Raw genomic sequence first — 72,089 nt, forward strand, 5'->3', positions numbered from 1 at the left:
TTGTAAAATACCTCAAACCTACCCAGCCTGATCAAAAGCAAGTAGAAGGGGGAAGGAAGAGGCATAGATCTCCGAGCAGAGAAGGACGCCAAAACAAGTCCCGACCACGAGAAGGAGGAGATAATCAAAAACGACCACCAACATTTACTGTGTTCGGTGGCCCAACTAAGGAGTTCAGTAGACAAGCCAAAAGAAAAGCACGATATGTGGGGAATGCCGAGCTTGAGAAACCAGGTGAGAAGATCACTTCAGAACCAATCACCTTCTCAACCAAAGATAAGCAGGGGGTAAACACTCCCCACGACGATGCCCTTGTCATCAAAGTCACTCTGGCCGGAACAGAGATCCATAGAGTCCTAGTAGATACTGGGTCATCAGCAGATATCTTGTCGTTAGAAGCTTTCCAAAAATTACAGCTGGACGAGAAAATGTTGATCCCTTGTGGGACGCATTTGTACGGTTTCACAGGAACCTCAACCCGAGCAGAGGGCACCATCAGATTAGATCTTCGTATTGGTGAACACCCCAGAGACAGGGTCGTCCAAACAAATTTTATGGTCGTCCGAGATTTGTCAGCTTATAATATGATCTTAGGACGACCAACCCTTTGTACCCTGGAGGCGGTAGTATCATCCTTACACATGAAGATGAAATTCCCAACAAAAAAGGGAATAGGAGAATGTTCCGCCGACCAAAAGGGAAGCAGGCAGAGCTACGCCAATTACATGAGAAAGAGAATAAAAACAAGCTCTACCATGGCGGTCGAAGTCAGAGATGATCGTGATGAAGAAAACATGCAAAGAGCCGAACCGGTAGAAAAATTGGAAAAGATTATGCTGAATTCAAGGGAAGATCAGGGAACTATGATCGAGCGAGAACAAGAAGAAGGATTTAAAAATAGTCTAACCAGCTTTCTACAGAAAAATACTGACGTCTTTGCATGGTCAGCCGAAGACATGCCCGGAATCGACAGAAAAGTAGCCGAGCACAGGTTGAATATTGACCCTCATGCAATTCCAATAATACAAAAAAGAAGAAATTTTTCGTTGGAAAAGCATGAGGCAATCCGAACAGAGGCTCAGAAGCTAAAGCAGTCCGGATTCATTAAACCCATCGACCACCCAACTTGGTTGGCCAATGTGGTAATGGTAAAAAAGGCCACCGGAAAATGGAGAATGTGCAAAGACTATACCGACCTTAACAAAGCCTGTCCGAAGGATTGTTATCCTCTACCAAGGATAGACTTGCTCATCGACGCAACCGCCGGGCACGAGATGCTCAGTTTCATGGACGCTTATTCAGGATACAACCAAATCTTGATGAACCCAGACGACCAGAAACACACAGCATTCATGACAGATAGGGATAGTTATTATTACAAAGTAATGCCCTTTGGTCTAAAAAATCTTTGGGGCAACCTACCAATGAGCGATCAACAAAATTTTCGAACAGCAGATAGGCAGGAACATGGAGGTATACGTTGATGACATGCTGATAAAGAGTACATCTCAAATCAACCATCTGAAGGACCTAGCAGAAGTCTTTGAGGTACTCCGAGCATACAAAATGAAGCTTAACCCAGAAAAATGCGCTTTTGGAGTATCTTCAGGAAAATTTCTGGGGTTCATGGTATCCCAAAGAGGAATAGAAGCTAATCCGGAGAAAATAAAAGCCATACAAGAGATGAAACCACCAAAAAGCATCAAGGAAATACAAAGACTCACTGGTCGAGTAGCAGCCTTAAACAGGTTCATAGCCCGGTCAGGAGAGAGATGTTCACCTTTCTTTCAAGCTTTAAAAAATATTTCCAAAAAGGGAGTACCAGAATGGAGCAAGGAGTGTCAACAAGCTTTCGAACATCTGAAAGAGAAGCTAACATCTCCACCCCTGCTCGTTCGACCGACCACAGGAAAGGAACTGATCGTATACTTGGCAACTTCACCCCTGGCTGTTAGTGCGGTATTAGTGCAAGAGGAAGGAAAACAGAAAAACCCGGTTTACTATGTGAGCCATGTGCTCCTTGATGCTGAAACAAGATATTCAGAAGTGGACAAGCAAGCTTTGGCCTTGGTCATAGCAGCCAGAAAACTGAGACCATATTTTCAGTCACATCCTATTGCAGTACTGACAAATTTTCCCTTGAAGAAAATACTGCACCGACCAAACTTGGCCGGAAGACTAGTATCCTGGGCAGTCGAGCTAAGTGAGCATCAAATAGAGTTCCGACCAAGACCAGCTATTAAAGCTCAGGTCCTAGCTGATTTCATCCTTGAAACTTCTGAACCAGAGCATGAGCAAGAAGAAGAGGCCACTCCCGAAAACATCAAAAGATGGATACTTTCAGTGGATGGTTCTAGCAACGCACAGGGGAGTGGAGCGGGATTGCTCCTAATCAGCCCAGGAGGATTCCAAATCCGGTATGCCCTACGCTTCCAATTCAAGGCCTCAAACAATGAAGCAGAATATGAAGCACTGATAGTCGGACTTCGCATAGCAAAAGCCCTCGACATTCAGAATATTGAAGTTAGAAGCGACTCACAACTAATTGTGAATCAAGTAAACGGGCTATATGAAGCAAAAGAAAAAAGGATGACTAAATATCTAACCATGGTCAACCAATACAGACAATTCTTCAAAAACATCCAAATCCAACAAGTCCCTAGAGCAGAAAATGAACAGGCAGATGCCTTATCTAGGTTGGCTACGGATGAGATGGAAGCAAACCCGGTTGTATATAGGAAGAGCTACAGTTTCCGAGCATCAATTTGACCGACCAGATGCACATTCAGACCGAGCACAGTTGGATGACTCCAATAATCAATTATCTTGAAGGTGATTTACTACCAGAAGATCCAAAAGAAGCTAGAACTGTAAAGCAGAGAGCAGTTAGATACACTGTCAGAAATGACAAGTTGTACAAAAAGTCCCTCACCCGACCATTGTTACGATGTGTAGGGGCTCCAGAAGCAGCTGTCATCCTAAAAGAAATTCATGAAGGAAACTGCGGAGGTCATATAGGAGCCAGAGCATTAGCAGACAAGGTAATAAAGCAAGGATACTTATTGCCCACACTACAACAAGATTCGAAGGCTCACGTTCGCAAATGTGACAAGTGCCAGGCACACGCCAACATACCCCATGCTCCCGCAATGCCTCTAACATCAACTCTCTCTCCGATTCCATTCGCTAGATGGGGGATAGACTTGGTAGGAAAACTACCAAAGGCCACAGAAGCCAGAGAATACTTGGTGGTGGCGGTCGATTACTTTACTAAATGGGTGGAGGCTGAAGCACTGGCATCCATCAATACTGATCAGATGAAACAATTCGTCACGCATAATATCATGAATCGGTATGGTATCCCAAAAATCATAGTCACCGACCACGGTAAACAGTTAGAAAATGCTGAATTCGAACGATTCTGTAAAGAGCAAGGCATAGAGCACCGTTGGTCTTCTATAGCATATCCACAGAGCAATGGTCAAGTGGAAGTAACTAATAGATCAATGTTGGAAGGATTAAAGAAAAGATTGGACCAGTATAAAGGCAGATGGGTAGAGGAGCTACCTAAAGTTCTGTGGTCTTACCGAACTACTGCCAGGACGACCACCGGCGAATCTCCATTCCGACTAGCTTATGGAGTCGAAGCTCGGATTCCCGTAGAGGTTAAGGTCGGATCTATCAGAGAAGAAGAATTCAATGAAGAAGCTAACATCGAAGGGATGAGGGCCAACATAGACTTCATTGAGGAAATCAGGGATAAAGCACAATATCGATTGGAGGAATACCATAGACGCATCGCAACACATTACAATGCAAGGGTCAAAATGCGACAGTATCTTCCTGGAGATCTGGTCCTCCGCAAGTCATCTGCCTCTGATCCTACGAATCAAGGAAAGCTTGCTCCTAACTGGGTAGGACCGTACATCGTAGTACAACAGATTGCCCCAGGAGCATACAAGCTACGCGATCCAGAGACCGGCCAACTCATCCCTCGGACCTGGAATTCAAACAACTTGAGGAAGTACTATCAATAGTATAAAAGCCTCAACAAATTTTCTTTCAGTTTTCGTCTTTAAATTGTTTAGATACTCACAATAGTTGTGATTCAGACATTTTGAATTTTTTGAATAAAGTTTTTGAAATTTCTACATATCATTACAGCTCAAGCTATAATACTTAGCTAAGATGATCATGGGGGTATTGACAAAAAGCTGAAATTCATCAACCGACCTACGAAGGTCGGAAAATAAAAAAGCCCTAAGTCACTTAGGCTCAAAAAGCCCTAAGTCACTTAGGCACAAAAAGCCCTAAGTCACTTAGGCACAAAAAGCCCTAAGTCACTTAGGCCACCGACCTACTAAGGTCGGAAAACAAAAAGCCCTAAGTCACTTAGGCACAAAAAGCCCTAAGTCACTTAGGCATAAAAAGCCCTAAGTCACTTAGGCACAAAAAGTCCTAAGTCACTTAGGCACAAAAAGCCCTAAGTCACTTAGGCCACCGACCTACTAAGGTCGGAAAACAAAAAGCCCTAAGTCACTTAGGCACAAAAAGTCCTAAGTCACTTAGGCACAAGAAGCAACTTAGACATACAAAGACTTGAACTTTGGTGTTCGGAAGAAAGGGGTAACAATTGACAAAAACATCTGTTATAGATTAAAAATGTCTTTCTATTCCAAACAAATAAAGATTACATTGAGCCTCAAAAAGAGGGCAGTATAACAACAAAAAGACATTTAAAAAATCATCCGAACTAAGTCTTCTTCTCAGATTTACTGGAAGAGGTCGAGCATCCGACCTTGGGCATCGGATCCCAGTTCGAATCCAGAAAGTCGGTAACTTCAACATTTGAGGGCTTTGGGAATCGAGGCTGGTCGGCACACCACTAGGGACGAGGAACTTTCAGATCGTCATAGATGTCCGGATCAATGAAAGCTTTGAAAGCCTCCAGATTCAAATCCCTAAAAGCTGCTATGATCCCCTGGTAGACTTCGCGACGAGCATAAATATACCCAGGGGCAGCAACCTTCGCCATAAACTTCCTGCATCCTGCAGTCTTGATCCACCTCTTAATGACTTCATGACGAAGCTCATCGGAGAGATCTTCAAAGACACAGGGAGCCTTTTCTTCAATCATCCTGGTCAACCGAGCAACCTCACTATCCAAACTCTCCAACTTTGCTTGCAGACTACTGATCTCTGCATCCTTTCCGACCAGGGAGCCTTCAGCCTCCTCCAAGCTAGTTTGCAGAGTAGATTTTTCGAGCACTAATGCATCATTAGTACCTTTCACAGCTGCAAGCTCGCTCAGAAGCTCGGCTTCCTGAGCAATCAAAGAGTTGTTACTTCGATTTCAAAGCTGACAACTCCTCTTTTAACTTCTCGTTACGTTGCTCAGACTCTTGAAGAGAAAAGTAATCTTGCCGAGCAGAGCCAATACTTTGACCCAAGGATTGGATCAAAGCACAAGCCATCCTGTACACCAGGAAAAAAGGGTAAGATTACATGTACAGTAAAGAGAACAACAGTTAAAACAGGAAGAAAGTACACATACCTCACAGTAATATTATGTGCCTGAAGACGACCAAAGGTATGGAGGTATTCAAGGTCGGATGGCAGAATAGCCCTAGTCAACCACTCGTTGGCAACATGGGACATGGAGCGAGGATCGCCTCTAAAAACTGATGAGTTACCATCCAACGACCAATCTGGTCGAAGAATGTTGGTAGACCCTGAGGTCTTCACCTCATCAGGATTACCCTGACCTGAAATATCCTCACCCAAGGAAGGATGAGAATCAGGATCCGAGCTACTCTTGCTAGCCACCCTCTTGGTCGGTCGGGGAGGAAGATCGGATGAGTTGCCTTTCCGAACACGGGAAGATGATTTGTCCTTCATTACGCCCTTATCCTTCGAAGGGGAAGACCGATCAGTAGCTGGGGCCTTATCTGGTTTAGTAGGATGCTTGGCCTCCACCTCCAACATACTAGCTGCAACATCCTCAAAATCTTCCTCACCGAGCATCACTGCATCATTTTTTAATAAGATAACTTTGGAAATAAATAAAATGAAACGAAAGCAGGATGAAAAGGAGAAAGGACTCGTCTTACCGGTCAAAAACCCCCAATAACGGAGGATGTTCGGATATTCCGGACAATACCCATTAACAGCAAATAAATTCCGATCTGCGGTTGGGATCTTCCGAATACGATCCCGGGCTTCTTGCTCGGAACAAGTAAGAGGAGGGATGGCATTTGAATCCTCCCTAGGTGCCTTTGGCCACAAGGTAGGGAAACCGGGAGAAGAGGGAGGACGAACAAAAAAGTACCTAGACCTCCAACCTTAGTGTTGGTAGGGAGAGTACCCTTCCCCACAAAATTCCCTTCCCAACCAGAATGAGAAGCAGTACGTTTGGAAAGATAGAACCAACGATCTTGTTCTTGTTTCTTACACATAAAGAACTGAAGAAACAAATTCAAGGTCGGCACTACACCGACCTCATCATGTTTACAGAATCCCCAAAAACAGATGATATTACGCCAACTGTTGGGTGCTAACATTCCCGGACACATCCCAAAACGATTAAGGAAATCAGCAAAAACAAGGTGCACGGGAAGCCTAAAGCCACTAACAAAGGCATCTTTGTATACAACAAACTCACCAGGAGGAGGTCGGTGAGCCCGATCATAAAAAGATGGAACGCTCAGTACGAAGCTATCAGGAATAGCATACCGAGCTCGAATTTCCTTCAGATCAGCTTCTGTGAGCTCGGACGGATAGAATTTGGGACCTGAAGTACTAGGGTCGAAATCTATGTGTTCGGAAGTTTTAGGACGACTTCTCTCAAGAGCTAAGGCTGAGGGGGAAAGGTTAAACAACCAACGCTTCCTATTTGTACTAAACCGACTACGAATGCTCAATGAAGCTAACTCAGCATCACTAAGTAGGTTTGGACGAGTACCTGGAGACAAGGTCGGGTCAACAGCAGTGTCACTATCAGTGTCACTGTACCCAGAAGAGGAAGCCCCACTGTCTCCAGAATGAGCAGTGGAGCTCCCCGAAGAGGGTTGGCTAAAGGAGGCCCTGGAAGGCTTAGAAGCTTTCCTCTTCATACCCATTACTAAACAGAGGCGAAACAAGCAGAAAAGAACAAAAAGAAAATGCAAAAGAAAACTCAGAGATTGAATACAAATGCAATGATAAAGGTCATCAAAAGATTCAGAAGAGGCAGGTGAACTTACTCGTGAAGAAAAAAGCAGAACGAGCACCAGGATAAAGCTTAAAAGGACTCTTCAAAAGCACTGCAACTCCTTTCGTTTTCACAGAGAACGGAAATGAAACAGCAGAAGCAAATGAAAGAGGAAGAAGAAAGGTTTATGTACCCCCCAAATATTCCAATCTAAGTGATAAAGCAGGGGGGCTGCAGAACTTCCAAGAAGATTCTGATCCTACGATTGCAAAAACACCCACCTTCTGATGAATCTCCAAACGATGGCAACCGTACATCTTCCTTAAAGATTCTAATCTAAAAGTGAGGACTGAAAAAATCAAAAGAGAAGACAAACGGTTGCAATTCCAGCTTTTTTAAAAATTAAAGCATCCTCATCCAAAGTCATAAATGCGAGGCCACATGTCCAAAAAGTTTTCCTCAAAGAACGTGCGCTGTCATTCTCAGCTGTAATGGCGCAGTACCCTAACAGCTGACGTCAGCCATCAAACTTCCACATATCAGGATTGCAAATGTTACCAAGTAACATTGGTCGAAAACATTGACATACTCGATCACTAAATCTCTAAAGTCCGAACAGGAGAAAGCTTGGATTTCAGAGATTGGGGGGCTTATGATAAGGAAAGAACAAGTCAGCTTAAACCAATCCGGTTTGAGCCCAGTCCGACCAGATCAGAATCAAACCAGTTCGGTTTGAGCCCAGTCCGACCAGATCAGAATCAAACCAGTTCGATTTGAGCTTAGTCCGACTAGAACGGATCCTATCAGACCGACCAAGTCAAAGTCAGTCGAATAAGTACAAAGGCTGAATAACAAGGTGAATCCGAATAAGATTCTAGCCAAAGTAATAGTATTCAGTTACGACTCAACTACTCGTATTTAAGTAGGACACAATGACTAAGAGTCAGATCACAACCAAACTAGGGTTTGAGTCTCACTTGAACTCGTACGTGGAAAATCTATAAAAAGGTAAAGGAGCACAAGAGAAAGGTACGTTGAATAGAATTATCACTATTCGTATTATTATTGTTCATTACTTTCTTGCCTTCCTTAGTCGGATTTCTAACTAGATCGTCGGAGGTGAAAACTCGACCTCCACGGTCGAGCTCATCTGTGCAGGTTTAACCGGCTGAAGGGACGAACAGGATTGTGCAGCAACAGACATTATTAAGGTATCGATTGTGGCAAACTGGTAGGCAAAGAATTGTACACGGATGCTTAAATAAAACTTAATTTTATTCAACATATTGAATTAAAAAGTCCTTGATGACTTTGAGGAAGAAAAAATAATCTAATTTCCCAAAAATCTCATAATATTTTTCAACAATGATTTCTCCCTCAACATAAAAACACTTACGAAGTTGAATTATTTGAAGTAAACAAAGATAATACTGAAAAATACGTTTGCATGCGGCTGAATTTTCACCGTCATTCATAAAAGTAACAATCATACTACTATTATAAAAGCATGAACTCAAAAATTATGGTTACATTTTGCTTCCCAAAATAGCATCCTTCTCTAACTATATTGATATAGTTAACTGTGTCTAAAATTGTAAATTCTCATTTTATACTTTTTTTTTTTTTTTTTGGAGAAAGGTAGCTTTATATTAAAAAATTTAAAAATAAAGGGTTTATAGACGATAGAATTTTTTCCCATTAACATCATTCCTAATAAGACAGGAAAGAGCTTTAGGGAGATAAAGGGGGTGAAGGTGGAATTCTTGGGTGGATTGCGAGAATCCAGCCAGGAAGTCCGCATAAGAGTTCACTTCACGCACAATATATTCAAAATAACGTGCAACGAAATCCCCAGTCAGCTCATGAATTTGTTGCACAAGATCTACTACATACCATGGAACCCGATAAATCTTCTGTATCATCTTAATAGCTGACTCAGAATCGGATCGTATTTGGACTCTGTTGTGCCCCAAATTGCGAGCTTTTAGTAGGCCAATAGCAATTGCTTTAAGCTCAGCATGAAGGACCAAGTGTCCCATAGCCTCCACGGCTACCAATTTGAGAACCATCGCAATTAACTGCAATCCAACCGTCTAGTGGCCGTATCCAACGGAACATCTTCTCTATGTCAAAAACAAATCAAGCTTGGATCTGTCAACAGACGTTGAAAAAATTCTCATTTTATACTTTCAATCATATTTTACATGTTCAATGCAATTTGTGATGTACAACGCATAAAATGCAAAAATTCGTTTGAAAAAAACAAATTAACCATTAAAATTTATAACAAATAAAATTCTACAGTAGGATATTACAAAAAATAAAGAAACTCAATTGATTTTAAACATTTTCCAACACTTAAAATTTTTAAACCTTTGAAAAAATCCGTTACTTTCTCCATTATCTCACTAAATTTTCTATTTCCTCATTTATTTCCTAACTACTCATCTTTGAATTAATATATTTACAAATTTTACCATAAAAATTTTCAATACATAAAATTCTCCAGTTTGAAATTCAATCGGGATATTACCAAAAAAAGAAAGAAACTCAATCTGTTTTAAACATTTTCCAACACCTAAAATTTTTAAATCTTTGAAAAAAAAATCCGTTACTCTCTCCATTATCTCATTAAATTTTTTATTTCCCCCTTTATTTCCTAACTACCCATCTTCGAATTAGTATACTTACAAATTTAATCATTTTTCAATGTAAAAAATTAACCATTAAAATTTCCAACACATAAAATTCTCTAGTTTGAAATTCAATTAGGATATTACAAAAAAAAAAAAAAAAAAAAAAAACTCAATCGGTTTTAAACATTTTACAACACAAAATTTTTAAACCTTTGAAAAAATTCTTTTTTTTTTTTTTTTGATTTGCCAACCCCGATTTTTTTTTGAAAAAATTCATTACTCTCTCCATTATCTCATTAAATTTTCTATTTCCCCCTTTATTTTTTAATTACCCATTTTCAAATTAATATAGTTACAAATTTAACCATTTTTTATTGCGAAAATTTAACCATTAAAATTTACAACACATAAAATTCTTCAATTTAAATTCAATCGGTTTTAAATATTTTTCAAAACCTAAAATTTGTAGACCTTTGTAAAAATCCGATACTCTCTCGACTCTCTCCACTCTCCCATTAAATTTTCTTTTTCTCCTATTAAAGAGCGAGAAAGTCAAGACAGCTGGACTGGTGGTGCACGTGTCTACCACGGGTTAGAGAAATATGGTTAAATATCACTTGCAAATTAATTAAATATAACTAAAGACGTAACAGAAAAGGAGAAGAAACAAAAACCCTTTGCGTAGAGAAAGCGTAACCATTTTAGAGACGCCGTAGAAGTGTTTGGAGGTTGGAGGGAAAGACGGAAGAGGAGACTCAGAATCCTTTCTATTGTAAAACGAAACACATATAAGCTTTTATTGGAAAACTCAATTCTTCGAATCGATTTCTCAATAGAATCTTTTGTTTGATGGGTGTACTTCGATATATATACTTTGTTGAAGCTTCACTTGTTCATTAAACCATTCAGTGATACTTAATGGATATCGAGCAGAAGCAAGCGGAGCTCATAGAGCACTTCGTTAAACAGGCGGAGAATCACGAAGGGGCATCTCTCGCGAATGTAATAGTTGAAGCAACCTCGCATTCCTCCCTCTTCGGTTTTTCAGAGATTCTATCTGTTTCTAATGTTGCCGAGGTCAGAATATATTCGACGATTATTTTCATTTATTCCATTTGTTGCTTCTTCGTTTTTGATGCTCCTTCTTAATACTGGGTTGTCTATATTCCAATTGAATTCATTATTTTTCGATGCATGTACCCCTCCCTCTCCGAGCCCTCGTATGTAAATTGGTTTCCATTTTTTTTTTTTAAATTCGTTTCTTGTTGCATGTTTGTATTGATGTTGTTTTTCTTTTTCTTTCTGGGGTTTGCTCTTGTTTAGGTATAATATCACTTGCAGATTTCTTGTTTAGCGCACGAGTTTCGTTTTCTCATCCATTATCATGGTTCAAAGCTGCGGTTTGATTTTATAAAATCGAAGTCGTTGTAAATATATAGTTTCTTTAGTGTTACTTGGCATTGTGTTTGGAAGTCTTTGCATTTAATTCTTTAATTCCCCACTCAATGTTGAGTTTGCCATGATCGTTAATCTTGCTGCTTGCTAGTTTCAGCGTTGTGCAGTAACTAGAACTGCTTCTGTCACCCCTGAAGGAGGGTATTGATTGATTGATTGTACTAGCATATTTTAACATATGTCTAACTTTTCTTTCTGCTAATTTTGCTGCAGCTTCAAGGGACTGAGTATTCTGTCTTTCTTGATATGCTTCGTTTATTTGCCCATGGCACATGGAGTGATTACAAGAGTATGTGTTTCTTTTGTTTATGAATACACAGTTTCCCCTCACTGTGATTATTTAGATTTTCATCTTTCTGATAATTATGGTTTAGCTACAAAAGATCATGTTACATGCATAGACCAGGTGGATAATTATTTAGATTAGTTCTTAAGTAGTAATTTACTTTGTGGTTGTTAGGGTCATTAAGGATTGGCATTGAAAGTAAGAAGTGACGTATGTGGTAGGGAAGAAGGCATTGGAGGTGCGATAATTACTCGTATGCCTTTAAAGTTGCCGTAGTATCACAGGGCAAAGATAAAATTGTTGTTGCTACAGCTTCTCTGTTGAAAGAGAAGTGGTCAGCTTCATCCCAAAGAAAGATCATGTATTTCGAGCACTAGATTGAGTAGCCTTGCTTCGACCTATTCTGTTAGATGAGAGGGAAAACAAGGAATGGTTTCTTTGAGTGAACCAAACTCCCGAAGTCCCGATAAGCAAATGCTTAAATTTGATAATAATCTTCCTTAATTTCACCACATTAATTATCCCATAGATAACAACACCCACACAATGACTCTCTAAACCCAATGGCTCCCTAAACTTCAGGATTAAGTTACTGTTACAACCAAATAAGCAATTCCCCATTCCCTACGACTTAGGGAATAACAACCTGAATATTTATTTCCCTTAATATGCTCGTAAGGCTTATTCAATCTGTTACAATTGCTGACCTTTCCACCCTATATTCTTGCTAGAATTAATCTACTGTTGCCACCTCATCACTTGAGAGAGACAATTGGTAACATTTCCTCCCCCTGGATTTCACCCTTATCCTCACGGGTAGGAAAATAGTTACTTAATTCTTCTAAATTCTCCCAAGTTTCATCTGTAGGAGCCAATTGCTTCCAATGCACCAAAACTTCTTTCTTTATGCTTCAAACTCTTTGATCTAACAAAGCTTGTGGCTGAACATTAACAATGTCTTCTTTCTCTTGGGCGTGTGGCAGCTTCACAAGCACTTGGATATTTTCTCCGACCCTTTTCTTGAGACAAGATACTTGAAATATAGGGTGAATCTTTGACCCTTTTGGCAACTAAAGCTGTATGCCACTTGACCTATCTTTTGGATGACTTCAAATGGTCTGTAGTAACGTGGCGATAACTTGATATTTCCTGTGAAGTGCCGTCGAGATTTGTTGATAAGGTTGAAGTCGTAGGTAGACCAAATCTCCTACATCGAAACTTTTGTCCACGTTCTTCTCGTCATACACTTTTTTCCTGTGATTTTGAGCCACTTGCAGTTGTTCCCATACTTATTTAAGAACTTGATCCTACGTATTGAGTTCTTTGTTGACCAAATCAACTTGAGTTGTGCCAGGGACATAAGACAAAAGCGTGGGTGGAGCATGACCATAAACTATTTTGTAAGGGGTCTTTTTTGTGGTTGAGTGCATGCAGGTATTGTAACAACATTCAGCCCATGGAATCGAATGGACCCGATTCCTTTGGCTTATGACTAGTAAAACAGCTCAGGTACTTCTCCACTGTCCAATTTACCACCTCTGTTTGACCGTCTGTCTGCGGATGATATGTTGATGAAAAATTGAAATGGATTCCTTGCAAACAGAAAAATTCCTTCCAAAATTGACTCTGAAGAGTGGATCTCTATCACAAACAATAGTTTGAGGCATCCTATATAATTTAAAAATTTGCTCAAAAAAAATACTTGATCCATTGAGGGGCTGAATATGGATAGGAAATGGGACAAAAGCATGCAAATTTAGAAAGTTGATCTACCACAATAAACATGGTAGATTTTCCCTTAGAATTTGGCAATCCATCTATAAAATCCCGAATGGGAAGTGGTTGGAGTTGGCCCGTAGGAAAGGTATTTTTCCATTTATGTCTTTAACTTGTGTTACATTGCTTGATGTGCTCCCTGATTTGTCTCCTCATTCCATTCTAATAAAAAATGGATTGTATTCGGTGGAGAGATTTGAGATAGCTTTCGCGGGTGCTAGCATGTAACTCTTCCATAGTTATAGGAATTGTTGGAGACTCTTCCAACAAATAGATTCTATTTTTAAAAAAACAAAACACCCTCTTTTTAACTCCACAGTCCAATCATCTCTCCCTTTTCTATACGTTTTCTGATTTTTGGCAATTTTGGATGAGTTTTCACCTCCTCTTTAATTGGATCAAGCCACTGTGGGACCGGTCTCGATGTTGTAGAGGTCTCTCCATTTTCTCCACATCTAGATAATGCATCTGCTACTACATTTTCTCTTCCTGATTTATAGGAATTTGCAAAATCATACCCCATTAATTTAACTAACCATTTCTGTTGGGCTGGTGTAGTGATCTTTTGATCCCATAAATATTTCAAGCTTCTTTGATTCGTTTGCGCGATAAATTGTTGACCTAGTAGATGATGCCTCCAATGTTGCACTACAAGGACCAAAGCAAGTATTTCTTTTTCATAAGTGAATAAGAATAATTTTTACCTTGCAAGGCATGGCTAAAGAAAGCTATTGGTTGTCTTTCTTGCATCAAAACTCCTATACCAGTGCCAGATGCATCACACTCAATCTCGAAGGATTTCGAGAATTCTTGAAGTACGAACACTGGGCTTGAGTCATTGCTAGTTTTAGTTGTTCAAATGCTTCTTCAAAACTTGGCTCCCATTTGGTCCTTCCTCTTTTTAGCATGTTGGTGAGAGGGGTTGTAATTTTACCGTAATTTTGGATGAATTTATGGTAATACCCTGTACATCCCAAAAAGCCTTGCGATGCCTTTTCTGATTGTGGCTTGGGCCACCCGCGCATGGCTGCTATCTTTTCTTGGTCCACTGCCACTCCTTGTTGATATTTTACTTTCTATTGGCAAAAGCGACATTTTTCCTTCTTCGCATACAACTAGTGAGATCTTAAAGTAGAAAGGACAATGCTAGCATGTTCTGAATGTTCTTCGAAGGTTTTACTATAAATTAAGATGTCATAAAAAAAATACTAGTAAAAACTTACGCAGATATTCCTTGAAGATAGAGTTCATCAATGCTTGGAAAGTTGAAGGATTTGGTCAATCCAAATGGCATTACCAAGTTTTCATAATGACCTTGATGTGCGTGAAAGGCTGTCTTTTCAATATCTTGTGGGTGCATACAAATTTGGTGATATCCTGATCTCATACCAAGTTTGGTGAGATAATCGTGTGACTCATCCAGCAATTCGTCAATTATAGGCGTTGGAAATTTATTCTTCACCGTTGATTTATTGAGTGCTCGATAATCTACGCACATGTGCCTAAGGAACAAATTTCGGTCAAAACCAGGATTTTGACCCAAGAAAAGACCAAAATTTTTGGGTTTCAACCGAAATTTCTGTCGAAACACATAATTTTTTTTGAAATTTTGGGCCTTATATGACATCCACTTCATCTGATTTCTTGCCTCCTACCTATTTAAAGCATAACAAACACAATGAAACTAATATTTTGCCAAAAAAAAAACCACTAAAAATTTATCATTCTAGTATACTAACAAATGATTGGTTCTAACAATTACAAATTGTATTGCATACATGCATAGAATCATTAGCATACATGAATTGTTTGATAGAGTGATTACATATACAACAAGTCGACAAAATAAAATGACCAACTAGATTAAGTGATGGTGTCTCACATATATTAAGTTGAAGTCTATATATATATCATATATACATATGTATTTTGAAAAAATACATAATTTAGAAAATAATAATTAAAATCAGAAAATGAAAAAAATGGTAGCAAATAAAAAAAAAAAGTTTATAAAACACAATCATAGATCATAGTCCTAGGCTAAACAGATATTAATTTCAAGGCAATACATGATCATTTAAGGAATTAACAAAAAAAAAAAAGAAGTTTGGAATTGTTGGGTATGGCTCATGCTTCACATTCTATTGCTACCTGAGTTTCCTTTGTAGCTGTTGTGGCTTAGGAGGTGTCTGGAGGCAAAAGATGAACAAAAGAGGTGCTTGAAGGCAAAGGAGTGGTGGAAATTAGGTGAAAATGAGATAGAAATCAATAAAAATGGAGGAAAAACAAGTTGGAATGTTGAAGCAGTGGAAATTTTGGTCGAAATGGTCGAAAATGGTCAAAATCTCGGAAATTTTGGTAGAAACCTATAACTTTTCCGAAATAATTGGAATGTTGTTTTGGTTTTAAAAAATGCAGGTATTTCGGTCAAAATTGACAAAATTTCTTTTATGCATGCGCCACGAATTGTCATATTTCTTTATTAGCAGAACTGGGGAAGAGTATGGACTAGTATTTGGACGAGTAACACCTGATTTCAATAGTTCTACCACCATTTTCTCATTTTCATTCTTATGATAATGAGGTTAATGGTAAGGCCGAGTTGAAACGGGATCACTTCCCTCTTTTAGTAGATATGGTGGTCATGAGTATGCTCAGGAGGGAGCTCTTTCGGTTGTTGAAAAACGTCCTCATTAGTCATCAATAGCTGCTGGAATTTTGTATTGGCAACATCAGAAAAGTCATTGAAGTGAAATTCACCTTTTTTGCCCATCACTTACATGTATAGGGTATTAATTTGAAGTAGGTGGCCCTCTTTCTTTTTTTGAAGTTGTTTATTAAACTCATCAATGTCCACCACTTTGTCTTCTACTGATTTCAAACCTTGTAATTCCACCATTCTTTCATCCATATTGAAAGACATCTGCAATTTAGAGAAATCCCACATAATGGGACTAAATGTACTTAGCCACTGCGCTCCCAATATCGCATCATACCCTTCTAATGGCAGTAAATACAAGCCTACCATAATTGGAGGCAACGTCCATAGCTTGTTAATTTTTCTCCATTAGCCACAGCTACTTCGAACTTGCCTTCACAATTGGAAATCAGACCCATTTTGTTAGCAGTACGGGTATTTAAAAAATTATGTGTACTACCTGAGTCAATTAAAAATATTACATGTTTGTGACCCAACTTCCCTTGAACTTGCATGGTTTGAAGATTTCGCGTTCCTGAGATTGCATGAATGGATATTTCAGTCTTCTATTTCATGAGTGTTAGTAGCTTCATCTCCCTCATTTTCTGGCCCTCTTCCTTCAATTAGAAAAAGCTTTTGGCATCGATGCCCAGGGTTCCACTTCTCGTTGCAATTAAAACATAAGCCTTTAGCCACTCACTCAGTTCAATGGGTGTCATTCTTTTTTTATTGCCATAGTTGGGTGACTTGAATTAGGTACAATTGAGACAATCTTCCTTGGTTCTGCTGGTGCACCATGCTTCATAGATTGGGCTTTTGCCTCATAAAGACAAGCAAGACTGATCGCCGCTGACAAGCTTGCACACCCACCTTTTAGCTATCCTTGAGTCCGCTAACAAAACAACCGACTGGTTGCACTTGCATCAACCGACTGCTCGAGTTTATAATCTTCTGAAGTGGGTTTGATATTCTTTAACTCCAACTTGCTTTAACTTGGTTAGATTTCCAAAAAAATCTTGAAATAAAGTGGGGTCATGCCTTACTTGGGGTGCTTCTTTAAAATCCTCCATGTAATGGTTCGTTTCTCCTCTTTGATTAGTTGAAACCTCACTTGGGCATCGCCTTCCAGATTGAAGGATGCAAGTGGAACTTTTTCCTCTTCAGCAGTATGGTGAAAATCAGAGAATTGATCATCACTACAGATCCAACTCGTTGGATCCTCTGCATTGAAGTTGGGAAAATCTATGTTCACCATTTTCAAAAGATAGGTGCCTAAGGTTTGATTGGTCGATCCTACAGTTGGGTCGTCATTGGTGTGACCTCCATGCTGATGTGATTGATTATGAGAAGATTCCCCGCGCTCTTTGCTACCAGCCACATTATGCAACCTCATATTTGTTGCTGCAAAAGGTTGCTTCATCAAATCATCATCTCCTGAAACTTGGAATTTTGTATTGCAACCATCCCATATCGGCTTCCATGCGTTCAAGTGGCTATTCAATGGGGTTGGCTCTGAAACTTTTTTATTACAAGCACTAGATTGAGTAGCCTTGCTTCGACCTATTCTATTGGATGAAAGGGAATACAAGGAATAGTTTATTTGAGTGAACCAAACTCCGAATAAAGCAAATGCTTAATTTGATAATAATCTTCCTTAACTCCGCTACTTACGTATACCTACATTATGACTCTCTAAACCCAACGGCTCCTTAAACTTGAGGATTAAGTTACCATTACAACCAAATAACCAATTCCCCACTCCCTACAATTTAGGAAATAACAACCTAAATATTTATTTCCCTTAATATGCTCGTAAGACTTATTTAACCCGTTACAATTGCTGACCTTTCCACCCTATATTCTCGCTAGAATTAATTAACCGTTGTCACCTCATCACGTGAGAGAGACAACTCGTAACATCGTGACATGAGGCTTTGTTTGTAAACCGGACCTTATCTCTTGTATTTTGACAATCTAGTGTGTCATTGTATGTGTCAATTGACATCAAAGTTTATCATTTGAATTCCTTTTGATGTTGTAACTTGTGTCTTGATCAAGATCTTGCTCTCAAGGGAAATCTCGCCGTTGAGAAAAAAGCAAGATCTCACTCGAGAACTGCTATTTTTCCCAGGCCAACTCAAGTGAACTCGAGAGCCCACCTCGGGGGGTTTTAAGGCATGGGCTCAAAGTTGGTATTTTACCTATTTTAGCCTTCTAAACATATTGATAGCGTTAGATTTGTGAGAAGACAACCTTAAGTATGAGTTTTTACTCAACCCTAAATTTGAAACTGAAATGCTGCATGAGTAAATATACAAGATTATAGTAAAACATGAAATATAGAACGGTCAGGATATATAAATAAAAAGCAAGTGATAAGATACATCAAATAACTTCAATATCAACAAAATTCCATCGATATGAGTAGTGAGTACAATAGAACATCGCATTCTCGATTCTCAACAATACAGTAATACAACAACCATCATAAGTTACATATAAATCATAAGTTCATAGTAGAAGCGTTGGGTATGGCTCATGCTTCACATTATGTTAATAAGGCCTCTACAGTCCTATAGAGGCTTTATATAATTTTGTGCCTTGGGATTTCCTTTGCAATTTGGGCTTGGAGCTGTTTTGGCCTTGGTTGAAGAACTCCTTCAAATGACCTTGTTTGATGTTCCTTTCTTAATGTAGATGGGCTAAACCTTGCTGCAGGTCAAGATCCGACGTTAATCTGGCAAAAAATGAGGTTTCTATGGTCTCATCTTGCTCAAAAAAAGGGTTTTAAAACAATGGGTGGAGTGAGATCTTGGTCAGGATTTTGCATTTCGTGAGACTCTGCTTAGCTCTCGTCTTGAGACCTCACAAAAGCAAGATCTTGAGATCTTGAACCATGACTTGTGATTGCCTAAAGAGAGGACGAGTGATTGGATAGTGTCATTTGCATTAGAATAGCGAGTAAAAGCAATTGACAACGTTAATGTACTAGAAATGTAACCAAAGAGTGTCCTAAAAACATCTTTCTGGTACCGACTCTATGTTACTTGTAAAATTTGATGAGTGTCATACTTGATTGAAATTGGTGGAAGAAAAGGCATATCATGATTTATATGGAAAGAAATAGATCTGGAACCTCAGACTAAATGCATATTCGTGGTATATCCAGTAGTGTTCGAATAAGTTTAGAACTTTTTGCTGCCCTTTTTCTTCCCCCCCCAACCCAACCGGTCCCAACCTTGCTACCTTTCCTTCCCCCTTTTTTTGGGGAGGCGCTTTGCTGTATAAAAAGTAAATCATGGTTCTGATTTTCCTAGGGGAATTTTTATTGCTACAGTCGTGATTATGGTGCTAGTTTAATTTTAAGTCGATGAAGGAACATCTTATGACAAAAGTGGGTGCATGAGAGTAGCTGCAATGTTTTGTGTTGGCCTAAAACAGGTAGGTTTTTGACATTCTGAAGGAGTGGCTGACTGGCTGTATTGCAGATGGACTAGCAAATAGTTACCTTAAGAAGGCATATGGGGTTATGTCCATCCCCATAAAAAATTTATTACTATTTCTGTCCTTTGGCCAGCATAGAAGTTTTGGAAGGAATTTATGCAACCTTGGCAATATGAGTTACCACTGAACAAATTTTGGCTTCAATTGCTGTTGGCTTAAGCTGTAATGGGTGATAGATAAAGCCTCAAAATGGGGTTAATAATTTTAGGTAGTGCTCTGGTTTCTTTCACAAAAATTGTCACTGTAGGAGGCAGTGGCAGCATGGCAGGAGCCTTATGCATTTGTATGCCCTTTTTATGGTAGAAGGCAGGGATAGTAAATCACAATTAAGCTATATACTGCTGCTATCGTTCTAAACTTTTCTGCTACTACTGTTGTATCTTTACTTGCATGTAAAGTGTGAACAACTATTCAGTCTGGACTGTTTATCATTGATAATATCATCTGGTTAGTTTCTGAAGTACTCCGTGCTGCTTTTGTTAATTCTTTGTCAGGCTTTTTGGTAGTCGTCTAAATCAGAAACTTTTACATACCTTATTTACATGCATAACTTAGGACTCATATCAAGTATGACCTTGGATAGAGCTGATTGGAGAGCAAGGATCCATATAGCCAACCTAATTTAGTTGAGATAAGGCTGAGTTGTTGTGGTCATAGTACTAATCCTTATTTACAGAGATGAAATTCACAAGAAACATGCTGGCTTGTTGCTGTTAATTTACAGAGATGAAACACACATGAGACATGTTGGCTTCTTACTGTGATTCATGTTACTGTAGGTAATGCTGGCTGTTTCCCACCTCTTGTACCTGATCAAGTTCTCAAGCTAAAGCAACTTAGTGTGCTTACTCTTGCTGAAACGAACAAGGTATTTTATTTGTTGGTTGTTTGCTAATTTATTCTCATAGCTCTTGATATTTTATTAATATTCATAAGCTTTTGTCTGTTTGAGACATGTTCCTCTGTCTCTGTATGTTTGATGTACAATGCTAAAGAAATGTTTACATTATTTACAGATTATTAGACATAAAATTGTAGACCTTAACGTAAAACTTCATGTTCCTCCTTTTTGCCTCATATAAACAAACTTCAAAGGTACCCATGTAGGGACAACCCTATTTAGTTGGGATAAGATTGAGTTGAGTTAAAATGTTTGAAAGGAACTCCAGGATTAGATACTTTACATTATTTGTTGATGAATAAGAACTAAATTAAACTGCAAGGAAAGAAAGTACCGAGAGAGTAGCCTTCAAGAGGGAGGCTGGAAAATAGAGTCAAGACCCCATGTAACTAGCCGTTCCATAGGGTATCGTCAATAGGGGGTGGGGGAGAGACAATATCCTAGGGGAAACATCAAAGTAGATGGCTTTCCAAATCATGTCCATAGAGCGAAATTTGGAAGTCCATCTCCTGAGGTTATGCTCCCACCACAAGTGGTGGATGGTGGCACCAAGGACTAGCTTACCTACCCGATCGCATATAGAAGAGCCATAATAAGTATGCAAAATCCAAGATCAGTCTTGAGCAAAGCCATGGAAGCGCCAGCTGCGCCATGAACATGGCCAAATGGAGGCAAGGGCTTTCTTCCAAAGGGAGCTAGCAAATGGGCAGGTGAAAAAAGGTGGTCTATGTCCTCTAAACCATTCCAATAAAGGAATTAGGGTTAATAAGGATATGGTGGCTAATGAGGAAACTTTGGGTGTGGAGGCCGAGATTGAGGGCTCTCCAAAGGGTAAGGAAATGATGGGGGATGTGCCCTTTGAACCAAACTAGGGGGGCCTAAGGGACTGGGGGAGGCGGAATGGAAAAGGTTCCAAGTGGAGGAGGCGGAGAGGGTTTTGGAAGAAGAAGATGGAAGTTAGATGGTAATGTCTTGCGAGATGTCCAAAAGGAGGGGAAGGTAGGACCAAGCTTGTGTGAGACAAGGGTGAGGGAGGGGACACCTGGAGCCATCAGAGATGAAGGAGGAGAGGGGGTTAGATTTAGGGATACGAGACTCATACACAGTACGGGGGTCCACGAGAGTGAATAGAATGCCTGCCCATTGAATGCCACGGGTTAAGCCAAAAGGAGATGGAGGAACCTAAGGATGTGGAGATGGTAGAAAAGGTTAGCAGCCTTAAGAGGAGGAGCTTTCTCCACCCAAAAAGGGTTGGAGGGATTGGGAATAGTTCAAATTGAGTCAGATTTGAGAACATAAGAGTAGACCCATCACCCATTTGACCCAAATGAAATCATGCTTGGTAGCAATCTTCCAGATTAGCTTAAGAAGTTAGGCCCCATTTACATCGTGGATCCGGCGGATACCTAGACCACCCTCCAACTTAAGCCAACAAATATCCAACTAGTTGATAGGGTGAAGGAATTGAGAAGATTCTTACCCTTTCCAAAGGAAGGCACAAAAGAAGCTTTCCATGGCATGGATGGTGGCCTTAGGAATGGAGAATATGTTAGTAAAGGGAGGAAGATTGGAGGACCGAATGAGTGAGCACCACTCTATCAACAAAGGAAAGGAGTTTCCCTTTCTAGAGTTGAAGCTTCTTACGGATTTGCTCAAGCATGGGGGTGCAGTGGTAGTTGGTGAGCCTACTTGGGATGAGTGAAAGGCTAGGATAGACCACGGGAAAGGAATCGAGCTTGAAGCCGGTGAGCTGCTGAAGGGAGTTATAGATGGAGTCGGAGACCCCTGAAGGAAAAAGAGTGGACTTGTGAAGGTTCACCCCAAGACTTGAGAGGGATTCAAAGAAAGAGAGGGCCGAGAGGATTGCTGAAATGGAGGAGTGGGAGGATTTAGAGAAGATTATAAGATTGTCTGCAAAAGTAAGGTGAGTAAGCTTGAGGGATTTGCATTTGGGTTTGGGGGAGATGAGGAGTTGGTTAGTTTTAGGTCGGAGAGTATGGGAGAGGACTTCTAGGGATGGGGAGAAAAGGAAGGGGGATAGGGTACAACTTAGGTGGATGCCTACATGGGAGGGGGGAAGTACTTGACAAGGGAGCTATTGGTGAGAATGGAGAAGTTGGGGGGGGGGGTTGTGTGTGGAGATACAAACTTTAATCCAGTGGACAAAAGCAGGGGGAACCCCATAGTAGAGAGGACTTCACTGATGAAGTCTCTACGAATGGAATCAAAGGCTTCGTGGAGGTCCACTTTAAGAAGGGCGGCCGGAGAATGAGGTCCTATCAAACCCTCGAATAATCTCCACACAAAGGAGGATATTGTTCGCAATACTCGGCCCGAGATGAAAGCAGATTGATTTGGGCTTGCCAGGGAGGGCATGACTTTCTTGAGCCAATTGGCCAAGATCTTGGAGATGAATTTGTAGAGGAGGTTGCAAAGATAATGGGCAAAAATCCAAAAGAGAGGAGGCCTTAGGTTTTTTAGGGAGAAGACAAAGGAAGGTTTGGTTAACAAAGGCAAGCTGAGAGGGTTGAAGAAGAAGCTACGGACCCTAAAGACGAGATCCTCTTCTAAGATATCCTAAGCCGCTAGGAAGATGTCCATACTAAACCTGTTAGGGCCTAGGGCTTTATTAGCTTTGTTGGAGCTGATGGCCAGGAGGATCTCCTCCGTGGAGGGGATAGCCTGAAGGGAATAAAGGGGGGAGGGATCAACAAACTTGTTAAGAAGGGAGGAAGGAAGGGGGGAGCGAGGAGGGAGAGAGGGACGCGAAAGGAGGCCTGAGAAGAAGGAGATAACTAGGACTTGATACTTGGAGGGTCAGAAATCCTGGTGCCATTATTGGAGAGAAGGATGGGGATGGAGTTGAAGTTATGGTAAGCTTTAAGGGACCGGTGGAAATAAGTAGTGTTAGAGTCACCATACTCAAGCCATTTGATTCTCGCTTTCTGAGGAAGGAAACTTTCCTCTAGAAGATGAGGGAGGAAAGCTCCTTGGAGAGAGACTTCTCATCATCAGCAAGGGAGGGATTGAGGGAGTCCGCTTGGAGGAGGGCTTGGATCCTCGCAATATTAGAGCAGTAAGAGGAGACCCTATAGGAGATATTACTGAAGGTAGAAGAGTTCTAAGATCGGAGGGCATCCTTGGTATTTCTAAGCATCCTAGCAGAGGCGATGAGCGGGAGAGAGGGACAATGGACAAGCTTGTCCCAAGCCTCCCTAATAGTGGGGAGGAAAGAGGGATTGGGAGACCATGTCAAAGAATTTAAAGGGCTTAGGGCTGAAGGAGTAAAAGTCTTAAATGTGGAGGAGACATGGAGAATGGTCTGAGAAGCTGGGGGGAGGGAAAGATGCGTGGGAGGAATGGAAACAAAAGAGCTAGGGGTCATTTGCTATAGATTGGTCAAGTTTGGAGGCAATTTGGCTGGACCCCATTCAACGATTAGACGAGTTGAGAGGATGACCAGACCACTGAAGATTGGTAAGACCCAGGTCATCACTACAGTAATTGAAGGCATCAACTGCTGAGTGGGGAGGGGCATGACCACCAACCCACTCATGAGAGAAGTGGACAATGTTAAAAGTTCCCAACACTGCCTCGTGGTTGACTTGCCAAGAATGATGATATGGAGCACATATCATCCAAAAGGGGAGCACGGTCAGAGGCATGGTTGAAGCCATAGATAATGGAAAGAAAGAAAGGGGAGGACAAAGAGGGAAAGGAGATGCGAAGTTGCATTAATTGAGGGAGGAGACTAAGAGAGATTTGGAATCTAGATGGGTCCCACAAGATCCAAATGTGACCATTGGGGTGGAGGTTCGAATGGAGAGGAAAGACCAGGAGGGGGCTATAGACTAAGCGATCCAATGGTGTGCACTCTCATAGTGAACATGGGTCTTAAGAAGGGCACAAAAAGAGACTTTCGCTTTATGAATGGCATTTTTAACATCAACTTGCTTAGCAAGGGTGTTAAGACCCCTAACATTCCAAATTAGCATGTCTGACATAGTAACTAAATGGGTTTTGCAGGCATAAAAAATATGGTCTGGAGTGCCCAGCTGAAATTCACTACAAGGGGTGAAGTCTCACATAAGGGAGATCCCAAAGGGGAAGGGGTTTCAAAAATATTGGGGTCAAGTGAAGAAGCTAAGTTAGGGGTGGTTGGGCTCAGGTCCAAGGGTAGTGGGTTTAAATGAGGGCTAAATTGGTTTAAGTTATGGGTTAGATGGTTTAGAGGACCTAATGGGGTTAGTAAGGGGAGGTGAAGGTGGGCCAATGAATGGGGCTATGAAAGTTCCATTGGAGTTCAATGGTTGGGGCCAAAGGGAGGCACAAGGGGGTGGTATTGGGGCCCACCACTACAGGAGATGGTAGACCTAGCAACCAAAAGAAGTTAGCTTGTAAATATGGGGTGACGTGGGGATAGGGTTGTTGGGGGCAATGGTTTCTCAGGGAATTTGAGTTTGCGAGAAATGGGTAATATGCAGAGGGGCGCTTGGTATGTTGGGTGATAGGTTAGTGGAAGAGGGAATACCTAGAGGGCAAATGTGAGTTTGGATAGAGCGTACTTGATTCAGTTGGTGATTGGGAGGCAGAGGTTTGAGGACCATTGGTAGCTGGAGCATGGTGGAACCTCGAGACACTGCAACGTTGGGCATAAGAGCATTTCCATCAGCAGTACGACCTTTCTTCTTTCGACGATTTTGCCAATAACTTTGGTATTGGTGGCAGTGATTGGGGTGGAGGAGGTAACTTCAATAGTGATTTTCTCTAGGGTGTGTCGATAATAGAGGTAGTCACAATGGGAACATCATCTAACGTCATACGCTCGTCTGGTAGAGGGGTGATGATCATTAGAGGAGAGGAAGAAGGTGGCGGAACAAGCAAACCATGGTTGCAGACTTCAGCTACGTGACCAAAGGAGCAACATCTGTTGCATCTAGTAGGGATCCAAATGTATGCTACAGTCTGGTTGTACTAGAGACCTTTGTCATCTTTGATGGTGATGAACGGAGGGAGATCTTTGTCGGTAGAAACTTCAACATAAATACGAGCGTAATAGAGTCGTTTCATAGATAGAGTCTTTTGTTCAGCGTAAGGGGGCGATTGATAGCAGAACCGATGCGACTCAGACTTTCTTGGTTCCAGAATTCCCAAGGGAGAACAGGGAAGTTGATCCACAGGGGAATCAAGTTGAAGGAGAGGCCTTGGTGGCTCTTATGGCCTGAGAAGAATTAGGGATTTACCCAAGGAAGAAAATTCAACCGAAATAGAAATTTTGAATTTCTATGTTTCAGTCGAAATTTGGGTCAAAACTTTTTTTTTCCCCTCGAAATTGGAACTTCAATTTCGGGCCTCATATGTACTCAAAATGATTTGGATTCTTGCATACTACCTATTTCAAGCATAATAAACATTATATAACTAGTTTACCAAAAAAACCATTGAAAATGTAACATCCAAGTATGTACTACATATGAGAAGAAACGAGAATGTTATCAATTACGAGTCTACTTTATTCCATGTCTCCCTCTTCCGTCTGCACCCCATACAGATGACAATACAAGTCCCATGATGTTTGCCCCATATAGTTGTCGACGTAGTCAACAATTGCAGCTCTATACGTGGCCTCATCCACATGCCTAAGATTTCCTAACGGTGGGAAGTTGTGAATCTCCGAATAAGGAACTGTCAATTGCATATGGAAAGGCTGGTGGTGGCTGTGGTATAGAGTGAAGATCTACTCAACAAATGAAGGAGCAACCTGGTTGTCAGCATAAGGTCCATATTGACAATAAGATTCCAGTGGCTGACTCAGATAGGTGACAGTGGGAGGGACACCATAAGCTCTATAAGTTCCATAACCACAAGGCTCCACTAGTGGCTAACCGTGAGTCTAATAGGCAGGAGGGACACCATATGGTCCATAACCATAAGCTCCATAAGTCGACCCAGTAGAACCAATACTCTCCACAGCGATATCATTTGAGGACTCTGTAGGCCTATGCCATCCAGATCCTTTGGAGGTGGAGTCCTTGGAATCATCTATGCTCATCGATCTCATAGATCCCACCAAGCTCTCGGCATCAGTCGGACTATAGGACCCATATGATGGCATGTTCTCTGTGTTATAGCTGTGCTGTCTCCCCTTCCCCTTCATCAAATATGTAGAGGAAACATTTTGGCCTCGAGATGCAGCTCCAGTATGGTCTGAATCCTGTGTCGCGTGGGTGAACTGACTCTTGCCTGTGAATATTGGTGGTCGTCCTCCCCCCTGACTCTCACGTACTGCTGGTGGTGGTGGTGATCTGTCCCTAAGATCAGCTGAATCCTGATCACGAGGTCCAACACCCTCCTCATCCCCTCCATCACCGTCATCGTCATCATCATCACCATCATTGTCATTGTTGGAGGCTTGAGTCACATCATCCTCAGTGTCGGACCAGACAATCAAATCCTCACTCTGGGTGGATGCACTAGGGTGTGGCACGAAGGGACGGGTGGGTGTTGCATGTGCACTCCCCTCCTGGGCCATGAAGGCCTCCACATCGGCCCCAATCTCCTCTGCAATTTGTCTACTAGGACGACCTCCCTCCTTATCCAGCAATGGCTCTCCACTGTCCCTAATCCAGTCAACTATTGGGTTATCATCATCATTCATCTCAAATATGTCGGCCAACTCGATATTGTTATTCACTCTGTCCATCCCTTGTCTAATATGATCCTCCCTTAGTCTCATATTATAGTGTATGTAGACAAGGTCCTTTAGATGCTTCACACCTAATCGGTTGCGCCTCTTTAAGTGAATGAGGCTGAAGGTGCTTCAATTTCGCTCACAACCAGTGGCAGAACATGTTGGGGAGAGCTGTCTGGGAGAGCACTCTGCTTGCAATCGCACTCAAGTGGGGTGAGTCACGTCCAAATTGCAACCACCACTCAGCTGCAATAAACATAGACTCCAAGTCATTTCAATACTTAACTAACTCAAATGGGAGCTTCAGTCCCAATACGGCCACGGAATGACTGAAGCTCCCAATGGCATCCTAATTGCCTTTATCTAATATATAAAGAAAAAAAAACAATAACTAGTTACTAGTTTAATAACTTAGTATAAAACTATGAATTGTGAATGTCAAATCACTATCTTGCCTCCATAAGGATGATTGCTTGTTTAGATGGATGATGGATCTGGTTCCAACTTCTTCACTACAGTTTGGACGGCATCCATCGAATCTTGCCTCATCCCAAGATTGTCCTAGTATTGGTACTTGAGATTTAAATAGTATGTTGTGTAAGAAAAAGTATGTCATAAAAGGGAATAGTTAATACTTAATAGTGTGATAACATAATGATAATTAAATTGAATACTAGACTTAACAACTTACCAGCCTCGTGTGGGTGGACCTGAGCAACTTGTTGCTTCATCCTCTCTACTGCAACAAATATGTGTGGTACAGTAGGTCTTCTCTGCTGATCTACCATCCTCAACACATGCACCATAGACTCAAACATCTTCACCTCTACCCTCACATTATGTTAGAAAGTCGCATTGAGTATGGTCAATTGTGCTCTCCTTCCTCCTACAGATGAAGAACCCTCCTAGGTAAACCGCTGCTCTGATGCAAACATGCTCCTAAGGCCAATTTTCCTACTCTCAAAGCTCTGCAGTGCTATCCAATTGGTAGCAATCTAGTTATGCCAGGCCTCATTAAGTCACCTTGACACTTATCCCTCATCATCTTTAATGCATGTGTGTGGTTATAGATGAAGGTGCTAACTTGTTGGGTTTGCTTCACGGTCTTCTTCACAAGCTTGACCTTTCTGATGTCTTTCAGCATTAAGTCAATGCAGTGAGCAGCACGTGGAGTCCAAAAGAGCCTATATCTGTCCTTTCATCAAAAAAATCAATACAAAGTCATAAAATGTACATGTAATGTAAATATATGTATTTAAAAATGAAAATTAATACTATATGTTTTGATACCTGGAGTTCCCTTGCATCTTCACCCAGCTTTCTTGTAGTTGGATCCATTTTCAGCCACAATTTGGATCACATTCTCCACTTAAACCTCCTACACCACTTGCTTTAATAATTTATAAATGTTTTGCATCCTTTTCATCGAATGCATCTACTGACTTGAGGAACATTGCCCTCCCATTATAATTCAACATGAAATTGATGATGGATTGTCTAGTGGGACCAGTCCAACCATCAGCCATCACAGTCACTCCATAATGAGCCCACATGGGCTTTAATTCATTAATGTATTCATTTAACTCCTTTTTATGCTTAGACAAATAGACATTATATATCTCATATGGAGTGGATCCCTGTACACCACTCCCAGCCTTGCCTATCTCCTCAATTATATTCCTATAGTAGGGCCCTTAGGCTGTATGTGCTGGAATACTATGGTAATAAGCCCATTTGGAGAAAGCATCCCCACTTTTTCCTTCATACTCCCCCATAAGTGCTTTAACTTTCTTTGCTTTTGCTCAGGCCTCCTAAATAGGACTGGATCATTGTGAAGAATCTCCAGATTTGAATTTGTAGGATGTGCTGATGAAGCTCAACCCCTTGTTGGGGCCCATGGGATAGGAACCTCTTGCCTCACACTTTGACTCCTCCTCATAGGGACTTAGGAGCTGCCTGTGCCTCCCATACTTGTTGGCTCTCTAGAGGACCCACAACCTAGAGACCTCTATTGCTCCCTATTCATCATCATCGCCCTCCTGATCTGTTCGGCCTTTGGGTCAGGGTCACATCCATACTCTCCTGGCTCATCTAGACCATAATCCTCGGGATCTAGAAGGTCTTTTAAGCATGCATCCTCGAACTCCTCCCTTTGTGTTCTCTTCTCTTTCCTTTTTTGCTTTCCCCCACTAATATACGAGGCCATTGCCTTCTTAACCTTTGAGGGCACCTTTTGGCACCCTACTACATCTCTGTTTCCACCAGCTAGATGCACCTTCAGTCTAGCGGCCCCACCTCCTCCTATTTGTTTCTTGTAGTAGATACACCCACTCTTCCTCTAATAAGCTGTTAGTGGCTTCCCGTGTTGCCAAACTATGTCTGACATCTTTGAAAGAGAGTGTCTGATACAAGAAATACACACTAAGTATCTTGAAAAGCTCCACAATATGCTCAAAAAATTACATACATGTTTCTAATAATAACCTCCTATTTTTAAATATAAAAAAAAATATAAGTATTTTTTAATATAGAAGTAATTTAAAAATATATAAAATACACACTAACTATCTTAAAATGCTCCACAACATGCTCCAAAAATTGCCAATGGAGGGTTGGTTGAGTAGTAAAGATCCATACTTCTTAGTGCAGAGGTCATTGGTTCGACTTTTGCGGACGGCATTTCATTTCCAATATTAAAAAAAGAAAAAAAATGCTCCGAAAATTGCATATATGCTTCCACTAATACTCTCCTATTTTTAAATTTAAAACAGAAATTAATTATTTTTTTAATATTTAAATATTTTTTCAAATTATTTAAATATATATTAAATACAGTAAAAATAGATAATTAACAGAAAAAAAATTGATTCAACACCATCACAAAAATATGGTGTCTCTATTCTCTCATACATTAATTTGAAGCTCATACATCTACTATACATATACATTTTTAGCAATATACATAATTTACAAAATAATTCTTAATAACAGAAAAATAAAAAAATAGTAGGAAGAATAAAAAATTAATTTTCACACTACAAATTCATAGATCAACACTCTAAAGTAAACATACTTAAATTTGGAAGCAATCTAAGAAGATTTAAGGCACAAACAAAAAAAATAAAAAAAATGAGGAAGTTGGTTACTCACGTTGCAAGATTTGAGAAAATCCGCAAATGGAGGAGCAAATCTAGTGTTTGAATGAAATGGAGTTGTAGAAATTAGGTGAAAAGAGGGATGAAAGCAAGAAAAATAAAATTTTTTTTTTCAAAATATGGTCGAAATCTCAGGGGCGATATTGCTTGATACTAGTTGAAATGGCGATAGGTCGAAAAATTCATCGAAAAAGTTGATTTTATAACTTAAGTATGTGTCATTTCGGTGCGATATTAAATGACATGAAATATCGTATCGTATCGACCGATACCGATATTTCGGTCCATACGATACGATATGGTACATTTCGTGTGCCTGTCTGTGTGTTTCGTTTTAATCTGTGATTTTGCTGACATATTTACCGAAATTTCGATATTTTGGTCGAATTTTCTTTCATGGACATGGATTTATCGACAAACCATGGGGAGCCCTTTAGAGCACGGGCTTTGTTAATAGGGGAGTTGAATTTGAGAAGGAAAATACCGGAGTCAAGTAGATAGGAGTCCATTAGTCCTTGAGCTTTTCATTGTTTAGACAAAGAAGCTTTGATGATACCAAAAAGGTGGGCAGGGACCAACGAATTGGCCAGATGCTGATTGCCAGTGGTTGATGCCTGCTTCAGTGGCGGAGGAGGGGCAGTAAACGATGGGTGGGGCAGAGGATGAAGGAGGGATAAAGGTGAGATTACGGGCAGGCAAAAGGAGGTCAGAGGATACAGGGAAGAGGGTGTTTGAGGGTCTAGTAGCAGCAGGGTTGATGGAGGAGGAACAGCGAGGGTCAGAAGAGGTTGCAGGGTGAGGGGGTCAGGTGGAGGGAGGGGTAGTCAGGCTAACGAGGTGACTAACTCATCGGAGGCTTAGGGTTTCTGGCTTACTAGGCGACTACAGGAAGTACTCAGGCGACATCAGGGTATTCAGGATGCTGATACAACTCAAAGTTTGTGGTAATCTTTTCCTGCCCATATGTTGGATCACAGTCCAGCTAACTGATACAGATTCATCACTAGATTGGGCTTCTATCTTTTCCTCAATACTTAACATTATTCGTTTTTCTTTTGCCATTTTACATTGAAATGATCACAGTTTGGTGAACTTGTGGTGGCTTATAGCTGGTAGTACTTCGCAAGTATTTTATAGCTACATGATTATATTGCTGTCACATTGGAGTTGTTTTTATTTTATTTTGCTGAAGTCAAATGAAGCTGTTCGAAACTAATGTATCTTCTATTAGTTTTTTCGAATTTCGTTTTAATTATCTCAGGACATACATTTTGAAAATTGAAATGTGCTTTAATCTGTTTCCATAGCATATTTGCTAAATTGGCAACTCAACTTTGGCATTTGGTTTAATTTGGTTGTTTTCTAGCATATGTTAGTCAAAGTCCACTTGGCTTGTCAAGGCTAGACAATGCCTTCCAACCAGATGTTATTTGTCTGATTGTTGATTTGCATAATTGATTACTGTTAGATGTTCTTGTACTAATTAGGTAATATGTATGTGACTGTTAGCCTCGTTTGCAATTTGCACTTTTTAAGTGCTGGTTCTCATTAAAATATCGATAGGCATGTGTAGATTGGGAAGCTGATTCAACTCAGTGTTCTGCCAATTTCTGTTTTAAGCACTTGATTCTATGCTTGTTGCACTTTCTTGGAACTTAGAAGTTTATTAATGACCCTTATCAATTAGTATGAGCCTTGTTTGGTTATTAGTACTTTATTCATCAAATTGGATGTTGTACTTGACTACTTTAGGCTCTAATTATAGCACTTTCCAGGTACTCTGCTATGATCAACTAATGCAGGAGCTGGATGTTACAAATGTACGTGAACTTGAAGACTTTCTTATCAATGAGTGCATGTATGTGGTAAGTTTTCTGTCCATTCTGATGACACCTTGTGATTGATCAATTCCAGCTAATGAATCCACTTTCACTGTGGACCTCGAAGCCAAGTGCCTTTGACAGTTATTGTACGCAAATTGATCAAGTTGATTTAGGAGTGTCGTTGTTAGTACTTCTATTTGATTTGATAAAACAATAGAATTTATTGAGATACACTTATCTATGTTATTTCCTCTTGTCTTATATATAGTTTTTCTCCATTATCTATTAGTATGCAAATGGTGGTACGGTGGTACTTATTGTGACGATCACAAACTGTGAATCAGCACCGTACTGGTAAGAAGAAAAAAGAAGAGAGCTTCTCTATTGGAAGAATAAGCAGTATATCTAGTCAGTAGATTTATGTATTGATAAAGTTAAGAACAGAAACAGTTTGCAAGATACCTAAAGCACTAAACATAATGAGTGAAAAAAGAAGGAAAAACACTATCTTGTGAAATTAAACTCTTGACACACTCTGTCGAGTTAGAGTATATATATCATGCACCAGCTTTGAATAGCATTCAAGAATATCAGGCTGACACAGAGCTTAGATTAACATATAGCCTGGATGACTTCTTTCTGGAACTACCTATAGGAGTAGAGATAAGCTTTGTTGTCAGACATCCTGTATGAAATGACAATCAACTTTGATAACCTTTGGCCTTTCATGGAAGAAATGATTGCTAGCAATATAGAGAGTTGCTTAGTGTTGACAACACATTATTAGTGTAAAACAAAGTTCTTGAAGAAGCAAATAAAACCACATCAGTGAGCTATGTCGTGAGATACTCTGCTTACCTTGCCATTATAGTTTGTTTCTTACTCCTACAACTGACATGGTTGCTACCAGTTAACCTGCAGTAGCCAAAGGCCTACCTCTTGAGTAGTGGCCTAATCAGCATGAAAATGGCTAACAGGATCATGGTGAGAGATCTCGCTCTCGAGCGAGATCTCGCCACTCCAAAATAGTGAGATCTCGACCGAGATGGCGAGATCTCGGTCGAGATCTTCCAAAATTTTGGCGTAATCTCGGTGGCCCATCTCGGTGGGTTTTAGGGCCCCGGTTGGGCTGAAATTTGGTATTTAGCCTATTTAAGGCCTTTTGAACACATTCGTGGCCTTAGATTTGTGAGAAAATAACCCTAAGTATGTCTTCTAAGTCGACCCTATGTGTAAAATCAAAGTGCTGTGAAATGCAAGGTTAGACAACATGTAATGTAGAGATATCAAGTAATTCATGTTATCAACTATAAAGTATCAAATACATTACACATCAAACTATCAAAAAACTTAAATGTCTTCAAAATTTTACAACCATAAGAAGTTTCAGACTTCTAGTAAGTCATAAATCATAATCTATAAGTTCACAATCACAAGAGTATATGAGTAATAAGATTACAAGACTACAAGACAACAAGAGCATCACTCAGCATTCTGCATCAACTGATTCTGAACAGTGGCCACAAGTGCATCAACTGATTCTGAACAGTGGCCACATATGACTCCCAAGTCAACTCATCACTGTAGTATGTCACATATCGGTTTAAATGTCACATTAAATTGGTTTCTATGAAAGTGTAGATTAAAGCTTATGGATCAACATATATTTACATTAGACTTACACACCCATTGTAGAACATTCTATTTGAAAAAAATTCAAATTTGGGGGAAAAATCTTACCTTTGTTGAAAATCTAGTTGAAATAAGCTTGAATGATGATAATTTGATGTTGTAGATGTCTTAAAGATGTTTAATAGTTGAATCCCCAACAAATTCCGGCCAAAAATCAAGTTTCTGACAAGTTTTTATGGTTGCAGCGAGAGAGAGGCGAGATCTCGCCGAGATATGGCGAGATCTGGGCGAGATGTGGGCGAGATGTGGCGAGATCTCCCATCTCGCAGATCTCGCCTCTCCTCTCGTCTCGCTATCTCAAAATAGCGAGATATCTCACGAGATTTCCCACCATTTCTTATATCGTTAGCTACATTCTTCCAAGTTTTCTCCCATTCTAACACTTATAGACTAAAATTTACTATCAGGGAGTTTATTCCGTATTTCCCATGGCCCAAGTGTCCTTGGTACCCTTTGAAACCTAACCCTTTCTCCTTGAACTCAGCCTAACGCTCCCATGCATTCCTAGCTCAACTTATCTACCTTAGACTTGGGTTTACATCACTGGCTCACATCGCATATTCTTATATCGTTAGCTATATTCTTCCAAGTTTTCTCCCATTCTAACACGTATAGACTAAAATTTACTATCAGGGAGTTTTTCCGTATTTCCCATGGCCCAAGTGTCCTTGGTACCCTTTGAAACCTAACCCTTTCTCCCTGAACTCAGCCTAAACGCTCCCATGCATTCATAGCTCAACTTATCTGTCAAACCTATAGTTTCAAAGATCACAGGTTCAAACACTGTTGATGTCATACCCCATAATCCATCCCCATAGCTCATTGCTAAAAATTCAAGAAACCCTTTCTTGATTCCAAATGAGTTGGTTCTCTTGAAAGATCTTGGAAGAATTGTCCCTCATTCATTTGAGGCTACTTCATTTAGGGTTCTAAAAACGAAAAATAGGAATGGGGCATTTTGGGTTGGTGGAATTTAGGGGATTAGAAGAAGAATTTTGTTGATCGGGTGATTCAACTTACTGTTGATTTGCGGAACAGCAGGCTAATGATGTAACCCCGAGTCAGGGGCCAGTCTTCAGGATCCTCTTCTAATGAACCAGCAGTAATTTAGGGTTTTGACCCTGCTGTTTAGGGCAAATTACAGGTAATTTTCCAGTGGACGGCAGCTGCTTTAGGGCCTAAACACCCTATGCTTGTAGGTTTTGGGCTGATTTGAAGGTCTGGATTTTAGAAACGGTTGGCAAGTGTTTGGGTAAGCTAGGGGTCTTCAGATTATAGGAACATCAATTCAAAACCTTTCTGTAATTTGGCATTCAGGACTGACCAAGTTTTCAGGTTTGTAACTTAGGGTTTGTCAGAAATTAGGGTTTCTAGTGTTCTAGGGTTGTTCTGTGGTGGAGGGCAATTGAGGACAGGTTTCGGCCAGCAGGTTTTAGGGTCAGGGTCTTAGATAATTACATCTGATTTTGTTGAATTTCAATTTCAGATTTAATTCTAAAGCTAGGGTTTCTTAGATTCTAGGGTTTCTAGGGGGTGAACTAGGGTTAGGGTGAGGGTCGAGTGTCAAGTAGGGCTTAGGGAGGATGATCTTAAAATGAATTAGGTTTTGGATGAGGGGTTTGAAAGTTATGGTTGAAAGTATGGTTAGGGTTTCTAGGGTTTTGGGAATGTCAAACTCCTTAGCTACCCTACATTCCCAAAACCCTAGAAACCCCTAACCATACTTTCAACCAAGGAGTTTAAAATTGATGCAGCACAACCAGAAGTTACAGTTCACGCTACAGTAGTATAAACAATAACCTATATAATAATTTCATATTTGGTGGGCCCAAGTCCAGCTTGCATGGAAATAGATTCAAATTTGGTGGCCCAAACTCCAGCTTGCAAGGAGATAAAATAGGAACAGTTTTTTTGTGGGAGTTTTAGAGATAATTTAGAATTTTGTTATTTATTATTGTGATAATCATGTATCAAAGTTTTTATTTGGGTAGGATATCTAGGATAAGTTTTAGTTAGTTTTAAATTCCTAAGAGTCCTAGTAGGACCAGTCTTTTGTTAGTTTTAAATTACCAAGAGTCCTATTATAGCTGTTTTCGTATCAAGTATGTTTGTTTTGTTATTTAAACACTTGTAATCAGCTTATTGAGGATGGAATGAAAATATATGAATTGAAGCTTTAGCTTTGTGCGTTTGCAGCAGCCCCCCCTCTCTGTGTCTCTCTCTCCTCTTTTCCTCTTTTCTTCTCCTTCAAGCTTGATTCTTCTCAGATTTCTCCTTCTTCCCCCTTTCTTCTTTATTCTTCTTTCTACTCTATTCTGTCCCCCATTAGTTTGGTTGGTTCGATTGGGCTAAAACTAAGAGGGAAGGTCAGCAGGGTTGGGGGATAAGGTTTCTAAAGTTTGGGACAGATCTAATGGTTAATTGCCATAGATTTGACCTTGAATTTTAGGTCTTAGAAAAAGTCCAAAAATTCCAGAGAAGTTCCGGAAAGTAGAAAAGCGGGTGATATGAGAATTAGGGCTATGGTTTCAGGGTTTGTGGGGACGAGAAGGGGCTATGAGTGGAGGGGGAAGCAAAAGGAGGTTGATTTGATCAAGGTTGACCCCCCTATAATTGGGCCCAACACCTAGGCCCAAAATGCCCAATGTAGAGCTGGCTGTATACCCCTGGGGTATTTTGGTAATTTCCTCAGTCCTTTTAGGGTTCACTATGGGTGTAGTTGGAATTCCCTCAATCCAAGGGTTATGGATCTACTTTTATTTTTTTATATGGGTTAGTGTATTATGAGTCATCGTCGATTTTAAATTCTTATTTGAATTGTGGATAAGATAAGACCTTTTCCAATCTTTTAGGAGGATTCTTATCTTTTAAGAATTTTCTTTTGATTAGAATTTGTCCTTGGGGTTTTTGTCCTTTTTTGGGATTCTAATCTAATTTAGGAGTCCCAATTTAAGCGTTTAGTAGTTTGTTCTCTGGTCAGAGTTAATTGGATAAGATTCCTATTAGATAGGCAACCTAAGTTGAAGTATGTTAGGAGTAGAGTTTGATTTGATTTCAATGAATGTAAAGATAGCCAAGTAGTCTATTGTAATTTTGTCTTAGATTGAATAAAAAGTTATTGAATAAGTACTGGGGTTCTTGTTTTGAGGGGCCCTTGGCGGATTTGTGAAGATCTTCAATATTCAGCATCATTCAAGTTCCAGCAGGTTTTTTCAACCATTTGAATTCTGTTCTGCAATTTCCAGCGAGTTTCCACAAGCTACAACCATCAAACGACAGCTCTTGATCAATCTTAGGTTAGTCCAGTCACCTCCCAACCCCATCGCAGCCCCTTACTGACCCCTCCCTCTTCTTCTAGACCACATGCAAGCTTCTCCTCACTGCCTACGTATTATTTATTTATTATTTAATTTTCCAGAATTTTTCTGGAAATTTCGGACTTTTTCTTAGACCTAAAATTTGAGGTCAGATCTACGGCAATCTAACAGGTAGATTTGTCCCAAACTTTAGGAACATCATCACCCTAACCCTAGTGACTCTTCATCCTAATTTCAACGTACTTAGACCAAGCCCTAATCCTAACCAAGAGTCCTAAGCCAAGTAAGAAACCTAGTTTAATCCATAGCCTTAACGGATTGATTCTGAAGTTGTAAAACAAAAAAGTCAGAGGTAGTTCTAAGCCTAACCAAACCTTTGACTCATTCGGTACTCAATCCTGGAAGCCTTAAACCACCCAAACCCTAGTTTTGAGACATTTTTGTTAAGATTCAGATCTGAATTGGCCATTACAGAAGATTCTTCAAAGCTGCAAAATGCCCTACATAACCTAGAATACCCTATCTCTTTGCTGGAATTCCTGGGCAGCCCTTAGATTTAGGGAAAGTCCTGTACTACCGTTAACCCTGAATTTGAGTTTCCATTAGAGGTAGTGTAGCGGTGGGGCTTAATACTTGCTACTGTTGAGTTCTGACGATTGAACTTGCAAGAAAATTCATGAACTCCAAGTTACACAAGTGAGAGAGAGGGAGGAGCTTGACGATTGCAGAAAATAAATACACTTCAGCAGTCACGGGCTTTCCTCCTGAGGAACCCATTACTCCTACTAATTCCTTCAATCAGTATTTTATTCAATAATCATGAACTGATTTGCTTCGCAGGGGTGACTCTATTTATAGCCTTACATTACAACTGAATGAAATCATACTAGGACTCAACAAATAAAGAGGACTGCTTGGACTAGAACTCAACCAGGAATTCTATTTGGATTGGAATTCCATGTCACACTAAGACTTAACAAATAACTAGCAGAGGAGTTTTTATTGAGAATTTCTAAAAAATAAATACTTGCAAAATGAAACTTACTACTTTAAGAAGGAATCTAACTTGAAAATAGGATTCTGTCTAGGACTCCCAATGGGACAAGGACTCTGTAATAACTTGCTAACCAAGGATTGAAACTCAAAATAAAAACCCAGATCAGGAATCCTTGTAGAAAGTGGACTGCTGACCTGACTTGGACTCTTCCATAAGTAATCAAAGACTAACTTAATTCAAAAATAGAAGTAGATATGGGCTCCTAACATTACTCTGTATCCAACCCATTAGGGCCTCAGAAGAAAGGGCCAAATGACAAATTAGCCCCTGGTCAGTTTCGGCCTTCCTGGAGTGCTGCAGGAAAAAAGGGGCAGGGTCCTCCCTGGTTACATCATCACTGAAAGTTGGTTGAAGATATTGATCCTTCAGAATTTCCTATCCATAAGATGGAGCTTTTATTAGAGATATAATTTGGGTCAGACTTGGGCTAAGCTTGAGAAATTCGAAGGATGGGAATTGGGACAGATTCGGAAGTAGCAATTGTCAAAGAAAACTTCTATCAACCTAATCAGGGCACAGCTGAGCAATTACATCTATTTTTTTTAGCCAGATTGGTGTCATAAGACTAAAACTAAGACTAAAATACAAACTAGGAGTCAATTAGAACGCGTGTTGCTGTTCACATGAATAGTTACTTTGCTATTTCTATTGGATTGACAACTTCAAATAATGACTATAGTAAACGAATAATAGTCTATTTGAAAGTTAGAATAGCCTAAACCTAAGCTCATGATTTTAGGTGCTAGTGTCGGGACTATGGAGGTTCCTTAGACCTATCCTACATCTAATGGTGCTGGTGTAGGGAGGAATCCTTACACAATACACACAATGCTGTTTTGAGGCAGCCAAGCTGCATCATTTGTTGTAGGGAATGACGGCAAATAGACAAGGCTTCAAGGGATCGAATATGGCAGACTCGGGGGTTACTTGAAGAATTCAGTGGAAGGGGATGGTGAATAGAATAGCTTAGAATGGTTCCTCTCAGGACTAAGCAGTGCATAAAACAAAATTTTTATTCATTAAATTGTCGTTCTTCAGAACTTCCACAAAAAATAGGAACTAGTTCCTATAACTCAGAAACTTCAAAGGTGTACAGTCCACGCAGGTCTACAACAACATCGTCCTCATCACAATGTAATGAGGTTGGCTACTAGCCTACTTGGACCCAGACAGAACAAAGTATATGGAACATAATCTAAACATAACAGGGGTATGAAGAGAGGGTTAACGAAGGATGAAACTTCAAAGATCTAATAATTCCCAGGTCTTATCAGAGCAAAACTATGACTGACAAGACTTCCAAGTGTCAGTGAACCATCTCCCAAATTATTGCCCAAACTTGGCGGTCGGATGTTGCTAATCAGATAGACAAACTTGGCGTTCGGATGTTGCTAATCAGATAGACAAACTTGGCGGTCAGATGTTGCTAAACAGATGGAGATAGACAAATCAGATCATTGTTGGTAGGAGAAACAGCAGATCATGATCTGGCTATTCAGGCATTGTCAGTATTCACCAACATGAGAAATCCCTGGCTTCATTGTATCTTTTCATTACAAACAAAGGCAGCAGTAGTTGCTGCATGCCACAATGAAGTACCCCAAAAGGCTGTATAAGAGAGAAGATAAAGGTTGCAGTCACTGGTTAATACCAAAACACTGATACTGTGTGTCAGGATCAGAAAACTGTGAACCAGTTCCTTTTCAGGTAAGCAGAAGAAGAGAAAGAAAGAAGCATAGTAGGGAGAAAGAAGAGGAAGAGTAGATAAGAGAGCTCTTGCTTGGTAGAAGTTCTTACATTACGAGTTACGACTATCAGAAAACTAGAAGATCCCTTTGCCCTGTGGTACTGAAATCTCTAACATTTATGATTGCTCACCATTCTTTTTGAAATTCAATTTTCTTTCCTTAATTGATTTGATGCTTGTACCTTTTCCATTTTCTGTTTTATCTCCTTGTAATTAAGATGTTTCTCCCATTTTTGCTGTATAGAGAGATGATTGAAGTTCTACATTGCTAATTTATCTGATTTGATTAGGTCAGCAATAGAGTGATGTGGGTTTTTCTTATATGTGCAACAACATCACCAGATTATTCTTTGAAGACTTCATTTATTTGAGGCTTTCATATGGTTGGGTGTGCAAGGACCAGGTGGTCAATTCCCAGATGCCCAACCTGCTTGCCTTTTTCTGTCTCTAGAGGAAGTCTATGATTTTTCTCTTTTTGATAAGCAGACTTATTTTGAGCTTAGGCTTTCTATGAATGAGTCCAAGCCTGGTCAATGTACATCCAGGGTTTGAACATCTCATTTGAGAACATAGAATGGAGAGTGGCTAAAACAAGTACATGATTTTTTTTGGCTTTTATGTAGGGCATAGTTAGAGGAAAGCTGGACCAGTTAAGGAGATGCTTTGAGGTTTAATTTCTCTTCCTTGGCTTTGTTTTAATCTGTATCGTTGTTCTATTTTGGTTCATGAATGGAGACTAATGCATGAATATTATTTTTATTTATGTGCATTTAGGTACAATTTGCTGCTGGAAGGGATCTGAGACCTGGACAGCTCGGGAGTATGATCCAAACATTATCAAGCTGGTAACAATTTGGCTTTTATGAATCTCTTGTAGGATCCAACATTATATTATAGCATATTAACTAAACATCCATCCGATGTATACTGATGAGTAGCCCTTGATGGTTTTTGGTCATCTAATCTTTGTAGTTTATTCAATTTAGTTCATCCATTGGGTGGGCTGAAGGAGGGCCCAGACCTACCCACATTTTGAGGCAAGCCCTAGGGGCCAAACCAACAAAATGGTATATATGTCAATTACTGCCCCTTGGATCGAGTCCTAATTAGCTGGAATAAATCCAGTTATTTTTTTAGAATCATTTCCTATTTTTCTTTTGTTATTTGGAGTCTCGAGTTAATTAAGAGTTTTAGTTCTGAGTAGAAGTTAGTTAGTGTGGATAAGACAAGATTCCTTATCTTGAAGGGTTCTTATCTTTTAGGAGTTTATATTGTCTTGGGAGTTCTAGTTTCATTTAAAGTTATTGCTTGAATGAGTTGAATCATAAGTTATCTTACTTAGCATGTGCTATACTGCTATTTAGTTAAAAGTGTGGTTCCCATCTAAGGGTTGAGGTATTGTAGTGATTAGATTCCCTTTTAAAGTGTGTTGGTCAAGGGGTGAATCTTAATCCATTAGGGACTCCCAACCCAAGTTAAGAGTCTTTTTTTAAGGCTATAAATAGCCTATTCATGCAATGTAAATTTCAGATTTTGGCATTGCATGGCACACAACCAAAGGGGGAGTAGTGAATCAAGAATGGCAGCAAGAGTATGGGAGACGGCTAGGGTTTTTCATGAAGAGAGATGTATTGCAGGAGAAGGAAAGAAGAAGATAGGGCTGACCCGGGAGCTGGTTGAACCAGTCTGTTAAAGCAAGCAGGCCTGTCCTAGAGGTGGGCCTGCCTAAGGATAAAGACTCATAAATGGGCTTTTAATGATAAAAGCTCTAGGTTCAACCCATTTGGTGGGCTAGGAAGGACGCATGCATGGGCCCAGCTCATTATGTTAGTTCTTGGACCAGCCTAGCGCATCAACAACTTCGGCCCAAATAACTTGAACAATATAAGCTCAAGTCACGGGTCCATAAGGGGTTATAATTCCAGGCCTAGACCAAGCTGATCCGGGAGCTGGTTGGATCCTTGAGTCTGTTAAAGCAATCAGGCCTGTCCTAGAGGTGGGCCTGCCTAAGGATAAAGACTCATAAATGGGCTTTTAAAGATAAAAGCTCTAGGTTCAACCCATTTAGTGGGCTAGGAAGGACGCATGCATGGGCCCAGCTCATTATGTTAGTTCTTGGACCAGCCTAGTGCATCAACAACTTTGGCCCAAATAACTTGAACAATATAAGCTCAAGTCATGGGTCCATAAGGGATTATAATTCCAGGCCTAGACCAAAAATTGGGTTAGTTATTGCGTAGACAGGGCCGAAAAACAAAATGGCCCATTTACTAAACTCAATGAATAGGTGCATTTACGGCAGTTCCTTGTTCCTTCTTCTTCTTCCATCGAGTTGTGCGAAACAACGCTAGCAAGTGCCGAGTGCACTGACCTTGGGTCCAGCGGTGGAGGCTTCCAGTCCAATGACAATGGTATTGCACTCCTCAGTCAAAGGCGACGCCAGAGGGTGGAATGACGACAATGAACTCCCCAAAGCTTTTGTTCACCTAGAAGCTTTTGAAACCCTACTCAATATTGGAATCCAAGCGACATTGGCCTTGAGATCCTCCCCTCTTCACGGCGAGACAATGATTTGGGATTTGTAGTGGCAAAAAGAAGTGGCCTGGATGGCGGATTCCATTCTTGGGTTCCTTCGCCAAAGGTTGGAGGCACCATTGGCCGTATGGAAGTGTTCGATACCATAGGTTTTGTTGGCAACAGCAATCTTCCCAAGTTACTCAAGCTCCACGTCTTGAAGCTTACCTGGAGCATTGAGCAATGGCAGCTTGAGTTTCTAAAAGAACCTGTAGCTGATTCAACTTCAAAGCACACTGAGGACTTAATCGACGATTATTGGTCTCGAGATAAGTTGCATTGCTTGAAGAATGCCCATGAGTGTGGGTCCTGGCCAGCTCTGATTCTCGCCCCTTCTTTTGGTTACATTGGCTTTGGCTTTTGAGGATTCATCAAAGACACAATACCCCTTCGGTGCCTATTATTGTAATTTTGTCTACGATGTGTTGATTAGCAGAAGAGTAGGTTTGAAGCTTTTCACTTAACTGCTACTGTGCATCCATAATAGGGGGCACATTTTGCTTGAGTTTGCATGGGTTGAGGACATTATTGGAGGCCATGAAGATACCAAGGTTCTCCTTCATACGGGCTGCCAGGAGTTTTTTGGGTACCAAATTTGTTGGATTCCAAAGAGGTCTGCTCTTGAGGACAGTGAACTTGCATGGTCATGCGGAAAACATTTGAAGACCAAGCTCCTAATTTTCCTTCACCTTGAGGACAAGGTGAATTTCGAGGGGCCGGTAGTGTTAGGGCCCCAGGATCTTGCCATGTGGAGGAGAGAGGGGGTTAGTGTTAGTTAGGGGACTATAAATAGGGGGAAAGGTGTGAAGAGAGGTTATGGGATGTATTTTTAAGTGTTAGGGCAGCCTATGGCTGTGGGCACCTGTGTAACCTAGTTTATCTTATCAGTTTAATTTTCATATTGAATTCATTGGATCTTATCATGCTGCAATTCCTAGTTGTCTCCTATGCTAAGTAGCCTCAGCTATAAGCTCTGGCAGTTCTGCTTGAGACTGCACTTGCCGGTGTGAAAGCATACCAAGATCAAAATTGTCACCAAGAGGTTTGGGATGTGCAACATGAAATATTCTCAAGCAAAATAATATTTCTGTTGGACAACCAGAGGTCAGGCGGGGGGAAAGAAAAGGAAGGACAGGAGTTGTGACATACGAGATGGTGTTGCAGGGAAGAAGACGGCTAAGAAGATAACAGAATGGTGAGGGGCTGAGCTGGCTCTCTTATGGAAGAAGATGGTGACAAATGATGTGGGCTTTTTGACTTATGATTATAGGGTAAACTTATCCTTTGTAATGGGTAGTTTAGGGGATTAAGTGAGACATAACATGCAGGTGTCATTCCTTAGTAGGTGCTGGATAGTGGATTTGATTAATCTGATATTAGAGTGTCGAAGTTGGGGTTGGATCTGATATTCTCTCAAACAAGGGAGTACGTCATATTAAGCTATCTAAAAAGGATGTTATATGAAATTTACCCTTTTATATGTTTTATTTTCAGCTAGTTGTAAGGACTTCTATTACAGCAGGAGTATAATTCAGTTTTTTTTATAGTGATTAGGATATTATTTTCAGCATGTATATATATCCATTCTAAGCCTTGCTGAGCCAGGCTATGATTTAATTAATTAAAATTTTGAGTTTTGATTTTAACCTTGAGGATCCGTGAGAGTCAGATTAGGTGTGTTATGCCATCTGCAATAGGGTTTCTTTCCACCCGTGAATGCGACAAGTTTCTTCTTCTTATTATTCATAGTCTATTGTTCTGCAACTGAATATTGTTTTTAGTTCCATAGATAATTGATGGTTTTAGATCGTATTTGTTCTCTGATTCTTGTTGGTAAGTTACAGATCATAGCCTAACTTCAGTGTTGACAAACAAATGGATACTCTGTTTTTATATTGTGTATTTTAGCCCACTATGCTTTGCTAATAAGACCTCAATTAGTAACGTGATCTACCCTAATGTTTGTCACAACAAAGAGCATCACCTATGTGGCTTTTGAACTTAGATTTTGGGCATCAGTTCATTATCTTGTCTGCTTTCTGAAATCATCTAAACCTTGCAAGTTTTGGAATCCAGAATTTTCGTTAAAAATTACTGCTAGTCCATTCCTTTTTCAGATTGTTGTGACATTTTTGGGGTTTGATTTAAGCTTCTAATGTAATTGAGGTCTGACCTAAGTTTCAGTTTAACTCGTTCTTGGGATTTGTACCAGTGAGCTCTCTGTTATCTAAATTAGATCGAACTGCTCATCAGATTATTCCCATCTTTTGAGGGGGTCCGTATCCTTCCCATTGACTATGTTTCCTAGTGTTTGGTGCTATTTTGAGATGTTCGAGTAGTTAGTCAATTTTCTTTATTAATTAATCATATACTGAAATGTCTTCTGTAGATGTATAACAGTTACCCTTAATTTTTATGATTGAATTTGCTACCTTCACTTACAGATAAAAATATTGTAGGTTGACTACATCAGACAATCTCCTCCTGTCAATCCAGGAGAAGATAAAATGGGCAGATTCGATGAGTGAGTTGGACAGGAAGCACAAGAAGGAAGTTGAAGACAGGGTTGATGAAGTGAAGAAATCTCTGTCCCTCAAGGTCAGTTGGACTCATGCTGATAATTTCCTTTTATGTTATTTAAAAATATTATTTGAGCATGATTTCTAGAGGAGCACGTATAATGTTTTTGAAGGAGAATAACGGAAAACCAGGTGTTGCACTGCAGTCGAGCTCTCCCTGTCTTTTTTCTTTTCTTTTCTTTTTCCTTTTACTTTCCTTGTAGGCCCCCTGAAAAGTGGTCTTTTTAATACTCAATGCTCACAAATCTCAAAATGGGAACGTCCATTGTTGGAGCTGGTGTATTTGACTCCAAACATCAGGCTCTTCAGATCATAGTTTCTTAAAGTCTTAAAGATAAGCAAGGCCCGGGTGGGTTTAGAACTTGGAATATTTTTTCGAGACCATTAATGATTCACATGTCAATATCACTTCATGCTGATGCATAGAAATGGAAAACTAGAATACAGATTGCTAAGCTATGTAACACTTTATGGGGAGCTTGAATATCCCCTTCCTAAATGGAATTTGTGATCCATTTGATAGGAACATTGCTGTTATATTGATACGAGCCCTGATAAAATGTCGTCTCAAAGTGGGATTCAGTAACTAGGAAACTAAATATGTAGAATATAGCACTGTGTGCATTATAGAAGAAATCAGATGAACACTAAGTAAAGGGAAATCTTGTTGATTGGTAATTGGTGATTGGAATACAATGAGATGCAGACAACTAGATGATGGATGAACTGGTTATTGATTTGTTAATGTATTTGAGGGGACCATCGGGGCCTGCTATCGGGTGAGCTTTCACTTTACTGGATTATGTGCATTGACTGAAATAGGACATGCTCAAGCAATGGTAGAAGAGGTTTTTGTTCTGATGGGGGAGAAGGGTTTGAGGTCATAATTTTGAACTGTGATTAAATTGTTTCTCTTGGGATGTACGATGTTTTTTGTTGATTGATTTGTGTTGTATGTGAGGGATCAAGAGGAGCTTGGAGTTGTGGTATTTTTCTTTTTTGTGGTTTGATAATGTTAAAGACCTATCTAGCATTAACTTGCTATTATAAGTAACATGGGGAAAAGAATTAGTGCCATTGACTGCGAATATTGAATACATATCTTGGCCAGCCTCTTTTACGGTTTCATCCCAGGTGAAAATTGCACCAAATGGATTTAGAGGTGTGGAACCAGATGTTTCAAGGTCAATTTTAACGCTGTGTTTGTAAATAGTTCCATTGTTTTCTGCTTCCACATTTGGTGTTTTATTGGCTTGTAATGAATTTATTTTTCATCTATAAAAATGAAATACTTGGGCTGTGTTGGTCGAGTTGTCTTACTTACGTGCTGGCAGAAGCTACACACTGTGACCAGGCAGACGTCGAGTTCCGTGGGCACGAGGAAATGATCTACTCTGAACCTGGTGGAGTGATGGATTATGAGGAAGATCGGAGCCGTCCAAAGAGGTGACACTCTTTGCTCCATAGATTACGATTATGATTACATACACACAATAAGCTGAGAAACTGAAGTGTTTTATTTTATGTTTTTTCCCTTGTAAAATTAAGGTTTTACATTCTTCCAAAAAAAAAAAAAAAAGCAAAAGGTTATTGTTATACATGACCAAGTTATGCAGTTTGAGTAGCTACAGAAGATGACCCTTTTGTTGTTGCAGTGGGTTAATGAGAAAGCTTAATCTCAGGTCAACCTTGTTTGTCTCTACCCACCGTGTGTGCCCACTTGCTGTGGGTGTGCCACCTCAGCAAATATTAATCTGAGATCAACCTTGTCCATCTCTACCCACCCTGTGCGCCCATTTGCTGTGGTTGTGCCAGCTTAGCAAATATGCTAATCTATTGGTTGAAGCCTTCCTTGATTTCAAAATCAAATTTTGGTGTTCAAAAATTGAGGTCCACTTCTGGTCAGTGGATTGGCATATTTGCTTAGGTGGTTTTTCAGCCAATAGATCGCTAATCTTCTGTACCTGCTGGTGTTGGACACTGACAGATACTAATGTGCTCACTTCTCTGTGTGTATGCTAAGTTCTTGTCCAAGTGAGATCACACATGTGAGCGAGCTGGTAGATTCTTGATACTCCAATTTTGACAACGAAGTCTCAGCTTCCCAGTTATGCCTTAAGGAATTCATGCACCTAGCGTACAACTCCAGGAAGCACTGCATTTTGTTTTCTAGCCTACTATTTCGCTTCCTCAATTCCTTGATCTTTCTTCTAATATCGGCATTGGTTTGAAAATGCAGGAGACGGCAACCAATTTCTTGAGCTCAAGGGTAAATTTGGAGGGGGGGGGGGGAAGTAGGTCCTATTGGACAGTTTTTGGCCCCCAAAGTTTTGCCAGATTTTGGTGAGGGTATTTCAGGATCATGTCTTCTTTGCTTGTGGAAGATCATGGCCTCTTAATTAGATTTGCTGAAAATCTGTGCAAACTCAAGTGTATTCAACGTATTGATGGTAGATGACATTTTTTTTAGGGCGAGGGGAAGGGAGGTGCAGAAGGGTTAATTGCATTATTCTGACTTGGAAGTGAATTTGGGAGATTCATACATAGTTAAAAAGTATTCAAGATTGTAGGTTCATTTAACTGTTGCTTTTATGATCTTAATTATTTCTGATGTGGCCTTCTAGTGCATTGAGTCCAGATGTGAATGGTTTAGGTTCTGTGGAAGCATTGGTTACACTATTCATCTTCTGGATTTAGGTGGATTTATTGACATTGAAGATGATCTTACTACATTTGATTTGGGCTTTGGAAAGTAAAAACGTTGCCTGATTTTGACCTGGCCTCTTACAATTCATATGCATGTCGTTCTTCTTTGTGGACTTGAATCAATTCAGATTCCAGTGTTGCTGCCCGTTGAAAGATTTCTTTTCAAGTCATCTCTCCTGTTTCTAAGCTGTAAGGTTTTCAACTGCTGTGGAAGTTGGAAACAGAATTGTCTACCGGTTGCCCAATTACAGCCTATGCGCTACCTACTTCAGAAACTAATTGTTGAACACCGACATGAATTGGGAATCAGGTCTCTGTCTACGTGGAGAAAGTTGTTTATTAGACTCCAACAAAATCTAGAGCAAGTGTCTAACAAACAATCAGAATTGAGGATCGACTGCACAAACCGTTCTCAAGAGGTGTAGACTTAGCAAAAGAAACTAGTAAGTAACCTGACCACAGAAATCCTGTTAAGAATCCACTCCACGGAATTTGGATTCAAGCCCATGTAATATTATTTTGATTTTTTTTTATTGCATAAATTATTGACTGCACACTTAAGGGGAAACCACGTGGACAACCTAAAGAAAGCACATCAAAGAATAGAAAAGACAAATAAGGGGAGGGGGAGTGTGGACGTATAAAACAGCCTCCTAAATGAGCGTTCCTCTTTTGCCAAAGCGTCTGTTACAAAGTTTGTCTTCTCGAAGAATATGAGTGAAGGATGCACAAGCAAAAGAAGTTGCCCGATGTCTGATGTCCGAAATGAGAGGGTAGACTTTCCAAGGTGCCTCTTGGGGGTATTTGTGTAGGATAATAATTAAAGCTTGATTATACATTCTACCATGATGTGAGATAACTTGAAGTCAAGAGCCCATAGCAATGCTTGGCGCATCACTAGTGCTTCAAGTGTAAGGATATCTTTGGAAGTTGTTCCATAGCCAAAACCAAAGATCATTTTGCCTTGATGATTTCTAGCAATGCCGCCATAGCCGCAAGTCCTTGCTCCTTAAAGAAGGATCCATCAATATTAATTTTTGTGAATTGACTGTCAGGGGGAACCCATTTGATGATACCATAAGTAGCAGCTGCTAGATTGAGCCGGAATCTAAGTTGTGCGGGAAGAATAGTTGTGGTAGAGGTGATAAGTCTCGTATATGATTTCTAGATAAGCCACAAGGCAATAAGAGTGCTGAAAAGTTTGTCTAGGACATCACTTTTTTGGGCTAGAGAAATACACTATTGAACCACCACTACTATGGAGCCTGCACGCAACAATACCTCCAAATGCAAACCATTCCATCGTCATGTCGACAGTGGAGGAAAATATGGTCTGAAGAAGGCGTTTGGTCCCCATAGAATAAGTAGGATGATAGGACCCTCGCGTTGCTACAAGATCAGCTGTCAGGAGCTTGTTATGTAACAGTTTCCATAGAAAATGGATTACTCGTGGTGGTAGTGGCAAGAGCCACAGGAATCTCCAAGAAACACATGAGGAATTACTTTGACCAAGTGCCGGGTCACATGCCAATCTATAAGCTGATTTTCACAGTGAACTGTCATGAGGCTATCCATAACAAAATGATACGATCCTCTATTGCCAAGTGACAAATTTGGATGTCAAGAATTTTTTCCACCAAATGGCTAGGCCACCATGCATATAAAAGATCCCGATTCCAAGTATGAGTATGCGGGTTGATCAACTAAGCAACTTTGTGAGGACTTGTCGAAGCAAAGGGGAAACATCCCTAATTAGGGAGAGCATTCGGGATCCAGTTGGTTGTCCAAGGGTCAATGAGTTCACCATTGCCTACTTGCATGAATATACCCTTTTGAAGAAGATCACGACCCTAGTAAGATAGATTTCTGGGCTTGTCCAAAAAGGATCAGATCATCAGCAAAAGCAAGGTGAGAGATTTTCTCTCCTCCCTGAGATAGAGCAATGCCTTTTAATTTTCCCTGGATAACAACAGTTTTGAGATGAGACGTTAGGAGCTCAGCACACAAAATGAAAAGATATGGCGATAGAGGATCCCCCTGTCGAAGACCTCGAGTCAGAGTGACACTCCCCGCAATAGAGCCATTCAAAAGGATGGAGTATTTCACCGTACGAACACAGAACATAATCCACTTGATCCATTGTTTTGGGAAACCATGTGCAGAGAGGGCTTGTTGTAAGAAGCCCCTTTCCAATCGGTCATAAGCTTTGCTCATGTCCAGCTTAACCACCATAAGCCTTGTTTTTCGATTCTTGTGCTGATGGATTTTTGTGAGAATCTCATGAGCTATTAAGATATTATTCTGAATATGGCGCCCTTTGACAAATCCATTTTGTTGAAAAGATATTATATGAGGAAGAATATTTTTGATGCGGCTGACCAAAAGTTTAGCTATAATTTTATAGCAGACATTGCATAAGCTGATTGGTCGATAGTGACCTACCTCCTGAGGGTGTTCCGTCTTAGGAATAAGAGAAATGAAAGTGGTATTAAGAGCAAAGGTGAGAGTACCTATGTGAAAATTTTGATACACCATGGCTTCCACATCAGATTTTTTAGATTCCCAAGCATATTGATAGAAAATGCCGAAAAACCATCCAGGCCCTGGAGATGTAAGACCATTCATGCCAAAAACAGCCGCATGAATTTCATCATCAGTAAAAGGTTTCATTAAGCTGGCTTGTCTGCCTATGAAATTCGGTTGGCAATTGGTTGGAAGTAATCATCCGCAATAGTCGGTTGAGAAGAAGTAAATACATGCTTAAAATGCTGTTGAAAAATAGAGGTGATATCACTTGGTTCCGAGAAAGTAAGGCCATTATGAGTTAGCTGCCGAATCTTATTTCTCGCCGACGACGAACCATATTGCTTTGATGAAAATAGTGAGTATTCCGATCCCTTGAAGCAACCAATCCGATCGAGATTTTTGCCGCCATTTGTCATGTTGTTGAAGCAAATTCAACTTAAGCATCGCTATCCTTTGTTTTTCCTCCATGTACTAGCTCACTGACCTATCCTCAAGTGCTACGATTCATGACAAGTAATGGAGTTGTGAATAGCTGTCTCTTTTAGTTCAAGCCGTTTCACCATAGTTTTGTTCCATCTTTGTAGAGCCAAAGATAATCTGGTTAACTTTTTAGACAAAGAGAAAGAAGATGAGCCCTGAATTGGCGCATACCAAGATTTTTGGAGAAGAAGAGAAAAGGATACTTCATGGGTCCAGGAAGCCTCAAACCTGAAAGGATGCTTGTTAATAATTGTTGTTGCTTCCAATTGTAAAAACAAAGCCTTATGATCAAAATTAGCAATCACTAAGTGGGAGATATGAGCTTCTGGGAACAGTGAAAGCCAATCCAAATTACACACAACCCGATCAAGAATGCCTTCAATGCAATGGGGATGGTTTTTCTTATTAGACCAAGTAAAATGAGAGCCAGCCGCAGGAACTTTAAGTAAACCAAATTCGTGCATAAATGACTGAAGTGGTTGAAGATCCGATTGTGAGAGGGAACGCCCACCTTTCTTGTCCTCACTAGATAAATACGTGTTCCAATCTCCACCAATTGCCTAAGGTTTGTCAATGAAAGCTCCCATGTTAAGTAAAGTTAACCATTGATATTTTTGAATATGAGGAAGAGAGCTGAGATACACACAAGTCAAATACCAAATTGCATTAGATTCACCCACAAGTAGATGTACACACTAGGCAAAGTACCACACCACATCCACTTTTACATTGTCACACCAAGCAAAAAAGAAGGCCATTGGCTCGGCTTTCCGAAGGGACATAGATACATTTAGAAAAACCAAGACGACTACAAAACAAACTAACATCCACACAAGCTGACTTCAGTTCATAAAGAAACACAAAAGAAGGCCTATTTTTAAGAACGAGAGCTTTAATTTCATTTTGGATCGAGGATCGGCCAAGTCCTCGACAGTTCAGAAATAGCCCATTAATTTCCCTTCTGATGACCCTTCTCCGCTGTCATAAACGCCTCAGTGCATTTTAAGAAATTCAGATCATCCAATTTAGCTTTTTTCCATTCATGATCCTTTGTATCCAGAATGCTAGAACAAGGAACTTCATGCAACTCCAGTTTATGTTTGCATGGCAGTTCGATAGTACATATTTTTTTTACCTTTGAGTCTCTCAACCGGAGTTCTCGCTGTTGGGAAGTGTGATAAGAGTAAGTGTCACATCCACCCAGCCAGTACCCTACCTAGCATAGCCGAGTGTGTGATCCACAGCCCCGAAGACCAAGTATCGAGTAATCAACCTCCCACATAGACAATAACATAATCATGAACAATAATAATCAATGTACAAAAGATAAACCAAAGATCCAAATAAGGGAAAGAATAAATCATATATAATCAGAGTACGAAAGACAATCAGAATGTCAAATCAATAAAGTAAAGTGACGCGGAATTCCACTCTACAACCAGCGGAAATGTAGTACTAAAAGAAAAGGAAAGGAATGAAAACTAATCCCAATAGCAGGGACAATAAGTAACTAAATTGTTCTCGATCTTATAGACAACATTTCTATAAGTATAAATCTCAAAAATGGCGCAAGGGCGCTTCCACTCTATGGTCGGATTAAGCATCGTACGCAGCATAACCACCCGTAGAATCTTCAGTTTAATTGTCGTAACCGCAATCACCTTCCTGGAGATATGCCTCTTCTCCTTGCGCTTCTTCATACGAGCAGTCATGATACTCAGAACATGTAGAGTAGTCTAACAAAACATTGTACAAAAGGAATGAGTTTCAAAGAAACTCAGTAAGGCAGTTAATCCATAACAACATAAATGGCAGGATTTCCAAGCAAAGTAAAATGCTATATGATATGAAACACATGATGCAATATGATTCTAACTCTATGTATGCTGGTCTCTATTGGCAGACATGCTTTAAGTGATAACACCGTACTTCTTTAGGAAGGTCTCATCACACAACGCCTTTTGGTAGTGGGTCCGGCATCCCTCGGGACATTCCATGGCTGGGGGTATAGGTCACCACTCTCTTAAATCACCATTGGTCTTAGTACCCGCGCATGTCAGGGTCAAAGCCTAGCCAAATGCAAGTCTCCTACTCAGTTACATCAAGTCAAATCCATATACGTCCATTCCTCGCCCCTAGTGATCCTTTCAGGTATCCTTCACACTAGAGTCCTCATAGTCCCTGACTACGGACTCATCAACCCTATAGGTCATCCACATATGGTAAACGGGAAGCTCTCACGTCCCCTCACGGGTTCGTTACCGATCTTGAGCGCCCGTGAGCCCAAGTCTAACCATATGCAACCCTACCGATAAATGGTCCCCACAATGCGATTCCTGTCCTCTCACGGATTGGTTACCGGTTTGAGCGCCCATGAATCCCCATTGCTACCACGGGTTGTTCGGTCTCAATACCCTTCCGATTAGGGTCTGACATAACGGGACATCCTAGCCAAACACTACTAGACAGTCCTAAATATGTCATCCAATAGTTTAGGAAGGTGTCCAGAGGGCATCTCCGGAAACATCCCATAATATTCCCGTAGTAGTCCAAGGACAGAAGTGTCAAAAGGACACCTCTCCTTTCCAAACCATAATTTAAGCATATACAAGCATCAATCCATAACATCATATATATGGTAACTTCATATATGGAAAGAAATCAATAATAACATTCAACTTATATAGAACTGGTAAGTAAATCATACATGAGTCAATTCAGTATAAACAAGTAATGCTACTGATATCAAGACATTACAACAGTAGTATAACATTGTAAGAATCTAATTAAAGAAATAAACTAACAAGATCAAATATAGAAACTAAGATATACAATTTATGTAGTTAAGGAAGTAACCATCCTTACCTTATATAACTCGTAAAGGAATCTTAAGAATTCAAGTAAGATCTTGACAAACTTGAGAAGAAGGTCTTAAACAAGTGTATACAACATATTAGGAAAGATACCTAGAAGGAAAGATATCAAAACATCCAAAATAGACCAAATATGGAGTTGCTATACTCATTGGTCAATTGGATCGGTCTACTGTCTAAGTCGACCAATCAGTCAACCAACCGAGACAATGGCCTACAAAATCAGAGTTTTGAGAATAAAGAACCGAATTTGGTGGTTCAAAAGGGTACTAAACAAGGGGTAACCTACAATGGTAGCATCCTAGTACATAGAGGACTTCAAAACACTAATCGAATCAAGTTTTCAAGTTACAAATTAGGAAACAAAAGTTACCATAATTAGATCAATCATAGTTCTTGAAGAATTCAAAGTACGAATAATGGACAAGAACAATAGGATGATGGATCATTGATTGTGATAAAGAAATCATGAAAGGCATGCATAGATCTTCAAGAAAATAGATATAAGACTGAAGAACATGAATCTAAATAAGGAAACAAAACTTGCCATAGATGTATCAGTCATGATTCTTGAAGAAAGCATGGTATGATAAAGGAGAAATAACTAGAGATTGATAGATTATGGATCATGTAAAGAAAACACAGCGATTGACTACTAATATGATCAATAAAATAGATCTGAGAAGATCAGGATTTGAATCAAAGATGAACGAAGACAAGATCATGATTTAGATCATGATTCCTTTAAAAGCTTGCAGTGACCATGATTAAGATCATTGCTTTAGCCATTAATCCTTAGGAAGATCATGAGAGATAAGTACAGAGATGTTTGCAACAGAGAATGCAGCATCTTCTCTACTGTCTCAACCCAAAAAGGAAAGAAAACAAAGATGATGAAGGAGAAGAGAGTGTAGACATACCTTTTTGTGTAAGAACACGAGTTTTGACGAAGATCCGTCAAGATAAACACCAAGGACGCAAGGGAGATGACTTGCAGAGGTCTCTGGTACGTTCCAAAGAGTTTGGAGGCAGAAAATACGAAGTAGACTTGAGATTGAACTTAAATAGAGCAAGCAAGACCTAATTAGCAAAAACAGAACCCATTGGTCTATTGGATTGGTCGACTGGTCCAGTCGACCAATCATAACAGCAAGACCAAAACAGGGAAATGAAGGCTCAGATCAAATCCAAACATCAAGGGGTTTTGCACACACACCAAGTGACTTACCTAATAGGTAGAAATGCCTTCGAACCATGATAGAGAGCACTCCAAGTCCATCAACAAATCCGATCTTCATCAGGATATAGTTTCCATAAATGGAACACTATCATCAACATTCATGGATTCAAAGCCAGTCACCAAGTCTTCCACTGGGATGGCCCATAGCTGACTTCTTGCTTTACTTCGGGTTGTCGGACCTACAAACAACAGGGTTTCCAGGTCAAGGTTAGGGCTGGGTTTCACAGTAAGGAATGAAGATCTTCAGCCGAAACACATGGTTTCGAATAACCTATCTCGTCAATAGGAGAAGGATGTGGGGTTGGCGTTGGCGAATAGATCATCATTGGCTCCATTGTGGAAGTAGGAGAACGTGCATGGGTATACTCCAGCAGGGTATGAGGGGGATTAACATGATGTATAATAATTTGCGAACCGAAAGGATGATCCATATTGCTCATCACTGAATAGCTCTAGTGCTACATACAACAGCAACAAATGATACATTAGCATCCAGAAAAGAGTGAAAATTGACTTGAAATAGGAAACCCAATTTCAGAAAACATCGCTTGAGGACATCATCACGATCACGTGGCAAGGGTCCATTATATAGAGAAATATCCATAGGAGCCGTGCCAATGAAAACCTTATTATAAAGCTCCTTAACCTGAGTAACCAACCCCTGATGTTTGGCCGGAAATAGCCACTGGGGGGATATTGTATTGAAGAGTTGAGGAAGAGCTGCTCACAGGCCTTTTGTAAAGCATACCTTACTAGTGTGACCTACCCGAATGCAGCAAGCACATATAATCGAGGGTTTGTGTTCATATGCAAACTGCACTTCCATGAATTCCGATTTGGAGATTTGGAAGAGTACTGAAGATACAAGATCTTGATTCAAAGGAAACCACACGAGCTGCAAGGGTGTATGGAGGGGCACCATCGCCTTTTGAGATCTCTAGTTCAAGAACAAAGCCCACCTTACTAAAGAGTTGAGCCAGCACTTCAGAATCAAAAAAGCGCCAATGGAGCTTTAAAATATGCACCCAAATCACCATATACTGAAACGATACCAGTGCCACAGCAGGAATAGAACAGTCCCACTGTTGAAAAATAACTAAATGCCCTTTGAAGTTCCATGGTTGAGAAAATAGGAGAATATGCATGGATTTGGTAGTGCGAAACATGATAGTGAAGTGATCATGGGCTCCTTTGACTTGATGATAGCCATCTATTTCAAAATGTTCCTCCTTGAGGGCTTGGGTGACAAAAGCTGAAAAGTCATAAGCTGTAATTACAATTCCATCTGGAACCCACCCCACCACAGTGAATTGAATTCTGCTGCGTAGGTCCTCTAGCTTTTCATCAAAAAGAATAACCTTAGCAAGAGGGCGCACAGGTAACTCTAGCTTGGCAAATTCTGTGGCTAAGCATTCAGAAGATGTGGACTTGTGAGAAGAAGAAGGATAGGAAGTGGAATACAAAGCCATACTTGGAACATAGTAACTAAAGAGGACATGAAAGAGCATTGAGGTTGCTTTAGGAAAAGAAACCACGCTCCTACAATCCGCATGAAGCAATGTTTTTGAGACCTATATCTGAAGATAAATAGCAAGAAGAGAGACGAACACATCTCTGCATAGCCAGCAGCAGATACCAGTTGTCGCTGCCGATGCACCACCTGCACAAACCTGATTTGATTTGCAGGTTGGATTGACAAGGAGAAGAACATGCATCATAACAGCAAGAAAATCAGTCACTTCACAGTATGGTGGTAACATGCAAACCAAAAACCCTAAATAGAAATGAAAAATCAAAGATAACAGTCCATTTTGAGATAGAATGCCACCACATGAAATAGCATTGAAACTTAGCCACTATAGGGTTTCAATAGTCAAACGGGAAGGAGTTGAAGTTGTCAATAAACATGCATGCATTCGTCCAGCCCAAATAGCAAAATAAATAAGCCATACTAGATGATGCCATAGATAAGGGCCACACATATGCAACGAATGGCGAGATAGTAACAACATGCTTCTGATTGCAGAACCATAGTGAGCATAGTAGAGCAGATCTTGTGTAAAACAACAGTGAATCCAGAATGAAAGACCCGAAGTGACAACTTCCAAGGGGTGAAATTCAGTAAGGAATAGTATCGCGCACCATCGATCTCCATCACCAACAAAAAAGCACTGTGTGGTATTGTCCTCCCATATTTTATGCAGTTTCCAAGTAAGAAAGAATAGAGCTTTGTATGCTTCTTGCATTTGCCACCCCACACTAAGTGCAGGGACAAGGTTCCTTGAAATACGAAAAATCCAAATTACACCCAACATTAGATATGATGAGTTTAGGTCGCATCTTTAGGATGAGTCATCGATGTGCTGTTGCCCAAATAAGACCAAGTAACCATGAAATGGAAGCCCTTGTATAGAAGTGATGGCCAATAGATCAGATGTCGAAGAAGAGAGAGATTGGCCCATATTGGTGAAGCCAAGTGGTGGCCTGAACAAATCGAGAGAGGATTAATGGATTCACTCCCTAGCGGTATAAGAAATTCATCGTCTTCACCTGCATGCAAGAAAATCAACTAGGAAAACCCTAGTTGTAGAGCTTCTCTCTCTTCTCTCTTCCACCCTAGTGTCTATAAAGTTGTTTCATTCTTCTCTTGCTTTAGTTTCCAAGTTATCTATGGATAACTTTTAAAGGTTTGACCATTAGTTTTTCAAATTTTAGTGGTCGACTGATTAAGATACCTTTTTGTCAAATTATTACAATGTCTTCTCACTCACCTAAGTGACCTAACCTCCCTCCCCCATCTTCTTCTTGTATTTATTTGGAATCTCTACTACCTCCACGAACAACCATCCTTCCCTTTCTAATGACCACCGTCCCCACCTTCTCCCCTTCCCCTACCAAAAATCAACCCTACAGGTTGATCCTATAGGTGTTGGTGATAGTTTTTTTTTTTTTTTTCGTGAAAATTTCTTAAGGGGTGTTGTTGCAGGGGAACGGTGGTGGGTACTTGAGTTATCAAGAATGAACACAATAGATCTGTAAATTATCTCTTGAGCAAATTGCATTGTCACCCCAAAATGCAGGCCTTAAAGCATTGACACCCCATTTTATGTTTAAAAAGCACATAGACCCCAAAATTGGATTTTCGTTGGATATATTTGTCAAATTTATCACTGAAAACAGTTAAATCACTGTTTATTTTAAAAATATCCCTCTAATAAACAATGTCAGAAAGGTTTTCAATGATAAATTTGACAAATATATCCAACGAAAATCCAATTTTGGGGTCTCTGTGTTTTTTTAACATAAAGTGGGGGGTGTCAGTGCTTTAAGGCTTCTATTTTGGGGTGTTAGTGCAACTTGCTCTTATCTTTTTATGCATAGCTCGAAGTATGTTGGTTATTTCAAGAACAGGAAAAGAATGGAGCAGATTGGAATTGGAGCCACAGAAAAACTAGCAACCCGAAATTCCTTAATTGCTCTTTTTTTGGAAAAGAGATAAGAACCTGAACGTTTGCACTTCCTCCTGTTTACAAAACCTTATGATTAACTTGAGCCCACCTCCAGAGTTTAAGAGAGCTCATGGGCTTTGGGAGTGGTGGAGACCAGACCTCAGATTGCAATGTATGCCATACCAATTTAGGGGATTATTGTGCTTTGTTAACGTTTTATTTTATTTTATTTTATTATTTTTTTTCTTTTGCAATGGGATGAAGGTTGGTATTCATATGGTCAACCTTTAAAATAGACCAACCAGGGTTGACGAGACCAGGCCGGAGGTCCAGGTCGGATCAAGGACAACCCAAGTCATATGACGTGTGCATTAAGTAATGCACACTGGTAGAACTCAAACTAACCTTCCCTCACTTTCTAGATAAAACTCCTAGTTGAATTAAGGAATTATGATCGATCATGAGTCCGATCAAAGTCCAGATTAGACTCAATTACTGCTATCCTCAAAATGCCCTAAATTAGACGATCAAGAAGTGCTCAGAGAAACACATCAACGAATCGTGTAGCTAAGTTAATTATCTAAAATTTATATAAGTCCACTACTTGGACATAATTAGGTACACACACTTCTAGTGTTCAACTTAGTATCGAGAGTTTTGCAACTTTTTCTACTTCTTAAGCTGTGGGCATTCACTAATTTAATCGCCGGAGGTGTTCTACAACCAACTTGGTCGAGCACTTGTTTTGCAGGTCAGATCACTTGCACTAACGAACAGGTTTTTGGAGCAACAGGTATGTCCCTTGTCTATTGAAATTTATTGTGGTGAACTGTTTGTTTTTCTTTCCTTTCTTCTCTATTGGCAACTTTTACCTCTTACAAACCTCTTCTAGCATCGGCTCTACTGCTCAATCATCCTTATTTTGTTGACTGAACTACTCCTTATGATTTACTCTGATTTGAGAGATTTTGTTGCTTTTTGTTGAACTAGTTCCTTATGATTTTTTTTTCACCACAAAAAAGTTCAACAAAAATTTGAAGAGCTTCCACCCGTCTTCTTCAAGAGATTCAATCCCCTAAAAATGATTCTTCTAACGATACGCTTTAAAGCATAGGTGCCTTATACCAAGCTGGTAGCAATAGAGTTATAAGGAGTCATCTAGAAATAGAGACATTTCTGAAGGCATCTCCACTCTCACCACACCCAACAACCTATGTAATGAGAGGGAAAGTGGGTGATCTCTGGTAGAGGGAAGGGGGAAAGTGGAAGTGGCGACCCCTAGCAGAGGAGGGGTGGTGGTTGTCAGCAATGCTGGAGTTTTCGGGAAGATATAGGAAGAAGATGGGTGAATGGAAACCTAGGGGTTTGGTAATTAAGTGAGTCGGAGGGCATTTTAGTAATTTGACAAACATAGGGGTATCTTAGTTAGTTGACTAGTAAAATTTGACAAAACTAACAGTCAAACCTTTGAAAGTTAACGGTGGGTAACTTGAAATTTTCAAAAAAGTGAAAAGTGGGCAGTTTGGAATTTTTCCCACAAGTGGGCAGTCAAGAATATAGCCCAACTTAAGTGGGCAATATGAAGAAACTCTATTATTTTTGCTTCATTAGAAACGTGTGGGTTCTTAAAATTAATTCTTTGGAGATTGTTGATCTTTCTTGTTCGGGTCAAAATCAATATGGGTGGGTGTAAGAGGTTTCTTTTGTTCTGCACCAAGCTCCTTAGTGGAAAGACTATCTTTCCATCATTTTCTTTCCTCCTTGAAGCGAGCATGAGTACTCGGTTTTTTATTTGACTAGCTAAGCAATGTTGCTAGTCGAGCATAAGAGGTCTGCTCAATCTCCTAGGACTCATTTCCAGAGGCTCCCTGATAGAGACAACCATTTTGGTTCCTAAGGTAAATCTCAACATTGGTCTTGGGAAAAGGGACCTAAATAACCTATAGGTAAAGGTAGGAAGAAAAGTACGACAAATGCCAACAAAAAAAAAGTATTCTAACAGTACAAAGGGTAAAATAAAAAGAAAGAGGATAGATTACTCACTATTTTCGCTTCAAAAGCAAGGAAGAAGGCCTTGAAGTTGAATTGCAAGGGGCAAAAAGAGCTTGACACCGTCTCTGCTTCAGGGTTCTTTCCCGCATGAAGGAAGAAGAAGAAGTGAGGAGGAAGCAAAAGAAATGGGTATTAATTATATACCTGTATGAGGTTCCTATCCAACACTTCAAGAAACTCCACATGGACGGTTTTGGGGAGGCATCTCTTCAGATACATCAGATACCTTTTTGGTGGCCTTGATGAAGTGCATCCAATGGCTCATAATTAGAGCCCTTTAAAATTTGAAACATCATTATGGCACAAACTGATAGTTGCACCACATGGCGCTCGTTAGTTCACACTCTCAACAGTCATATCCCCATCAATGTGCCACCTTTATTGTACGAGGCATTTCTCGAGCAGATAAACGACTATTCAGATTCCATCGACCATCCTTGCTTTGTTTGTGCAGGAACATGGTCTCCTCGACAAGATTTGTAGTTCTTGGGTCTGAGCATGAAAGATTTGTGACAAAGTGACTAGGGGACTAGTGATATGGTCAACCTCTAAAACAGACCAACCAGGGTCGACCGAAATAGAATAGGATAGCCATGTCTTGGTTGGATCAGGGACAACCCAAGTCATATGATGTGCACATTAAGTAATGCACACTGGTAGAACTCAAACTAACCTTCCCTCACATTCCAGATAAAACTCCTAGTTGAATTAGGGAGTTTGGATCAATCATAGAGTCCATATTGTACTTAATTACTACTATCCTTAAAACGCCCTAAACCAGATGATCAAGAACTACTCGAAGAAATAGATCGTGCAACTAAGTTAATTATTTAAAATCTATATAAGTCCACTACTTGGCCATAATTAGGTACTCACACTTTTAGTGTTCGACTTAGTATCGAAAGTTGTGCAACTTGTTCTACTTCTTCAGTTGTAGGCATTCACTAACTTGACCATCGAAGGCGTTCCTCTACCAACCTGGTCAAGCACGTGTTTTATAGGTCAAATTGCTTGCAATCGATGAACATGTTTTTTGAGCAACAATTTTTAACACTGTTTGTGGGAACCTGATCAAGAAGCCATGGTGTTATTTAGATTTGGAATACTACTAGGAAGTCATCTAAATGATCTTGATGCTCAGGATAATCAACAAAAGGGTGTGTCATGAGTTTGAGACCAGTTTTCTCCTCATAATAACCCACCTCCTAGCTCCTCCCATCAAAATAAATTCCTGACAATGGATCGATACAACGAGTTACAAAGGTAGATGAAGGAGATTAAAGATTTGTTTAGAGTCGATATCCATCAACAAGTGATACCACAAGGTCTGAGCAACAAAAAATCCTTCTCAATTGCCTCTTGATGGAAGGCACGGAGATTGGGAATCGAAGAAAGGTGATAGTCGAGCAACTTCGCCGGACTAGTCTCCATGCTCATCTCAAAGGAATTGGGCCAAGGGATAAGAAAAGGTTGGCAATCAAGTTTGACCATTATGCGGGGATCTAAGAGAAAATACATATAAAGGAATGAGTTCCACAGAACTCAATGAGGTCAACATAATCATACATCACGCAACAGTCGCACACATTTATATGCAATATAAGTATAATGAAATAATGTATTATAATGATGCAAATATGATCCTAGATTCTAACGGATGTAGTCTCTATGGTAGACACACATTAAGATAAAACATCTCATTTGGGCGATCTCATCACTCTCCCTCATGGCACTCAAGCCGTCTTTTGGGTTCTCTACAGCAATGGGGTTAGGTCACATAATATCATGTCTGGGGATTAGGTCACTACTGTTGCTTGTGTCTAAAGATGCTACGCAAGTGCACGTGTCGCAATCAAGTAGTAAATAATAAGTAGAGTATCGATCCCACAGAGAATTTTATCTTTAACTTTCACTGTAAAAGTAAAACTAATTTAAATAAGATTAACAAGATTGTTTTGTGATTGATGAACCAAATAAACAAATTATAGGTAATTAAACTAAAGAACCGAAATGGAGAATAAGCAATAGAAGGAACTTTAATGAATGAAATGAGTGTTGGAAATTAATTGCCCTTCCCCTGAACTTATAATGCAAATACTATAGCAATACTATAGCCCAAAGTATATCAAGAACTTGGAATGAAATGACATAATGGTATTTTCCAATACACATATGCATTAGCATCCTAATTCAAAATCTTCATATTCCTATGGAGAAATGAAATGAGAATGCAACTTATACCCAATCCCAATCATGGCAATGTGAGGTAAGTGAGTATTCCTACCCAACCTACTAATTAGCTAAATCCAAATAAAGATTAAGCTAACTCATACCATTCAGCAAGCATCTAGACTCAATTAATTTTCCAGTTAACTAAAATCACAACATTCATTCATGAAAGATCAGTCAATAAATGAAATTGATTAATAACTAACATGCTGAATTCATTGATAATAGATTGTACTGCAGTAAAACTAAAGAACACTTGATAATTACATCTCAAAATACAGGTTCAGGTACTCCTATCATCCCAACACAGTAAGAACTTAGCCCATAGCAGAAATCAAAAGCACATAAATATATATATATATATATATATATATATATATATATATATATATATATATATATATATAGTCATCAACATCATTCAGCTAGAGTATAAGAATATAGAATTATAAAACTCAATGCTTCCACACGAACTCCAGCCTTCCTCTCCAGAAGGTCTCTTTCTCCAGTAGCGCTATTTCTTTCCCAAGAGGTCAGCTTTTTTGGTTCTCTTTCTATTTTGTTCTATTCTAATCTCTACGTTCTTCTCTTGCTGTTCTCTTCTTATTTTTTCCCCCAATTTCCCCCCAAAGTGATAGGTTAAAAGTGGCTTGTAGGATTAGAACATTTTCTTTTCATATCAACGGCTGAGATCTTTCATGGAATGACAAGAAGAAAGTTCATTTAGTTAGCCCTTTTCAGTCATTTCACTTTATGATGCTACGTGTGTCCAATCTGGGAATATTTTGCTCCGTGATGCTACAGCATCGTTACAGCAAAGTGAGAAGACATGTTCTTCTTCTATGTTCCATGTTATGTCTTCATCCTTTATGGTTCTTTACCTACAATGCCAAGAGAAAGAGGGCTGATCAAATTCATCTATTAATTGAAGAGAAATTCATGCAAGAATGACATAAAGGACCTTTACAAGATTTAAAATGTTAAGATTCACTAAAACAACATCTAATGACAACTAACACTAAAACAAAGATAAAATACTCTTAAATCAAGCTATCTCAAGTATAAAATTACCAAACTTAACTCTATTTCATAGAGTTATCAACTACTCTCTCACCAACACCATTAGGTTTGAGAATTGGCGCATGTTAAGGATAAACCTAGTCCAAATGCAAAGTCAACTACATCTCATGCTACATGTGATTCGAATACCTTCCCTCATGCCTAGTGCCCTTTTGATCCACATATCCTTTCACCTAGGAATGTTATTCCTCATGCCACTCAAGTTGTCTTTTGTTGGGGTGGATGCCTCTTATGTTTCCTCACGACACTAAAGCCACCTTTTGGATGCCCCATGAGCCCAATCTTAACATATGCAACCCGACTACTACATGATAACAGTGGGTCCACATGATGCTCACAAGACCCAACCACTTGCCATCACGGTTCACTCGACATCAATACCCTAGCTGAAAGGGTAGTAGCACTCAATCGGATTACTAGCCAAACATGTCTAGACACATATCGACCATGCACTTAGTGAATCTATGTGGATGCAGAGGCACCAAGGGTAATGGGTGAACCCACAACCCCGGGTTGGTATATGTATTTGTAGGTAGTATTCTACCACCAAACTTCCAACACATTATTCATCCATGCAAAGTCTCACGCAATTCATAAAAGAATATTCAACATTTGTAATAGCAAGAAATAGAATCAAACTAAATACACAATGTATGATGATGTCTTTTCTCACCTTTCAATGACAATTTAATCTCCAATGCCCAAGAATTCCACAATTAAAGAGTGCAAACAACCCACAATTAACCTAAAAAACATAAGAGTTAAATTAGGTTTTAAATCAAGAATTAATCGATCATCAAACAAGCTCAACTTGAGCTCCCGAATAGGGGTTGGTTGGTCAGGCTTACCGTGGCCGGTTGATCACCCCTGAGGGCTATACCCAAAATGCCTTTTCAAGGGTGGTTCTTCCCTTAGCTATGCTCCAACACTTAATCCACACTTAGGGGAGGTCTTACTTGATCTCTGGGACCTTCCAAATGAGCCGTCAATGAACTCTTGATCCATTTTCCATATCCATCAGTGTTCAAGTGAGATCCTCTTCCAAATTTCAACAATTCTCCAGCTTCATTATCATCACCATCCACTTCCATTGGTCCAAGTTCCAATCCATGTGGTCTCTATCTGGATGGGCCCACAGTTGCCTTTTACCCATGATTTGGGTTCTTGGATTTACAATACGGGTTTTTGGACTAGGGTCATAGGGGATTTCACATTAGGGATTTGCAGGATTCGGTTCTTGGCCTCCTGCTCAAACTTGCTTAGCTTCAAAAAGTTGTTCTATCCCTGTGTGGGGCCTCTCGACCAAGTGATAGGGAAGTTGGGAGTGGATGGTGGTCAGACAGAGACAAACCTACGGTGCCACCCCTTGGTGTTTGTGGGAAGCTAGTGTTCCATTCCCAACAAAATTTCCATCCCATCCAAACTGAGAAGAGGTTCATTTGGACACATAGAACCAAAGATCTTTTCTTGTTTTTTGGCCATAAAAATCTCAAAATAATGGTAAGGAAGGAGCACTACTGACCTTCTTTTGAAGGTAAAATCCCCAAAAATAAATTATGTTTCTCGAGCTATTTAGGGCAAGCATCCCTAGACTCATTTGGAAATGGTTCAATATTTCTACAAAAACTGGAATGACAAGGAGTCGGAACCTACTATTGAAAGCATCTTCATACAAGAAAAATTCCAGAGGGGGAGAGGTTGGTGAGCTTGTTCTTGCTCGATGAGAACTTGAAGAAAAAATCAAGAGGAATTGAATATTGAGCATGAAGTTCATCTATATCATCTTTGATCATTTCTAAAGGATAAAATTTGGGGCAAGATGTGCTAGCCTAAAACTCAATATGAGTGGGTGTAAGAGGTTTATTTTGTTTTGTAGCAAGCTCTTCGGTGGAAAGACTATCTTTCCATCATTTTCTTTCCTCCTTGAAGTGAGCACGAGTGCTCAATTTTTGTTTTGACCGACCAGGAAGTGTTGTTGGTCGAGCATAGGAGTTCCACTTAGTCTCATGGGACTCATTTCCAGACATCTCCTTGACAGAGACAAACACAGAAAGTTCGGGGCTCCGATTACCCCTGTCTGACACTTCAATAGAATACTCCAAAGATTCACTTCTAGTACTCTCAGTAGACGAACCAAGAGGTCCATGATGTGCAAAGGATTTTGGAGGTTTAGAAACAAGGGTCTTCACACTTCTCCCTCCAACCATTTTGGTTCCCAGGGTAAATCTCAACAATGATTGTAGGCATAGGAACCTAAAGGACCCATAGGTAAAGGTAGGAAGAAAAGTACAAAAAATGCCCCCCCAAAAAAAAAAACACCATCACCAAAAGTATTCTAATAGTATAAATGGTGAAATAAAAAGAAAGAGGAGAGATTACTCATTGTTTTTGCTTCAAAAGCAAGGAAGAAGGCCTTGAAGTTGAGTTGCAAGGGACAAAAGGAGCTTGAAACCGTCTCTATTTTTTTTTCAATACATGAAGGAAGATGAAGAAGTGAGGAGGAAGAAAAAGAAATAAGTATTATATATGCCCTTCTGAGGTTTGTATCCAACACCAAGAAACTCCACATGGACATCTTTTGGGAGGCGTCTCTTTAGATCTAGTAAGATACCTTTTTGGTGGCCTTGATGAAGTGCATCCAATGGCTCATAATTAGAAACCTTGAAAATTCGAAACATCATTATGGCGCAAACTAACAATCGCGCTACGTGTTGCCCCCTAGTGCAAAAATAGGAGAACATGCTTCAATTATCACTCTCACGTTCCTTGCTTCGTCCACGCAGGAACATGGTCTACCCTGCCAAGATTTGTAGTCCTTGAATTTGAGCACAAAGCTTCATGACCAAGTGATGAGGGGGCTAGTGATATGGTCGACCTCTCAAATAGACCAACCAAGGTCGATTGAAATGGACCAGGCCATCCAGGTCCTAGTCGGATTAGGGACAACATATGACGTGCGCATTAAGTAATACACACCGGTAGAAATCAAACTAACCTTCCCTCACATTCCGGATAAGACTTCTGGTTGAATTAGGGAGTTAGGATTGATCATAGAGTTCAAGCCGGACTCAATTACTGCTACCCTTGAATGCCCTAAATCAGGCAATACCAGAAGTGCTCGGAGAGGCAAATTGTGTGGCTAAGTTAATGATCTAAAATCTATATAAGTCCACTACTTGGCCATAATCAGGTACACACACTTCTAGTGTTCAACTTAGTATCAAGAGCTTTGCAACTTGTTCTACTTCTTAAGTTATGGGCGTTCACTAACTTGATTGTGAGAGGCATTCCTCAACCAACTTGATCGAGCACGTGTTTTGTAGGTCAGATCGCTTGCATTGATGAACAAAGTTTTTTGAGCAACAGGTATTTCCCCTGCCTACTAAAATTTATTGTGGTGAACTATTTTTTTCTCTCTTTCCTTTCTTCTTTATTGGCAACTTCTACCACTTCTAGACCCTATTCTAGCACTAGCTCTATTGCTCAACCATTCTCAAAAGGAGATTTTCCTGATTTTGTTTCTTTCTGTTGAACTGCTACATATGATTTTCCTTATTTGAGAGATTTTGTTGCTTTCTACTGCACTACCTTAGGATTTTTTACAACAATAAGTTTCAACAAAAATTGGAAGAACTTCCACCAGTCTTCTTCAAGAGATTCAGTCTCCTAACGATGATTCTTCTAGTGATACATTCTAAAACATGGGTGCCTTGTACCAAGCTGGCAGCAATACAATCATAAGGAGTCACCTAGAAACAGAGACATTTATGAAGGAATCTCCACTCACATTGCACCCAGCAACTTGTGCAATGTAAGGGAAAGTGGGTGATCTTTGGGGGGGGGGGAGTTGGGAGTGGTGGTGGTTGCCGGTGGTACTGGAGTTTCTAGTGAGATATAGGAAGAAGATGGGTGAAGAGAGACCAAGGGTTGTTGGTACCTAAGTGAGTGAGAGAGCAATTTAGTAATTTGACAAAATAGAGGGATATCTTAGTAAATTGATCAGCAAAGTTTGAAAAAACTAACGGTCAAAGCTTTGAAAATTAATAGCGGGCAAGTTGGAGTTTCAAAAAACTGAAAATTGGGCAGTCTGAAAATTTTCCCACTTAAGTGGGCATTCAAGAATTTAAGCCTAACTTAGGTGGGCACCACGAAAAAACTATATTATTTTTGCTTTGTTAGAAATGTGTTGGTTCTTAAAATTAATTCTTGAAATGATGTTATAATGTGGAGATTGTTGATCTTTCTTGATATCTGGGGGGTGCAAGTTGGTGGCCTTAACCCGCATTATTCCACTCTGAGTCCAAATAAGGTCTAGGCTTAAGAGTTTGGCCTTGAGAGCGAGTTGGGTCAAACTATTTTGGCGTTGTCATAGGTGAGCGTGGGATTAGTGTTTGTCTCAGGTAGCCCATCCTGACTCGTCCATGATTTTGTGAATTTAGATTTAAAAGCAGACTAAGTTGTTGAAGTTTTATTTTGTACATCTAATTGAAATGTTATCACACCAAATCTAAGAATTTTTTTAATTTTTATTTTAAAACTAACAAAAATTTGGATTCTGGGAAGGTTCACTATTTGATTAGACATCTCATTTTCAATTTTGTTAGATATTTTATTATATTTGAGCTTTTTAAGATAGGGAGGGGACGGGCCAATCATGGATAGGGTACAAGGCAAATTAGCACTAGAGATAGAAGAAGGCCAACCCATCCCGTCTTGGCTCCATTGGGGACAAATAGGGATAAGGATGGGTTTAGCACGTGGTCAGGGAAGAATGTTAGGCCTTGAGTTAGGGTCAATGTTGGAGGGAGCTTAGTTATGAGCATTAAAGTTTGGGACTGGGTTTGAAAAAGTCAGGCCCAATCCCATTCTTGTTGCAGCCTAATTAGATGAAGTTGTATTTAGGGGTGTAAACGGATCATATTCGGATTGGATAGTGATACTATAGTATCCGTATCTTATTATATTATGATGGATTTGGTAACATTCTTATCGGTTTTCGGAAGGATTCGGTCGAATATAGACGATAGTCAGTAGTTATTTTTTAAAATAAATTCTTCTACACGAGTATGAATACAAATTGAATAATTCTTCTATATGGATATGAATACATATTGAATATAAGTTTTTTATTGCTGGTTGACAACTTCACCATTTTAGTTGAGAGGGTTAGGTTTGGAATTTAAGAATTTAACAACGTTTGTATTTATTTAGTAGAAAATCTAGAATTTTTTTTCACAAATCTGAAGTAAAAAATTTATAAAATAAGCAACTTAATTGGATAATTCTATAATGGGGGGAAATGGTCTGCAACTTATTAGTTATCGTGCGGGCTCGGATTCTCCTAAACGAATATGAATACGAACCCAGAATAATCCCTTGCAAATAATTTTTGCCAAATTGAAAATGACTAAATCCGCATCTCCAGTGCTGTGTGCCAAAGGGGGACCATTCCAGGAGTTCGGGGCACACAAAGACAGACTGAGGACAAAGATAGATGGTAGAGTACATATTTTAGATATTTTGCTCTGTGACATAAGATGAAACGTGTCACTTCTTCTTGCCAGAATTTCAGGGTTAGTTAGAGAAAGGCTGATCGGGGAGATAAGTCTCAGTCTTAGCTTTTAATGAATGTGATTGTGCGTGAGACAGAAAAACTGTGGATGTGTTGGAAATATTAATATATTGTTAGCTGAGTGCCTGTGAAAATATCTTTGTGAGTTTAGGATAAGATGTGCTTATGGTGCAACTGATTCCTTGAAATCACGAATCTACCAAACAACCCAATATCTTAGCCGAAAGGAAACACTATAGCGAGTAATGTTACATACAAGGAATATCCAATTAACCTCTGAGCTCCTTCCATTGGTATTTGGCACCGACTACCTGGGTGAGCTTCATGCACATTATCTCTGCTGAGCTAGCTACACGAGAAAACTCACTCAAATTGCAACCCAAAATCAAGGAAAGCAAAATGACAATTGCAACTTGCTGTCTATTGTAGTTGAGAAGTTAAAAAAAACTGCCAAGTTGAGAGCTAACAATACTCAAACATTAGTTTAACTGGATATACTTAATGCTGGTTCTCTTGAATTAGTGTTCTTCGTGCTCTGATAGTGGTAGGGTTTTAACTTGATTTTTGAGAATTTTTTTACTTTATCATCATCATTCACAAATCTCATCAAGTATTCACAAAATGTACAATGTCCACCCATCCATTCTCTCTCTCACACACATACTCTCTCACTCTACCTCCTGAAATTGAGGAAGAAAGATCTCATTTGCTTCTTCAATCCAAAGTTCCCAGTCTGATCTTTCTCTAATAAACTAACCAACCAAAAGCTGGTCGCCACATTTAATTGGACCCAGCGTTCTGCTTGGTGTTGGAGTTGCTGCCCCAGATGCAGCAAAGACACCTCTATTCCTCTTACGAGATATGACTCTATCTAAAAGCAATGACGAAGAAGACGAAGAAGAAGACGAAGAAGAAGAAGAATAAACAGTCTTGGAGTTCACAGAAACCTGGTCAGAATCAGATGAGCAGAGTCGAATCGGAAAATTTAAAAGGGCTCGGGGACCACGAATCCTGTAAGCTGCTCGATCGTAAGCCATCGCAGCATCTTCAGCTGATTCAAATGTCCCAAGCCAGAGTCGCGCACCATTCTTCGCCGGATCTCTGATCTCCGCTGCAAATTTCCCCCACGGACGTTGCCTTACGCCTCTGTAATGCTTCTTCCCCTTCTTCTTCGACGTTGAATCCTCCGACGATGCCGATACGTCCAAGCCTGTCATCGTCGTCATATCAGTCAACGAACCACCACCACCGCTGCTGTTGGTGGTATTTGTTGATTCTTCTTCGGAGAGTGATGGAATCCATCCATCACAGACAGCATCGTAGAGGACAGCGTAGACCACCATATCCTCCGAATCATCGACGTTTAACGGTAGATCTCCCCAGTTTTCTGTCAAGCAAGGGAAGAGAGTGCTGGAAAAATTACTCCTCATACAAGAAGACAGAGGATCAGCATCACCAGAGTAGTGGCTCTTCGACCGAGTCGCAGATTCCGATTCGTCAATTAAATGTCTTCGAATCGATTCAAGAAGGGCGAAATCCGATCCTTCGTAATTAAGCCCTAACATTTCTACCCTCTCTCTTAGTCGCTCGAAAATATCCAACTCGAGCAGAGTTGCGCTGGATGGCTCAGTGTTTTATACTGAGGAAGGGAAGACCACCCGTCCCTCTAGCTCTGTAGATATCCAAGTGCCAGCGTGGAGCGTGGAGAGGTTTGGATCCTTACCTAAACAGGGTTGCACGTTATTTTACCAAAATAGACTTGGGTTCGAGATGGATATGGACGTGACTCTGAGTATGTCGGTTGGTTTCCTAATTTATGTTTGGGTACCCCTACGGCCTCCCCTATAATGATGTCATTTCTGTAAAAGCCTCGTCAGCAGATTCGGCATTGTTTTCTTCTTTATTTTGTCTTCGCCCAACGAAGATTCGAATTTTATGGTAATGGAGGGGACAAAGCATATGGGGTCCACACAAGAGACGTGAGTGGTCATTTGAAAAGCAAGTGGCTTGGTTTGGCCTGCCGATGGAGTGTGGATCATCTCCTGTCTTTGCTCCTCCTCTAACGGTTTTATAACCATAAATACATGGGGTCATATGTAAAAAAATGAGATCCATTATCGATATTCTGTGGCCCTTGTAGTCTATGGTGGAGAAGCTATGGGGAGCACTCTCTACTCAGTTCGGATCAGCGACCTGGACGCAGACCTACTGGTTTTTGTGGTCAGGAAGCCATCCGATGGGGAGATGATCCGGATTCCTCTCTACTCCCCTTTAGGGGTAAGGATCCATCTTTGCCACGATGGTGGAGTTGATAAGTGTAGATTGGAGCACTCTATGCTTCTTAATGATGTTATAATCACAAATCTTGTGGGGGCCACAGTTAAAAAATAATAAAATATAAAATAAAAGAATCCATCATCTAAATTCTATGGACCCCTGTAATTTGTGGCCAATAGCCGTCAGGCGAGCACACTCCTTTGTGAGCGAGTTGATTTGGACTTGGGGTTGATGACGTGTACAAAAAACAGAGAGCGAAGAAGATATTTTGGGAGACGGTGATGTACGGGCACATTGACCTACAGGCAATCGGAAATTAACATTGATTGGTTCTGGGTTAGGAATTTGGACTTCCAGCCCGTGGATGGGGCCCTGGATAGAAGATCCGGATTATGGGATAGGACCTCATACCTGTTGATTACGATTAAGAAATGACAGGGTGGTGGGCCCATAAATGCTTAGTGCCATTATCTTTGCCACCTAATAATCAAAATTATTCACTTATTTATTTATTTTTTTATCCGC

The 72,089-nt window shown here is 40.0% G+C and overlaps 3 protein-coding genes across 4 annotated transcripts in view; 2 read left to right on the forward strand and 1 right to left on the reverse strand.

The window, feature by feature from the left end:
• The window catches only part of LOC149029351 (uncharacterized), a 3,147-nt gene extending 1,192 nt beyond the window's left edge, over positions 1–1,955 (forward strand). The window contains exons 1-2 of the mRNA XM_089143096.1: positions 1–516; positions 1,816–1,955. The exon at positions 1–516 is cut by the window's left edge and continues 1,192 nt beyond it. Coding sequence (XP_088999222.1) covers positions 1–516; positions 1,816–1,955 — 656 coding nt within the window. The remainder of the gene's footprint in view (positions 517–1,815) is intronic.
• An 8,551-nt stretch (positions 1,956–10,506) lies between these two features.
• On the forward strand, positions 10,507–48,582 carry LOC149029352 (COP9 signalosome complex subunit 7-like). Of its 2 annotated transcripts, none has more exons than XR_016171081.1 (9): positions 10,507–10,902; positions 11,494–11,569; positions 20,324–20,412; positions 32,067–32,156; positions 40,551–40,595; positions 40,702–40,772; positions 44,961–45,099; positions 46,415–46,526; positions 47,320–48,582. XR_016171081.1 is itself a non-coding variant. In XM_089141582.1 (9 exons), exons 1-9 carry the CDS (start codon positions 10,744–10,746, stop codon positions 47,339–47,341), a joined length of 783 nt encoding a protein of 260 aa, XP_088997708.1. In that variant the 5' UTR covers positions 10,507–10,743; the 3' UTR covers positions 47,342–48,580. The 2 variants fall into 2 exon arrangements, 1 of the variants encoding a protein (XP_088997708.1); XM_089141582.1 differs by having other exon boundaries at positions 46,435–46,526; positions 47,320–48,580.
• A 21,115-nt stretch (positions 48,583–69,697) lies between these two features.
• Positions 69,698–70,962, reverse strand: LOC149029353 (ethylene-responsive transcription factor 1-like). The gene has a single exon (XM_089150616.1). The coding sequence runs from the start codon at positions 70,850–70,852 to the stop codon at positions 70,040–70,042; it is 813 nt and encodes a 270-aa protein (XP_089006742.1). The 5' UTR covers positions 70,853–70,962; the 3' UTR covers positions 69,698–70,039.
• Positions 70,963–72,089: the final 1,127 nt, after the last annotated feature.

This window comes from Hakea prostrata, chromosome 1 (genome assembly GCF_041222555.1).
Source record: "Hakea prostrata isolate BN-2017 chromosome 1, UWA_Hpros_2, whole genome shotgun sequence".
NCBI classification, from domain to species: domain Eukaryota; kingdom Viridiplantae; phylum Streptophyta; class Magnoliopsida; order Proteales; family Proteaceae; genus Hakea; species Hakea prostrata.

What these genes read in the sequence shown, in the direction of transcription:
- LOC149029352 (XM_089141582.1), top strand. Translation starts at nt 10,744, where the DNA reads ATGGATATCGAGCAGAAGCAAGCGGAGCTCATAGAGCACTTCGTTAAA. An exon ending in AGTTAAGGAGATGCTTTGAG is followed by an intron (nt 40,596 to 40,701) that starts GTTTAATTTCTC and finishes ATGTGCATTTAG; the next exon opens with GTACAATTTGCTGCTGGAAG. An exon ending in ATCCAAACATTATCAAGCTG is followed by an intron (nt 40,773 to 44,960) that starts GTAACAATTTGG and finishes AAAATATTGTAG; the next exon opens with GTTGACTACATCAGACAATC.
- LOC149029353 (XM_089150616.1), bottom strand. Translation starts at nt 70,852, where the DNA reads ATGTTAGGGCTTAATTACGAAGGATCGGATTTCGCCCTTCTTGAATCG.